Here is a 72,089-nt window from a genome sequence, read left to right on the forward strand (position 1 = left end):
AAACCCCCAAATCATATTTGAAAACCTAAAATCATAAAATCAATGAAATCATGAAAACATTCATAAAAACCATGCCTTTAAGTAAAATTAATGACAAGGGAAAAGAATATGCCTTCAACCAAGATGATAGAATGAAATCAACAAGACAAGCCCCAAATTGATCCCTTAGTTGAAACCCTAGCTCCCGTTGCCCAAAAGCACTTGAGAGAATTATGAAGTTTTTAGGAAGAGTTTCTAACTATTAATGAATATAATAATAGAGTAAACAACCTCCCAAGTAATTTAAAAGTCATGTGACCCTATTAGGATAAGTGGGGAAATGTACAGAATACCCCCACTTAAGTTGCACCAAAAATCCATCACAAGGATACGACTGAACCTCCCGAGTTGTACCCTCCCAATACAATCGGTATCCATAGTTTGTAACATGGCCTCAAACCTTGTATCAAACACTATCTAGTATACACCCATCCAACCAAGTTGTAACCATAGCATACGATCTATATCCTTGACCTGCATCCTTGATAGAATAAAATACCTGGAGGATTGAATATGTCTACTATATGAGTCCCTGGTACGATTCGTACCCTAGCTTACGACTTATGGTGAGCCACTCGTAATTAAATCCAACCTAAGCAACCAAGTCTAAGATTAATTTAAGGAACCAAATGTTCTATAACCATCAATATGACTCATACCGCTAAGTCGTACCCATTCCAGTAACCAAAATTCATCCTACCAACCAACACAGGTTAGTATACGACTGGACTATACCATCTGTACCCCCCACATACGTCTCTTACCCATGAGTCATATTGGGTCTAAAGATTAGAACTCCAGGAAATTTTCTAATGTCCAAAGCCTAGGATGTTTCAATAGGTTATGTCATGGGTTTCTTTCTAGCAATAGGGATGCCCAATTGGGGTTTTTGTGTGGCTTTTATTGATTCACTCATTAGATACTCAAAAGAGTAAAGGAGTGACATCCTTGAGGCCTTGTTTACAAACTAGCCTCAAGTATTTTTAATGTAGCCTACCATGTTATCAAAACTTAAAACTTATACCAAACCATCATCATCCCATGAACAACTTTCCCTTGGATAGGCATAATCCCAAGATCCCTCCGAAAATTGAATTCTAAAATAAAAGAATTATTCTAGTATATTGCATGACTTTATATTGATAACATCTTATTTCAAACCAAACCCCTCCCTACTTTACATTATGTGTTTTATGTTGTGCACACTTTGAGTATCTTTTTGTTAATCTTGACACCGATAGGACATGAAATCTAAATCTCGGTCCTCGTGGATTTAACCTAAATAAATGTTGAGCATTTAACAATGACTGTCCTCTACCACTTTATATGGTATAGGTGAGCAATATCACCTAGTTCATAGTAATTATAGAATTCATAACTAGAATTCATATGTTACAACTAGATTTTAAGAATAAGGATGTAAGGAATCCCTTATTAAATTTCCACATGCCTAAGGTTTAAAGCCTTGATGAAATATTTAGATTTGGAGCCAAAAGATGAAAAGCCTTATTTCTTGCTTGGATAGGAAAATCTCATCTCTCTCTAGAATTTTTAAGTATTAAATAAATTTTGAGGAATAGGAGACTTATGGGTGTTTTAATATAATGATTCATCCCTTGGAGCGCTTAAACGACAGAGTTTTGGTATTAAAATGGTAAGAAAATACCTAACAACCCATCCAAAATTATTTAGAAAACTCTTTAAAAAAGTCCCAACAACTTAGGCTACGACTCGTTGGGTGTGGCCACTAGTTGACCATGGACATGAACTTAATTTCCAACTTAAACTCTGATAGGTCAAAAAATGAGCAAACTTATGGGTACTGTCCGAACGACTTTTGAAGTTGGATAACTAACATAATATTGATTTTTGAATCTAGATATCTGTAATAGTTATGACTAATTTAGACTGGGAGTAAGGACTCAATTGAAGCCATCCATAGCATGAATAAAAATGAAAAACCTCATGGAAAAGGAATATAAATGAAAATTTAAGTAGTAAGACTAGATTAAAAGATGAAAAACTAAAGAAGCTTGTTTGTCAGATCGCTGAATTAAATTATTGGATATATTGACTGACACATACTAAGAGTTTATAACTCAAATAAAGCATTCCTATCACAAAAATATAATTAGAACTCAAAGTTACATATAATGACATAAAATTTCTAAGAGTCACCGAGAAAGGAATATCAACTAGCTTTTACTCTCCTTGTTAGAGTTTCTAAAAACATTAGGAACGGAAAAATTTTTGGCATAATCTTAAAGAGATATCTAAATACGAATTATAACATGGTTTGGGCATCCAAATCCACTATTCTAAGCTCGTAAAATGGGAATGACTTAGAGTTGAACGTTAGAAATCTATGGTCAGAAGTTTTCTATTAGGATACAAAAGTATACTAGGCCAAAAATAAGGATAGAAAAATATGCTTTAATCAATTGGGGTGATAACTTCTAACATAGAAACATTCTTCCACTGTGCTCTTCTTCACAAATCCACCACACATAACTAGCTGAACTTTTCTAACTCTCTTAAGGATATACCATATAAAAGTTGCTAAAAGATAAGTCTAGTTTCATACTCATACCTCATTCAAGATATACTCTGGTATATAAAGAACCACCATTAAAATGACAACATTGGTATCAACTATGGAAATTTATATTCTATATCCACTCGGAGAGTTTAAGCTAATATACATTATTTCTTATTGCCTTAAATAATCAATTTTTCTTACTAATCAAAGAGTCACTAACCACCACAAGCCATAATCTCAAGGTATATCAACAAATCATTCAAGCCTATCACTCAGCTGCCAACAATATCACCATAAGGGTCACTAAAGAACTAGAACATGAGTTTCTAATATAAGAAGGATATTGTGAAATCTTGACTTAATGATTTTTATGAATTCGACTCGTAACTAGGTCCTAAGGAATAAAATATAATTTGAATAATTTTTTTTCAAGAGATTTGATTTGAGAGAATGCATGATATTGTGTGATCTCACTAGTCATGAGTACCAAGAATTTAACATGCTATACAACATGAATACATGAGTTATGAGCTACATTACTTGAGATTAGAATTCATAAATTCATAGAATATGAGTCTTACATCTGAATGAACTTATACTCCTTATATAAGGAACTGGGAGTGGACGTGATTTTGTATAAAGTGCAATAATATAAGCTATGATCATAGAGCTAACTTATAAGGCATGAGTAAAGTGTCATAATGATAGAACTACAAATAGTTGAACTGAGATAATAATGGGTTGGCAATCTTTCTCCCCTATTATTATTCTAGAATCATTAGTATCACTATTAGAATCTAAACCCCTAACTTGGTTCCTTGTTCTATCATCTACCCATTAGATTAAATCCATTATTCTATGTCTGTGGACCTCTTCTATAAATTCTAAACTAAACTACAATGACTCTACTCTATAGTTTGAGATATAACAGTACACATAAATAATAAACTCTTCCTAAAAGACTATAACCCACTGCTAGTACTTCCTTCTGAGATGCAACTCTTAAATTTCTATAGCCTCAATAGTCATCACAATAACTTAAATTTTTATTAAATTTGAACCTTCTGAATTATCAAAATACCCTGAGTTTACTCTTTTTAATCAAGAATTAAATACACATCTTTCTATTAGCTTAATCATCCACAATTCAAACTTAGTTTCTAACATTTAACATGGATATCCCCAAAACATTTAATCAACTATACTAACTTACTACTATACGATTATAATCATGAAACACTAACCCAAAAAAATTGATGAACATACCCAACCTTAACAAGCTCCTCTTTATTTCTATTCGTTGCCTAATCTCGATCTTGGCTAAAGCACTAACATACTCTAAGTCCCCATAGTTTCCTATAATCGACAACCCCACGTGAGCCGTGTGGAATACCAACGTTTGCCCTCCTAGGGAGAGCACTCCCATTGGCGAGAGTGTTGAACTCTTTCCAGGGAGTACAACCTTAAAGCTTTCATAATCACAATTCGGCTCTCTGGCCAACAATATCATCATCAACAACCCTACGATGGCACATAGGTTTGGAGAAATACCAAATTTCCCTCTCGGTGGTAAGTAATACTCTTCGACTAGCTCAGAACGCGTTAGGAAATACACCATAACATCATAAGGGTCTATCATAAAGACCAAATCAAATCTCTTTGGAAATTCACCACAACATCGCAAGGGTCTATCATAAAGACCAAATCAAATCTCTTTCTCATTTATCAAATTATATCAATTTGTGGATTCCTAACTCAACACATTTTAGCTCAAAATATTTTAATTTTCCTCAACATCAACATGGTATCAATAACAAAGCATTTCGTCTCTCGAGCTTAAAATCAATATAAATCATCCCAACTCTGCGGATGCAAATCAATATTCTCAAATGATCATTCTTTCATTCCAATATTCAAATCATGACAATAGCTTTTAAAAAGCATTTAAGATCTTCAAATCATAGTAAGATTTTGTATGTTGTAATGTAACTCAAATCATGGCTCTTATATCAAGAATTCTCAAAAAAATAATTTCATAGTAGTGGTATGCAATTTATGGCATAAAATCTCAATTCAAGAAACAAGATAATAAGGTTATTATGTATAACAATATTGGATGATTCAAAGTTCCATAAATCATACCTTGAAAATACTTGAAATATCAACTCATGGTAGAAATATGAAATTCACCATATCAAATCATAACTTGGGAATAATAAAGTAATCATGTACATCAAAGCTTAAACAATTTATATTTTTCATAACCTCATAATTCGTCATTAAAACATCTTGGGTATTTACCCACTTTACAAAATCATGAAATTCCAATGATAAAATCGATTCTTTGGGCACAAGAATGAAAAGATATTCTTGTTCAAAACCCAACATACTAAGTTCTCACGGAATTCATGTTAAGTTCTCAAATCATCGAAAATTCATCGATCGTAGCACGACTAAGATTATCACGGAACTGACTCGACTCTAGACCAGCAGACTATTTCAGGCATATGTACCCCCAGCAATCAATAACATAAGTAATACATAGTATACAACAACGCATACTTACATGCCCACAGGTCATTATGCACCATCGATTCATTAACACCTCACACCAATCATTTGAAGATCATATTCATATACAAGTATTGGGATCTCATGCCATTACATCGTAGATCATTCAACAAGGATGCATATGGTTAAGGAAGAATACAACATAACATAGTTCATCCAATCGGGATACACACAAATAACATACATTCAACACATCATGGTTCACTTCTCAAGGTTCTTTCCTTTAAGATCTTGATATATGCAATTCGACCTATAATTAGATATTTCACACTTAGTATGGCCTAATGGCCTTACCATTTCCCTCAAGCATCATAGTAAACACGTAGCATGCAAGTATAGTATGAACTCATCACTTCGATCACAAGGGGTCATACGATCCATTCTTCTTCAACTAGGCATTTCTACAATTACCTTGCATGCACCATTTAGGCATAGGTCAGTATGAACAATTACATGTGCTACAACGTCATCATTCATCTTAATTCCACCAACTAAATCCCTCGTCCGCACTTACAACCATATCATAAGCCTTCCACACAACATCCCCAATTTTAAACAATAACATGGAGTTCATATTGAACGTATACATAGAAAGTAATCTAGTCATTTAGAACTTATTATATCTTCAGAACGTAAATTTATAGCCTCTTAGACAATTCCACAAACACCTTACATGCACTTTTAGGCATTGGTGAATTCATCAAATTCTCATGTTTTCTGCCACCCCATATATCTCATCCAACACACATAATCATCGCATGCATGTATCAACAAACATACACCATCACCACACACATATATATATATCAACCAACATGTATAATCATCATATATATATATATATCAAGTAACATACATAATCCTCATATATATCTCAACCATCAAATATCAATCAACATATATATATACATCATCAAATTCTAGAAAATATATATATATATATATACATAACTTGAACTTTCAAAAAGGGATTCATGGACTCTATGGACGAAAGGAGTCCATAGATAAACACTTGCATACCATAGATTTCGTGGCCGAAAGAGATTGACGGAAGGAATTCTTGAAACCAATAGGCTAAAGTAAATTGGCCATAAATTTTTACTTCGATGTCCAAATTGGATGAAACCAATTTCATTGGAAAGAAGACTCTCAGGGATTTCCGTTGATATATAGCAGCTCACACAGTTCATTATGTACAAGGAGTTATGATCATTTGAAGTTAACCAAAAAAATTGCCTGGCGGCAGTATTTTTTTTCCTGCACATTTTACTGTTCACAGTTCGATCGGAATGGTCGTAACTCATCGTTCGAGTGTTCGTTTGGGTGATCCACATATCGTTAGAAATCTTATTCGATGCTCTACGGAATGGTGGATCGAAATCCAAGAAATGACACACACAAAAATTATAAGTCATTCTCGAAGATAGGATCCCGACACATTTACGCACAAAATTTTAACGAAAAAATTTTCCGGGGTATTACATATTTATTGTTACAAGGTGATGCCTTTTGGTTTAAAAAATATTGGTGCCACAATTAAAAGTTCTATGCAAAATATCTTTGATGGATTACTCCATAAAAATGTCGAGTTTATATAGATGACTTAGTGGTGAAGTCAAGAAAGGGGGCCGACCACCCGAAGGACCTAAGAATGATAATTGAGTTGCTCCAAAGATATCAACTTAGGCTGAATCCATTAAAATGTGCCGTTAGAGTTTCTTCTAGAAAGTTCCTTAGATTTATTGTACGACACAGAGGAATTGCAATTGATTAGGTTAAGGTCGATACAATTTTAAAGATGCATGAACCTTAAAAGGTGTATAAATTAAAAAACCTTCAAGGAAGGCTAGCATATTAAGGAGGTTCATCTCGAACCTGGCCAAAAAATGTCAACCATTTATCCATCTAATAAAGAAGAATTCTCCTTTCGAATGGGATCAAGTTTGTAGTAAGGAATTTAAAAGTATCAAATCATATATGATGAAGCATCTAGCTCTTTCAACACCTATACCTGGAAAGTTGTTGATACTCTATATCGCGGCACAAGAAAGGTCAATTGTGGCATTACTGGCATAAGAAAATAGTGAAAGCAAAGAAAATTCTCTTTACTATCTAAGCAGAATGATGACACTAAATGAACTGAATTATTCTCCGATCGAAAAATTATCTTTGGCGTTGACCTTCTTAATACAAAAAATGAAACACTATTTTCAAGCTCATGTCGTCTGTCTTCTGTCTAGGGAAAATCCCATCAAGTTTATGATGTCAAAACCAGTCCTTAGTGATTGACTTGTAAGGTGGTACCTTCTGTTTCAACAGTTTGAAATCACATACATTCCCTAAAAGGCTATAAAGGGATAAGCATTAGCGGACCACCTCATACCTAATGATTGGGAGCTGACCGATGAACTTCTAGATAAAGATGAAATAGTTATTAAATCCATACCACCATGGAAGATATACTTTTATGGTGTCGCATATCGAGATGGAGCTGGTGCTGGCGTGTTGTTTGTCACTCCATAAGGAGAGGTCATCCCATATTTTTTTACCCTAACAAATCATTGCTCCAATAATGTTGCTAAATATCAAGAGCTAATACTCAGACTTAAGATGGCAGTCAACATAATGCAACTGCAATTACAAGTCTTTGGCAACTCTCAATTAGTGGTCAAGCAGCTCTTGGAAAGTTATGAAATTAGAAAGCCTAAGCTATGACCATATCATGATTATGATCAGAAATTGATGGGATGGCTTGGAGAAATAACCCACCAGTATGTCCCAAGAAAAGAAAATAAGCAAGCTGATGCCCTAGCTACTTTGGCTTTAATCCTAACTCTCTCGAATCAGACATGAGTTACTATCTACCAAGAATGGGTAGTACTGACACTAAATGAGGATGAAGATATTGAAAATAAGGTTGAGCACTTAGCCATCGTGTCTGAAGTTGTAAATAAAGATTGGCAACAACCTGTCATTGACTCTTGTGTTATGGGATACTTTCAGAGGATCCAAGGAGAAGGACTGACATTCATCATTATGCATCTCGCTTTGTTTACTATAAATACACGCTATATAGAAGATCATTTAAATAAGTGCTCTTACAATGTCTGGGAAAGGAAGAAGAAGTTCAAACTTTACAAGAAACATACTCAAGAGTTTGTGTATCTCATCAGTTTGGATCGAAGCTTCACTTTCACATGAAAAGGGTAGGGTATTATTAGCCAATGATGATGAAAGATTGCTTGGACTATGCTAGAAGATCTAAAGCTTGCCGATTCTGCATGAATTTTATTCATCAAACCTTGAAGTATTACACCCAACTATAGCATCCTGGACATTCAACGCTTGGGGATTAGATGTTGTTGGACCACTACCAAAATCTTCTGGTCGACACTTGAATATCTTGGCCGCGATTGATTGCTTCTTAAATGGGCTAAAGTTATTGATCTCAAAGAAATGAAGAAGGGGAATATCACGAACTTCATCTAAGTGAATATCACTACCGCTTTAGAATGCCTGAGTACATAATAACCGATAATGGTAAGCCATTTGATAACAAACTAACAAATAATATTTATGATTTCTTTGGTTTTAAGCAACATAAGTCTTCTATATACCATGCTACTGAAAGTGGTCTAGTCGAAGCATTCAATAAGACTTTCTGCAATCTGTTGAAGAATGTCGTCTCTAAATACAAATGAGACTGGCATGAATAAATGAAAGAAGCTTTGTGGGCATATAGGATGACTTACCACACACAGATGCAAACAACCCCATACTAACTTTCTTGTGGAGTTGAAGCAGTCCCACCACTTACGCATCAAATACCATTCTTAAGATTGACTATTCAAAAAGGTTCACCATACAAAAAAATGCTAAGTTGTGTCTTATGGAGTTAGAAGTTGTTAATGAGAAAAGGTGGAGGCTCAATAAAATCTTGAATGTTATCAAGCCTATCTATCTCATTCTTTTAATAAAAGAGTCCGCTTAAGGTGCTTTCAAGTTGGAGACAAAGTCCTTACCGTACGGAGTCCCATTATTACTTGTCAAAAGTCTAGGGATAAATTCATCCCAAAGTAGGATGGATCATATATTGTACAAGAGGTGTATTCAAGTGGTTCTTACAAGCTTGTTGATGCAGATGGAATGAAAATTGGTCCTATCAATTCCAAGTTCTTGAAAAAGTACTATCCTTGAAAAAAGATGACACTCCTTATGGCACGAATATAAACTACATATTAACTCCTGGACCACAAGAGTATAAACTATGTATGGCTCAAGAAAAAGGTCTGCTAGCTTAAAAACCTTAAAATAGGTGGCCTAGGCAAAAGCTTGGACCCAAAAAATGCTCCCCCAAAACTACGTTATGACTTGAAGCTCTTCACTAAGGTACGTCGGTGCTTGGAATTTTGTTCTAAGCTCAATTTCATAAGTATAAAAAATACATGTTCTCTCTTGATCTTCCATATAAAAGTTAAGTTTGTGAATATTTTGATTAAATTTTGGATTTATCCCAAATATTGGTGGCTCAATGAGCGCAGCCCGTCAAAAGGAAAGAGAGCTCCCTCAATAGGATTTGGAATACTCAAGCCTACAGTTTGGGGCACAAATCTTCCAAGCCTATAATTATCAAGTTTGCAAGTTAAAATCTTTAAATCTTAAGGCTTTCAAACTGAAGTTTCAAGTCCAGCTCAATTGGGAGACTAAGACATGAGGCCAATGGTCAACATGTTAGAAAAAGAAAGCCAAGATTTAATACCATAATGTCAATACATCAAATAAGTGAGCAATTCTTGAAGTTGAAATCCCAAAGGTATATTGAAAGAAATGTGCAATATAAAGAAAAATGAGTTTCCATTACAACCAATATATCCAACTACTCAATAAAATGCTAAAAGAAAATGATAAGAAAGTTTGAATAAAAGGAAACATCTCCTAAGGCTAATCTAAGTACAGATTTTAATTAACTAAATCTTGCAGACTACCCTTTAAGACTTGCTTCTTTTCCTCAACGATATTTGAGGATTTTTTGTTGCCAGGGAAATATCAGAACACTTGTGAAACTCTTCCTAAGTAGCTGAAACTTTGGATTGCACCTCTTCAATTTCTTGCTTGGCAGCATCTCGACGAGATTTTAACTTCTTCACATTTTTTCTTGCCTTCTCAAGAGATTTGTAAGCAACAGATACTTCTTTAGATTTCTCATCGCTCTCCCTCAATACAAGCTCAAGATGTTATTTAGCTTTCAAATATGGCTGACTCTTTGATTGTTGTGTCCTTATCAACAAGGGTGGATCGTGCTTGGTCATAGCAACTTGCAAGCTCAAAGAAATACCCCAACAAATTCTGCAAAGGGGAAATATTTGTACCTATTCTACTAATGTCCTTAAGTATGACTTTGATATCATCTTGGGTAGAAGAAACACGATCCGCAATGAGGCCTGTGAATTTGTTATGGATACTATCCTAGGCATTCATGATAAATTCTCTTTAAGCTTTGAGACAACCTTTTTTCCATCGAAAACAAATATGGTTACCACTGGTCCCTGAGGGATCTTTGATTCTACATTTGTTTTGACTTTACCGCGAGGATTAGAAGTGACCTCTTTGGGTGGCAAAAGTAACTCTCTTATGTCTAGACCTTTTACATACTTACTACTATCTTGTGGCTTACTTTGGTGAGGATCTTCTAAAATTTGAACATTGTTTGGCTGCACACACAAAGAAAAGCATCATATGAGGGGTATATAAAGGTGATTCATATGCTATGAACTAGTAGAGAGTTAAATCATTACCTTTTCAATGGCTGGCAGAGTCCTAGATGAATTATAATCACTAGAAAGAATCTCCACATAAGAGTTAGTATCACCTGGCTCATCCAAAGATGGTTTTACCTTCTTCCAACAATGATCTCCATGACTACTATCGTTCTCATCGTGAGATGGTCGTTTGTTAGAAGCCTGTTGAGTTGGGGAAGACGACTCCTCTTTTTGAGTTTCTATATATAGATGTCCCTTAACTTTGCATGGGACGACTACTTAGATTTCAAAACAGCAGGCTTAACCATAATTGGGACCTTCTCGCCATGTTCTTAAAGAGTGGCGGTAGCAGGACCTACGACATTCACCAAAGATTGCAAGTTAGCTTCAAGAAAGTTCCCATGAACTTTGTCACACCAAAATTTATATGTAGTAGAGGAATATTTTTGCACATTAGGTATGGCCATAGAAAAAGTCACTTTTGCCATGGATCTATGCTACACACAAATATGATAAAATCTAAGGTCTTCATCAAATGATGCACTGCAAATATCACTTCTAAGCTACCAGGGAGGTTTTGATAGAATCCAAACGGATGACTGAATTGATGCAGGCTGTATGGCTAGAGGATGAATGAGTGTACATACCTCAAAAGGGAGAAATTTAAAATAGAGGCTCATGAAGTAGCTTATCTCTGAATCTACATCTTTATCATTTTCCATAAAATAGCAAATATTGGACTTGTTTGGCATGGTGGAAGTCCAAGAAATATTATCCTCCTGATGGATACGCTTCCTGGCATGCTCTTCATTAAAGTATCTTATAGCCCTCTCTCCACAATATGCTATTATTAATAGAGTGGATGACCTATTAGGAAAAGGAAAATGCATCTTGAAATAGTAAGTAAGCCAACCATACACATAATGAATTGGAAGGATACTTTGATGTGTTCAAACTGTGACATTTGGTAATCCTATTTAAACCATTATAAATGCTTGAAAAGACAGGAACGACAAAACTAAAAGTTTGCTTATTGGCTATTATAGCCACAATTCTAAGAGTTCCCAGACTAATAAAATCCCCATCCTTAGAAGTAAACATAAAGGTGCACAACCAAAATGATAAAAATGCTATCAAATATGCATCAGTCCTATGTTCAAATCCCACTCCAAGTTTAGAAAATATCATATCATCTGCACTTGACCACTTTGCTACCATAGGAATGGTCCAAGTTGGGTTATGCGTTGACTTCAAGCAAACAAATTTTTTCTCCTTTCTTAATAGATCGACTCACATCTCAGAATCTTCTACTCCAAAACTTTATCCACTTACTTAGAGTGACTCTCGAATTATGAGACTCTCCTTCTTAAAGATACTAGAAGGCTACAAATAAGAATTCATAAGTACAAGGGAGAAATCTCTCATTCTTTTCATCAAAACTGGTGAGCTCCTTAAATTCAGGCACTACTTCTTTATAGGGAAGACCTCTAAGGGCCAGGCCCGAATCATATATAAATCCCAAAGGTATATGGACATCTCTCCCATCGATGTCAGCAGCGTGTTTATCTTTGAACACCAAGCTTCAAGAAAAGCTTGCAATATATTTGAACTTTGGTCATAGGTAAATAGAGAAGCATAAATAGCATCATATATTTTTGTTGCCCTTAAAGTTTGTTAACTTTTAGCCAATGCGTCTTCAGCCTATTCCCAGTATCCTTAAGTATAATAAAATTCATAATTAATCTTTATGTCATTTCCCCAACGTATATCACCCTAAAGTACTCGATGGCCTAAATAAGGAAGAGAGCTCACAATATTCAGTTAGCATTGGTTTGGATTCTGAAGAGACCATACTTTTAGGATTGACTAGAACCAATAGCATATTCTGAAGTCTAGTTCAACATATGGAGGGAATTTCTCAAGAGCGGTCATAGATCTACATACTTGTCGACTATTGGAGTATGAATCAGTACCTTGGATAAAATTATACAATCGTCGGCCTCAATAAGGAGATATTTGTTTTTAGGGGATGGAGAAGTAAGTCCTTAAAGTGAACCATTGCTGTAAGTTGCATGAACGAAAGAAGTGTCGCCAAATCCAAAGTTGAAGATGATAAAATACCTGCACAAACGATGCTGTCAGAAACTTTCTCTATATTGTGGCCTTATTCAAACAAAAATTAATGAAAATTGCCATGTCTGATAGAACCAATAAACTAATCTTGAAGCCAAATTGGTCGGTCTTAAGGTATACGGAGGAAAAGTTAAACTCTCACACCTTAAGTCAATTATTGGTTAGTCACCATCTTGAAGCCAAATTGGTCGGTCTTAAGGTGTACGAACACGAAGTTAAACTCTCATGCTCCAGTCGATTATTGCATAGTCACCATCTTGAAGCCAAATTGGTCAATCGTAACGTGTGTGGAGGCGAAGTTAAACTCTCACACCCTAAGCTGATTGTTGTATAGTCATCATTTTAAAGCCACATTGGTCGGTCTTAAGGTGTACGGAGGCGAAGTTAAACTATCGCACCCTAAGCCAGTTATTGCATGGTCACCATCAAGTTCAAATTGGTCGGTCTTAAGGTGACAGTTCACACCCTAAGCCGATTGTTGCATAGTCACCATCTTGAAGCCACATTGGTCGGCCTTAAGGTGTATGGAGGCGAAGTTAAACTCTCGCACCTTAAGCCGATTGTTGCATATTGCTATTGGTTTTAACCCTACAAAAATATGAAGGAAAAAATAATAATACAAAAGAAAAAAAAAAGAGAAAAAAATACCTCAATGTGCATTTTTGAAGCTCGAATTAGAGGTGTCTCCAAAGATCTTGTGCTTTGCATGGTAAAAAATATGAGGCCTTTATAGGTGTTAAAAGGACGGTAGCAGCTAAGGGAATTATTGTTTGTGTAGAAATAAAAGTCATCCTTACACAATACAATTAGGTATCCTAATTTTGATAAAAGATGATAAAGGAGGCGACAAATTTTTAAGGAATTGAGGCGGCAATGGAATGTTATTCCATTATTAATAAGGCAAAGAAAAAAAAAAGGTGACAACAACATTGAATGCTACCACCAAAAGTCAATTCATCCGTTTTCTTTTTTTACATGGGAACCAACACTTTACAAATCAAAAAATATATGTATGTTCAGGATCAATATTATTCTGTATTTGATATGAAATATATTGGTTCATGATAATTTTTTTACTTAATACTTCAAGTCAGTCTATGAAGATCTAAATACTTCAACAAGTCTTGAAATAAGGGGCATTTTGTGGGTAACGAAATTTTATTAAATTTAAATTCATATGAAATTTAAATTATATTAAATTTAAAATATATTAATCCCAAACAAATATTGTGGATTAATATAATTGATTTAGTTATTTAAGTCCAAAACATTTATGGATTTAATTAAAGTCCAATTTTCATTGGTCTAGCCCATTAATTTGGACTACAAATTATCAGAAAATTACATGTTATAATCCCAATAATGGATGACTTTAGCTTTTGACTCCAATAAGAGAAGTTTTTAAAGATTAGTCTTCCTTCCTTTTTTAGTATAGTACAAGTATAATTTTTCCCTCTACACCTTAAATATTTTGAAACTTTTCATACTCAATTGTCTTTCAAATCTATTTTTATTTTTATTTTTATTATTTTCACTTTTTTTATTTTTCCTTTAATTCTATTTTCATGTTTTAATTCATTTGTCTCAAACTTTATTTTTTTCTTTTTTTTCTCAAACATTATCTATTTCTTCATTTTTTTCTTTTTTAGTTCATTTGTCTCAACCTTTATTTTTCTTTTATTTTTTATTTTTATCATTTCTCTTTTTTTTTCCCTCAATTTTCTCAAAATTTATTTTTATTTTTTTCTCGCATTTTTATTTTTCTCAATTTTTTAATTCTTCTCTTTTTTCTTAATCTTTATTTTTTTTCTTGCCTTTTTTTCTCAATCTCTTTATCTTTATTTTTCTATTTTGTTTGATCACTTTTTTCTTTTATCAACTTCTATTATATTTTGCTAATAAATAAAATATTGAATAATCCGCAAAGGGATCTTCTTTTTTTGACATTAAAGCAAATTTAAAGGTATGAAAACATAATGTGATAGAGTCAACTCTTGCCCGTGGGGCATAATTTATTACTTGAAAGTTCTTGACCTATGTCTTGCCTCTAAGTCAATAGTTGTAGAACATCTCATAATTGAAAACATAACGTGGTAAAGTCAACTATTGCCTGTGGGGCATAATTTGTAGTTTGAAAGTCTTTGAGCTAAGCCTTGCCTCTAAGGCAATAGTTGTAGAATATCTCATAAATGAAAACATAACGTGGTAGAGTCAACTCTTGTCTGTGGGACATAATTTGTAGTTTGAAAGTCCTTGAGCTAAGTCTTGCCTCTAAGGCAATAGTTTTAGAACACCTCATAAATGAAAATATGACGTGGTAGAGTCAACTCTTGCCCGTGGGGCATAATTTGTAGTTTGAAAGTCACTAAGTTAATTCTTGCCTCTAAGGCAATAGTTATAGAACATCTCATAAATAAAAACATAACGTGGTAGAATCAACTCTTGCCCATGGGGCATAATTTGTTGTTTGAAAGTCCCTGAGCTAAGTCTTGTCTCTAAAATAAGAGTTATAAAACATCTCATAAATCAAAATACAATGTGGTAGTCTCAACTCTTGCCCATGAAACATAACTTGTTATTTGAAAGTCGTAAGTCTTGCCTCTACAATGTGGTAGTGTTAACTCTTGCCCATAAAACGTAGTTTGTTGTTTGAATGTCATAAGTCTTGCCTTTATAATATGATAGTGTCAAATTTTGCTCATGAGATGTAACTTGAATGGAAGAAATCGAAGAGAAGAACAAAAATAATAAAAATTACGGAAAAAGAAGAAAATAAAGAAAAATATTAAAAAAAAATCAAAGAAAATGTAGCGGTTGAGAGAGAATGGAAAAAAATAAAGGTTGATAAAGAAAAAAAATAAAGGTCGAGAAAAATTTTAAAAAAAAAAAAAATTGTAATAAAAGTAGACGTTGAGAGGCGTTAAGGAAAAAAATAAGGGTTGAGAAAAATTAAAATGAAAAAAAAAAAGGAAAGAAAAAATAAAAATCAAAGTAAAATAAAAAAGAAAAATAAAGAAGTTAAGAGGAAAAAGGGAAAAAAGGTAAGAGTTGAGAAAAAGAAAAAAAAAAAGAAAAATCAAAGTAAAATTAAAAAGAGAAAAAAAATAAAAGTTGAAAAATATAAATATAGAGTTGTTATTCATTTTGAGGATCATTTATGTAATTACTCCATTGGTCAGAGACAATTTTGTCCAAAAAATATTAGTTAATAGGTAAAGGCTATTTTAAGAAGCTTCTTTATTTGGGGCTAAAATTTGAAAGTCACCCCAATTTGGGTCTATTCTTGAGATTTACCCACAAATAATGAGTTAACTTTGCTAAGCCCAAAATGTCATATTATTCTAGAGGCCCAATTGGGTGCCACATGTGGAATAACGTGACATGTCAAGTCAAGTGAAAGAGTCAATAAGGTTGTGCCACATGTCAAAATATGCAACATGTCTAGTGAAATCAAAAACCGATAAAAAGGCGTCATGTCACTTAAATTTGATTGTTCAAAATAAGTCCATATTCACCATGACTCTTTCCTTCCTACAACTATAAAAAGAGGTTTCATAATTCAAAAGAGAGACGAACAATTCTAACAAGAAGCAAGAGAGAGCTCGTGGATCAAACACCGTAAATTTGTCTACAAATTCAAGCATTCAAGATTCAAGAACAAGCCTCAAAATTCTTGAATTCAAGTATAAGTCAAGATTAAATCCATTAAGTTCACAAATCAAGTTCAAATTCAAGATCAAACTCGAAACCCTTGAATTTATATTTGAAAAGGCGAATCAGAGGAATCATAGTGATTGTAACATTCCCATATTGAAATTAATAAAATGATTGTTATAATATTTTCTTATCCCAATTATTTATTTTTGGGTCTCAAATTTTATTGTCCAATACCTACATAATGGAATTTCAAGGCGTCTTGCTTAGACCACATTTGCTTTTTCGTACTCCTGAACAGTTGAAGTTTAAGCTTTTTTTTTCTCATTTAACTTAAAGTGTTGGAATTTCATAGCACACTATACCTTTCCTTTCTCATTCTTCTATGTCAAGAATGATCCAATTGAATCTTCTGAGTTGATATGTAAAACCCCAAGGCTTCAGAGGTGATGACATATCTTATCCCATTTTGGGCTGTGACAACAGGTGCAATATAAAATATGTGTTTAGTTCAAATTAGATAAATTGAAAAAAGGTTCTATTTGTTATGAAATATAAAGAAAGAACAAGAAGAATAAATAGAAAGAGAAGATAAGATTCTTCTTTAGTTCTCTTTAGGGATGAGAGATCATAAGATTGGGGATATAATGAACAAAACCCCTCTATTTATAGAAAAAAATACTCCTAGTTTCTGACTAAAAGACAGATACTTCAAATCCTGATAGATATTAACTAGATCTTATCTATATTCTTGATAGACATTTACTATAATGTAAATACATTTATAACACTCCCCCTTGAATGTCTAATTGATAGCTAATATGTCTCATTAAAATCTTACTAGAAAAAACCAGTAGAAAAAAAATCTAGTGAAGAAAAAAGAGTACACATATCTAACAATACGCATATAGACTGCCTCATTAAAAATCACACAAGAAAAACTCAGTGGGACAAAACCTTGAAAGGAAAAAAGAGTACAGCGCGTATGTCCTCCCCCTGATGAGAACATCAATAAACTTTTGCATCCCGATCTTGTGCACCATCTTCTTGAAAGTTGCAATTGGAGGAGACTTGATGAATAAATCATCCATATTTTCACTTAAATGAATCTGTTGCAGGTTAATATCACTATTCTTTTATAACTTATGTATATAGAAAAACTTTGGCGAAATACGCTTCGTTCTATTTCCTTGAGTCCTCCATTAAGTTGTGTTGTGCATGCTGCATTATCCTCATAAAAAATCATGGGTACTTTGTCACATTTCAAACCACATTTTTCATGAATGAAATGCATCGTGGACCTCAATCACACACACTCTTGGCTTGCTTCATGAATAATTATCATCTCAGCATAGTTTGATGAAGTGGCTACAATAGACTGCTTTATATATCTCTAAGATATGGCAGTATCTCCATGTGAACACATAACTTATTTAAGATCGAGCTTTATAAGGGTCAAATAAGTACCCAGTATCATCATACCAATTAGATTGAGACTGCAAGCTTCAGAATAAAATAAGATCATATGTTTGATCTCATTTCGATATCTCCACTGTATCTTGCTAACAAATTAACTAAAAAGGCTATATCAAGCCTTGTAGTATTTGCAGGATACATTAGTACACCAACTGGACTAAGATATGGTACTTCAAGACCAATCCAATTCGGTATGTTTCTCATTTCAGCAAATAATCTTATTTCTTTTGAAAACTCTCCAAGAGTTTCAATGATTTTCAAACCATCAATCTATACCTCATAAGGATAATAAACAAGTTTTCCAGAAACTTTATATGCTTCAAGTATTTTGAATCCTTTAGGGATTTTCATATGGATATTTGTCGAGTGACAATATCAATATGTGTGACATCTTTAAGTGTTTGGGCTACAAATCAAATAAGTGTTATGCTAACCAAGATGCATTCTTTCATGTCACTTGATAAATATTTCTACGTTAGCATGCTTAAATAAACATAGAATTCAGATCCTCGTAATCTTTTACAATATTGCGTCAGTATTGTATCAAAGATATTAATGATATATCATTTTGTATCGATTCACAGTGTGACATAATATTTTGAGATCTTATTAATTCATTATTTTCAGGTACCTGAACCTCTCATAAGGTTTCATGAAGTGTTATGTCGCAAGCTCTTTAAGAGCACATTGCCTTCTTATTACGATTATTTGTTCCTTATCCTTTTCAAGGATTATTTCATTTGGAACCGATTGGTCTACCATGCTTCACGCATGCATAGACATTGTCCTTTATGAACACAAAATAGGAGCATTTGCAGCTTAATATGATATGCTTTCGGCATTTGACTTGAATTGTCTTTTGAATGAGGATATGATGATAATTTCTAACATATTTCATGGCTCTTATAATCTCCCCCTTATGTTAGGAAAACTAACATACATCCTCTATCTTTTTTGAGGATTCCATCTTTATGCATCATGATATATTCATCAATCGTATACCGCACATCAAAACTATCAGATGAAATATTTGGTTCATGACCTTGAACTAATTGAGAGGGAAGAAATAATCACAATCTATTGGTTTAATGCATACAAGTGCTAATGTATGTAATATATTATATTTTAGATCAACACATGATACTTTTTCTCATTAGCAATGATTTAGCTATTTATCAAAGACATTTAATGTCAAACCATCATTATCAAGATAAATTGTCTTGATTATACAATCTGAAAGTTATGCTCTTAACTTAATTTCATTGAGCAAGCAACTTTATGATTGTCAAACTACAAGTTGACAATAAATGTACATGTGATTATCTTATTAATGCATATTTTCAACATATCACATGAAAGGTGAATGAACCCTTATTCACCTTTTATATTTTTCAGATTTTGAGGGATCAAATTCCAACATTAGTTGGTCCAACCAACTTATTATGAGAACAAACAATATTAAAATAATGAAGAATTTTCTAATTCTTCAATATATGTTAGATACTCAGTATGCACATCTTCGGGATGTCGCAATCGTTCATGCCAATTTATGAACTTTTATTCTAGCAAACTCCAAGTTTACCATGACATGTACCTTTTACTTTAGTAAATTTTAGATTTACTATTATATGAATAAATTTCAGATTTACTATTTTTTAAGTAGATTTCAAAATAACTCTTCTCAGTTATTCAGCCTCTTTCAGAGATGAGTTGTGATACCATCACAATCACGTGCACGTTTGCTTTAATAAACTCCCATTCCTCATAAATGTAATATAATTGTGCCTTAAACCTATCAAATTATGATAACTTATAGCCTCTTTTAAGATATTGCTACTTCAAGAGCAAATCGAGGCATACATATGATTGTAAAGAAATTTTCTCTAACATATCTTATAATTATGATAAGCGTGTGAAAATATTATCACTTTTGATAATTATTATCATATTGTCCCTCCACGCTTATATTCGTACGTTGAATCACTTGTCTTTTTTCAGACATATTAAGCATTGCTACCACATCCACTTCAGGGAATGAAGCATATTCAATAAGACATGTTTCTTTCATGACTTTTCACAAAAACACATTATTTTGTCTTAGCATCATTATATCAATAATATGGTGCATTGGGATCCAAACTTGATGTCTTATCTATATAAAGGCGTCTAAGGCAATAAATCGATGAAGTTTGAACCCAATATCTTATTTTTATAGTATATGCATTCACATCGTGCTTTTGGGAGGATGACCATCTTCAGGTGGTCAAATCTTTCTTTTAGGCTATTCCACAAAATAGTGGATCCTTAGTAGTAAGGTATTCAATTTTCAGAATTTCGTCAAGATGATAATGCAAGAAAACCATAGCCTTAGCACGATTTTGATTAGATGTTGTATTTTCTTTCTTTATTGCGTCTCCAAGATCCATAGCATCTAAGTGGATTTCAACATCCAACCCCCATGAGAGGTAGTTTTTGTTCGAGGCAACAAACTCAAGTTTGGTAAGATTATTAGTTATATGAAAAGAAGTAAAATAATACCTTAGCCTTCAAATTTGAGACGACAGAGTCTTGTGCTGATAACGTGTTATGAAATATAAAGAAAGAAAACAAGAATAAATAGAGAGAAAAAAAGATTCTTCTTTATTTCTCTTGAAGGATGAGAGATCATAAAATAAAGGATACAATGAACAAAACTTTCTACGGTAAACTAAAAAGCAGATATTTCAAATATTTATAGATATAATACTCCTAGTTTCTGATTAAAAGACAGATACTTCAATCCTGATAAATATCAACTAGATCTTGATAGATCTTATCTATATTTTTAATAGACATTTACTATAATATATATACATTCATAACACTATTTTTAATTTAATCTTTTCTTAAAATATAATTGGAGAGTCTCGAGGAAGAAAAAATTATAATTTTATTGCTTTATCTTGAAATTGGTAATTTTGAGATTATTATTTCACATAAAATATAATATAAAATATATATCATAAATATGGTATAAACAACCCCGAAAAATTCTAATTCCAAAGATAACAAAAACAACATATCGAGAATTAGATAAATAATTATTTAACATGGTATTCTAATTCTCTATTTCACCAATCAAATGATTCTAAGTATTGGAATTTCCAAAAATTATATAGTTTGTATGTTTCAGCCTTAAATATTTACTGTATTAGTATATATAGTAAAATGGTACTTAAATTATAGTAACTTGTCTATGTGAAATATTAATCTTTATTTGTATAGAAGAAGGATTTGAAAGGCTGAACATTTGGTGTTGGGCCTGTGTATAGAGAGATTCCGGTGTTAGATGAGTAAAACAGCTCTACTGATTTTTCTATTTGCTTTCCATCTCTGTTTCTCCCCTCGTTGTCACAACAAGCAATTCCACAGTTAGAAGATCTCTTCGCCGTACTGGATCTTTTCCCCATCTGATCTCTTGGGCTTTTCATTTATATTCTCTGATCAACTCAATTCATTCACAAAATGGTGAGTTTTTCTTGTTTCAGTCATTCGTTTTTGACTTTCGCGTTCTCGGATCTGATTCATATCCGATCCGGTTCATTTTAGAGGCGCCAAGTGACGGTATCTTCCGCTCGAATTTTTTATATATGTTTTATAAGTGTATAGCCATATTACTAAGTTCTCACCAATTGTCAGGGTTTCATTTGTTTGAGATCTGGTACTTTTTTTTTTTGACTTGGTAACTTTTGGGACAATGTTATTACTAACTTAATTGAACTTGCTGCATTGTTTATCTTTTCAATCTGGAACTCGAAATGACAGCCTCTCAGGTTGGAGATTAAGGTATGTACCATTCATTCGAATTCGAATACTACTGGTGGTTCTGTATGTGCTGTATGTGGTAGTGTTTTTTTTTTTCTACATTGTGCTGACTGTTGTTATTGGATCAGAGAAAACTTGCTCAAAGATCGGAAAGGGTAAAGTCAGTGGATCTACATCCCACCGAACCATGGTAATGGAACTTCCGTTTTATGAAATTTGATCAATATGTCATCTTTGGAGGGTGTTTTTTTTTTCTTTTGGGGGGGGGGGGGGGGGGGGGGGGGGAGGGGGCTTCGCATGACTGGTAAAATTGTTGTCATGTGACCCGTAGAAACAACCTTTCGTAGAAATGCAGGGCAAGGCTGCGTAAGAAACTTGTGGCCCGCCCTTCCTAGACTCCGCGAATAGCGGGAGCTTTAGTGCACCGTGATGCCCTTTAGATCAATATGTTTTCTGATGCATGCTTGCTTTCTAATTTTGAAATGTTATATGTTGGAAAGACTGTGCCCTACTAGAGGGAAATGGATATAGAGAATTCATTGAGATGACATCAAATAGTCATGAATTGAGGTAGTTTATTGAATTGTTTATTCGAGGGATACTTTTCTAGGAAAAGAAAAATATGTATTAACTTTTTGTTTATATTCTAAGTGGGAGATAGAGTGGGGTTGAACTTAGTATGATGTTGGGTTCATTTGATTAAGATGAGATGTTTATTTTATCATTAATTTTTGCTCTCTGTAGCCCATTCTTTGTCTTCCTTCTTGCAGGATATTGGCAAGTTTGTATTCAGGGACTGTGTGCATATGGAACTACCAGACCCAGGTACCAAAAATTGTGGTGTTTTCTACTTGAATCTTCTGAGAAACATGTGTGACATTCTCATAGAATGCCATAGATTTTGGATGTTCCGAAACAGAATGTGCGTAACGTGATATGCTGAGATGGTTTATCTTTTATGGCCTTATACCCAATCTTCATATGCAAATGGGGAGACCTAGAATTGCTGGTCTGGTGGTAGCTCAGTTCAGGCCACACTTAAATGAACATGTCATGGAACGTGACCACTGGACCTTTTGTGTTGGGCGTGTGTTCATTCTTCAATGTGTGAATATGTTTACGTAGCAGACTTTGTTGGGAGATTGGATGGAAGGATAGAAAGATGATATGATATGCAAACTTATTTATCAAAAAAAGATGATATGCAAACTCTTTTGATACTTAATAAAGAATTTTATCAATGAAAGAAAAACATTGAGTTAGTGCCACATATAGTTACAAGTTGTGCAAGTTTCCAAATTCCAATTATATCTAACGTAGCATCCACATCCTATACATAGTCTAGGTTGCACCAAAAAGTTACCATGGACATTGAGCTAAACTTAAGGTTAAGTATATTTCTCTTATTGCCTTAAAAAATTCTATGGTTCCTTTTGGTCCAACCTGTCCACGAAACGGCCTGGGGATAGTATTCTGGATTTGTTGATTACTCTTATTTATTTCATTCTGTTCCAGACTTCAGAAGCTCAACTGGAGTGTGGCCTGGTCCCAGTACGGCTAAAAACTTGCACCACTGCTGGCGAGTCACCTTGCAGTGCAAAATAGATTGACTAGCATTTTCTGATGTTCTTTGCATAGAGGACATCTCTCCACAGCTGACTCCCTCTTCTCTGAAGATTAGTTTGTGCGAGGCAGGTTTCCCTAGCCACTAACCAAGAAAAACAGGAAAACTGTAGAGGTGTCTTTCTGTGCCAAATCTTTTTCATGACCAGCAATCTGTGTTAGATTTTTAGAACATCGTCTCCATCTGATAATCTCCCCCATTTAGTGAATGACACTGATATAGATTCAGAACAGTGTTGTCTAGAAGTTTGCTTCAAGTCACATGTTCTTTGAACTTCCCTGTCATTAATGTTTCTTCTAACAAACGGTATCATTCTTGAGTACTATAAACTCAACAAATTCAGCACTGTGGAGATGAGGAGTGATATAAATGTCTGTAGCTATTCTTATAAGGGTAAGTATCCCAACCAAGCATTTTCCAAAATTTGATTTTCTTTTTGTGAAAACGGTGGTGTCCAGGCCAGCTTGCACGCACATGGACTATTCCACCTGACAGTGCTGTCACAGTCGCACTTATAACTATTCCACCTGACAGTGCTGTCAAAGTCGCGCTTATACACTGTGCGAGGCATGAGCACTTCACCTTGCTTAGCAGGTGCTTCAGTGTCGTCATCAAGGCTCTAATGCAGATTTTTCGTTGCCAATGGGTGTAATCCTGAAAAAGCGACGATAAACAATTGATATTTCACCAGCACAGGTTCTAGATAGCTCTATCCATCAAGACTTAGATAGAAGGGAGAAAATTGGCTAGTTTTCTGTTTCTGTTGGATCTGAACCTTGGTTTACAAGGTTTGCACCCGGAACTCTATGCCACACGCTTGTATACTGATTTTTCTGTCATTTCCTAGTAAAAATCTCTAGTTTGCAACTAAATTTGTCCAGTGTGTTACCGTAAACAGTGCCATGTGGTGAACTTGAGATTCTGATATACCAGGGAGCTTCCAGAATAAATTTCTCTATCAGCATCTTCTCCAAAGTGCTTTACCTTATCTTATTAAAAAACTGTTTCCTCGGAAGTGTGTTTCCCTCCTTTTTGAACACTTTGAACTTCCAATGCTATTTCATTACTGACTTCCTTCATGGTGTTCAAATTCATAATTCCTATACCACCAAAATTTTGGTCAAATTAAATATTTTTACACATAACAAGGGGAATTTATTTTGTTTGTGTTGCATTCCAAAGAAAATCTCTTCTCAATTTATCCATGCATTTTAAGATAGAGCTAGGGGTAGGAAAGAGTGACATGGGGTGTAAGTGGGGAAAGCATCTAGTAACACGGTTAATTAGAGTGTTTTGTTGCTTCCAGTTTGACTACTTCGTCGCCATTACTCGGTAACCCCATTCCAAGTAACTGCGGAGTTATCCTTTTCCCCAAGAAGTAAACCCAGATACTTCGTGGGGAGGGAGCCAATATTGTAATGCAAGATATTAGCAAGTTGTTGACTATTAGGAGCCTGGTTAACCTGGAAGAGAGTTACTGATAGATGTGAAATGATTATGTCTTTAACGCTGTTTATTCAAAAAGGTAAGTTTGTTAGTGAACTTGAGTCACTTTGATTTATTCTTTACCTGTGCTTGCCTTCTGGCTCTCTATCCGTTACCTTTTCTTCCTTTACTTGCTTTACATTCTTCAGGGTAACATCTTGTTTTAGCCACACCAACAAGTTAGAAAAACTGTCACTTAAATATTGTATCTGAAATCGCTAATGGTATTCACAAGAGTTCCGAATTTTAAATGAAGTATTCTCCTCCTTTGAATCATCAAGATGCTACTATTCTTTGCTTATTTACAAATCTAACTTCTATGGTTAGCTAATATGAAAAATAGATTGTATCTACACTTCTGAAAATTGATCAAAAAATGCATTAAATTGCATTGTCGACTAGAATGTTGATGTATAATTCATTTTGATGCAGACAATGGCAAAATCTTTTGAAGTTACTGAATTACCAGGTTAGTTTGTGTCATCCGGAGCAACGTTTCACTTTATTTAACGTTTGTGATATTTCTAAATGCCTAAGTTATTTGTTTTGCAGTTAGGTCAGCAAAGTTTATACCATGCAAGCAATGGGTTGTTGCTGGTGCTGATGACATGTTTATTCGTGTTTACAATTACAATACCATGGATAAAGTCAAAGTGTTCGAGGCACACACAGATTATATTAGGTGTGTGGCTGTCCATCCTACACTACCATATGTGCTGTCATCATCTGATGACATGCTAATAAAACTATGGGATTGGGAGAAGGGATGGTTATGCACTCAAATATTTGAAGGTCATTCCCATTATGTGATGCAAGTCACCTTTAATCCGAAAGACACCAATACTTTTGCTAGTGCATCTCTTGATCGGACTATAAAAGTACGTTTTGCCCTTCCTCGTCTCATTCCATCCCTCCTCCAAGAAATTGGTTTAACATATTCATTCATGTCATTCACCTGTGTTAATGTTTTTAGATTTGGAACCTTGGCTCTCCTGATCCAAACTTCACACTGGATGCACATCTTAAAGGGGTTAATTGTGTAGACTATTTCACTGGGGGTGATAAGCCCTATCTGATTACTGGTTCTGATGATCACACTGCTAAGGTTTGCTAGTTTTTATCTTTTCCATTTTTATTGTTTACATATGGGATTTGAATTATTTATGTATTGGTATCCATGAAACAGGTGTGGGACTATCAAACAAAAAGTTGTGTTCAGACTCTTGAAGGCCACACCCACAATGTCTCTGCTGTATGTTTTCATCCAGAGCTTCCAATTATAATAACTGGTTCTGAAGATGGTACGGTTCGTATATGGCATTCGACCACTTATAGGTAATGTTTGGATTACCTAATTATCTCAGATTAGTTCAAGATTTTCATATCAATGACAAAAGATTGATTTGCGCAGTGTTTTTAAAAAAGACTCTTTCTGGGCAGTGGTTTCTGTTACCTTCGAGAACACATTGATTGCGCTACATGTATATGCACATATTTTAGCCATTTTAAAGAGGAAAATCTTTTTCTATTATTATTTGGAGTTGTCTAAATCAGTTGAATCAGGTAACTAGAAGGCTATGTGAAATTTTAATATTGATTTACAGTTGAAACCAATATATAGTGTGAGACATACTTTATCTATTAAGAGCTGTGTCTTCACCACTGAGGACTTGTTACGGTTTTCAAGCTGCATGAAGTGTCTAGTTTTAATAGAATTATGACCATTTTCCTATAAAGAACTATTTGCATCAAATTAGTAATACAAGAGTTACATGTGACCCCTTTTCAGATGTTAGCGCAGCTTTTTCACTTTTAAATTCCTTAAAAACAAAGATTATATGCTATCTAATATGTTCCTTTTGGAAATCCGATTTTCAAGTCGAGAAACTAAAATGGGGACAGTTAGTTTGGGATGAACCAAATAGCAGCCTGAGATGGTATAGAAACTTCTCGTTTCTCATCATCCTTTCTTTATACTTTCACCCTCTTATTGCATTTCTAGGTTCTCAGTTCCATTCATATATTGGAAAGGACTTTGAGTGTAATCGGTCCATATGGATTCTCTGTTCGGGTCAATAATAATCGTGCTTTCTCTTCCAGACTATAGTGGTATTTTCATGTCCTTGTTACCTGGAGGAACTTCTTTGTGTTGTGGGTGTTTGGACTGAGGGACAAATGGGTATCCTTCCCCAAATTGTTTGTGTTATACAAACATAATCTATCATATGGTGCTGGATTTACACATCTTTATACCAAAGCTGGACCTTGATAGCTTTATGAGATACTTTTGAGCCAAATCAGTTGGTACATTGAAACGTTGTTCAAAACCCCTTTTCTGTCGTACGCTAGAGCTGAAGTAGGTTTCCCGTTTCCTATGTTAGGCTGAAGCTTAACATCTCACGGTAAAATTAATCAGTGGCAAAATCCTGATGTTGCTTTTTCACTTTCAGTTTTTTTGGGGCGAAAATGATTGGTTAACTTAAAAGTTTTTATATTCTGCAGTGACTCTGTGTTCTGAAATGATGAGTCAATTGGTTTTGTATGCATTCTTGTTATTCTGACTTCTTATATTCTCTCTTAAGTTGTTTGTGCTTGAGTTACTAATCCTTTTTGTTTGTTGGCATCTTCATGTAGACTTGAGAACACTTTGAATTACGGTCTTGAAAGAGTATGGGCAATTGGTTACATGAGAAGTTCAAGGAGGTGCGGTTTTTCAATTAATTTATAGCTGTATTTGTTCTCTTTGAAGTTCATACATTTGCTTGTAACTTCAATTTGCTTTTCAATTAGTTTGCTTCATAGCTAGAAAAGTTTTTCTGGACAAGGAAATAGGGAAAGGTCATTATTAGCTGTGTGCCTAACAAATTGACGAAGTATCTTTGGCTAAGAAAAGAATTAGATCATCATATTAGTTGTGATCCTTGTGCACCCAAGGGTGTGACCTAGTGCTTAATAAAGTGGGGTGAGAACCATGAGGTCTCAGGTTCAAATCCCAGTGGAGACAAAAACACTAGGTAATTTTTTTCATCTGTCAAGCCTTGGTGGACTGAATCAAACGGTACCTGTGCTGGTGGGAGGTGGCAGGTATCCGGTGGAATTAGTCGAGGTGCGCACAAGTTGGCCCGGACACCATTGTTATTATTTTCATTTGGGTTCTATGTATCTTTAGTTCTAGTTGCAGGTATGATTATTTTGCTATATTTACAGGGTTGTAATTGGTTATGATGAGGGAACTATCATGGTAAAACTTGGTCGAGAAGTACCTGTTGCCAGTATGGATAACAGTGGAAAAGTTGTTTGGGCTAAGCACAATGAAGTTCAGACTGTTAATATCAAGAGTGTAGGGGCAGATTATGAGGTATACATCACACTACCTCTACTTTTGCGCACCTGATTGTTCTTACTACCTCGGTAGTGATATGAATTCTGTGTCTGCTTTATTTATCAGATCGCTGATGGAGAAAGACTGCCTTTGGCTGTCAAGGAATTGGGATCCTGTGACCTCTACCCACAAGTGAGTTTGAACACTGAATATGCATATTGGTGTAATCTTGTATAACCTGTTTTATAACAAGTGAATTAGGGTTATTAAAAACTAAAACAAGTGAATCAGATAGGTTCCTAGTGAAAGGTTGTTGTTATTACTCTTTTGTGAAACAAGCTGTCCTTGTACTTGAAACTATACACCATAGTTGAACTTTATATGTTGAATGGGTGATTAATCTTTATTGATGCGTTCCCGAGAAGTTGTTCTTTTTATATTCCCAATTTCGCTTTGCTTTCAGTTTTAATAGCCTTGAAGAATTCATTTTAATCTTGTTGGGCTTTCATGCAACCAAGGGTGCGGCCCAGTGGTCAATGGAGTGGATTGAGAACCATGAGGTCTCATGTTCAAATCCCAATGTAAGACAAAAACACTTAGTTGATTTCTTCCCATCTATCAAAATCTTGGTGGACGGCGGGAGGAGACTCAGAGCATTTCACTGTCCTGACAGGGTTGCATCAGGGATCTACTCTTAGTCCCTTTTTGTTTGCGTTGGTGATGGATGTGTTGACGCGGCGTATTCAAGGGGAGGTGCCGTGGTGTATGCTTTTTGCAGACGATGTAGTTCTGATAGATGAGACTCGAGGGGGTGTGAGTGACAAATTAGAGGTGTGGAGGCAAACCCTTGAGTCTAAAGGGTTCAGGGTGAGCAGAAGCAAGACAGAGTATGTGGAATGCAAGTTTAATGACGTGAGGCGGGAGAATGAGGTAGTAGTGAAGCTGGAATCACAGGAGGTATGTAAGAGGGAGAGTTTCAAGTATCTCGGGTCCGTGATCCAGAGTAACGGTGAGATTGACGAGGATGTCTCGCACCGTATTGGGGCGGGATGGATGAAGTGGAAGCTCGCGTCGGGGGTGCTGTGTGATAAGAAGGTGCCACCCAAGCTTAAAGGCAAATTCTACAGGGCGGTAGTTCGTCCGGCCATGTTGTATGGAGCGGAGTGTTGGCCAGTTAAGAACTCCCACATCCAAAAAATGAGGGTGGCAGAAATGCGGATGTTGCGCTGGATGTGTGGGCTGACTAGAGGGGATAGAGTTCGGAATGAGACTATCCGGGAGAAGGTTGGTGTGACTCCAGTGGAGTGCAAGATGCGGGAAGCCCGATTGAGATGGTTCGGACACGTGAAGAGGAGGGGCATGGATGCCTCGGTCCGTAGGTGTGAGAGGCTAGCGTTGGATGGTTTTAGGCGGGGTAGGGGTAGGCCGAAGAAGTACTGGGGTGAGGTGATTAGGCGGGACATGGAGCAGTTACAGCTCACCGAGGACATGACCCTAGATAGGAAGGTCTGGAGGACGCGAATTAGGGCAGAGGACTAGGGCCAGTTTGAGTCGCTAGTGTAGGGAATTACTTGGTGGGGGTTTTATTCCTGTTATGAGTCCGTGTTCCATGTTTTATTACGAATCTGTGTGCTTTCCTCTGTTTTATATTACTTATGGGTGCCGTATTTATGTTATGTAATCTTGTGCTGTGTTTTACTATGTGTTTGTGTGGTATCTCGTGCCTTGTGCCGGGGGTCTATCGGAAATAGCCTTTCTACTTCTTTAGAGGTAGAGGTATGGACTGCATACATCTTACCCCCCCAGACCCCACTAGGTGGGAATACACTGGGTTTGTTGTTGTTGTTGTTGTATCAAAATCTTGGTGGACATAGTTACCTGGTACTTGTGGTGGTGTGAGGTAGCAGGTACCCTGTGAATTAGTCATGGTGTGCGCAGGCTGGCCAGAAAACCATGGCTATAAAAAGGTCTTGTTGGCCTTTCATCCTATAGTAGTTTAAAAACTGTGGATATAATATAGTAATTAGCGTTTTCTGTCTTTTTAAATTGGGTTAGCATTAGAAGATTGACTGCTGAAGTTCATTTACTGAAAATCTTGCACTTCTTTTTCACAGAACTTGAAGCATAATCCAAATGGAAGGTTTGTGGTTGTTTGTGGAGATGGAGAATATATCATATATACTGCTCTGGCTTGGAGAAATAGGTCATTTGGCTCAGCTTTGGAATTTGTTTGGTCTTCGGATGGAGAATATGCTGTGAGGGAAAGTACTTCAAAGATTAAGATCTTCAGCAAAAATTTCCAGGTCCAAATTTGTCCTTCCAATGCCTTTTGCAATTGTTTTATGATTTGCATTAGCTGTCATTTATTTTGTCTCATGATGCATTGCTTCAAATATTGGAATCCATTAACCTCAGGGCGCAGCCCCTCTTCCCTCCCTCACTTTCTGCTTTAAATCTTTCTATTAATGAATTACATCTGACCAAGCTTGACAAATAAGTTACTAGTTCACCTCGTGCAACTAGTTAAATAGACTTTTAAATGCAATTACTTTCTCTTTATCTTGAAGCGCAAACAAGAAGTAGTTAGTTTATTTCTTCAAATTCTGACCCAAAAGTAAATTATGATGATTAGTTTTCTCAAAATAAAGTAAACTATGATGATATCTTTTTGTCAAAAAAAAAAGTAAACTATGATGATATCCTCCAGGAGAAGAAGAGCATCCGGCCTACTTTCTCTGCTGAGCGCATCTACGGGGGTGCTTTATTGGCAATGTGCTCAAATGATTTCATTTGTTTCTATGATTGGGTTGAGTGCAGGTTGATACGGAGAATTGATGTTAATGTCAAAGTAAGATATATAAAACTTTACCTCGATATAGAATAGAGCTGTGCTTTACTATTCTAGCTGGTAGTTCTAATTTTCTGCTGTGTTCTTTTGCTTCATCTTCTTCAGAATCTATACTGGGCCGACAGTGGTGATCTGGTGGCCATTGCAAGTGATACATCGTTTTACGTACTTAAGTATAATGTAATAGCTCTCTTTTTCTAGTTTTAAAGTTTATGTGGTAAAAGTTTTTTTTTTCTGTGCATTATTGTATTAACAATTCTCCTACTATATGATGATAAACCTGCAGCGAGATGTAGTCTCCGCACATTTAGATAGTGGAAGATCAGTAGATGAACAAGGTGTTGAAGAAGCTTTTGAACTGCTTAATGAGATCAATGAACGTGTCAGGTCTGGAATTTGGGTCGGGGATTGCTTCATTTACAATAGTTCTTCCTGGAGACTAAATTATTGTGTTGGTGGTGAGGTATGATAGATCATTTATAATGCTCTCGGAAATTCTGTCTGCAAAACATCTCTTCTCATTCTGTCTTAGGGGCACTTTTTGTTAATTTTAGGTGACCACAATGTACCACCTTGATCGGCCCATGTACCTGCTGGGATATCTTGCTAATCAGAGCAGGGTTTTCCTGATTGACAAGGAGTTTAAGTGAGTAAGCTTGTGTGAGTTTATAATAAGCGAAACCAAGAATTGTTTCAATAGATTCATAAACTCATCTCCTTTCCTGTAGTGTCGTGGGATATACTCTACTGCTTGGCTTGATTGAGTACAAGACACTTGTGATGCGTGGTGACTGGGACAGAGCAAATGAGGTCTTACCCTCAATTCCTAAGGAGCATCACAACAGGTTTTTTGCCTTGTTAAATCTTTCAACATGGTTGTAGAATGTGATGTACTGGATCTCTAAAATTAGAGATGCCAATGTTGTAATTTGTGTTGTAAAATGTATATGTCTGGTGCTTGGCTCGTATATAAGTTATGTTGAATGCAAGCTTAGTTTGTAGGTCTTGGAACTGTCTCATCCATCTGAATAGGACCACTGAATGAATGCCGCTGACCACACTGGTCGATTGCCTTCTGGCTTGACTGAATGGACTGAGACCGAGGAACAGCTATCGTGCTACTGGCTTTTTACCTACATTCTGAGGCATTGTTTTTCTAGTAAATATAGCTTTATAAAAATGTAATACCCCGCAAAGTCCTCTTCCAGTCTGAGCCTTAGAGCGTATTCAGTAAAGCGGAAATCCGAGTCAAAAAGTTTCAGAAATATCTTCCTAAGTATGAAATACTTTGAATCATGTGGAATTTTCCTAGTTTCAACTTTCTGTCATGTAGAGCATTGAATAAGCTCTCCATCGATACCAAATTCACCCAAATCCGACACTCGGGTGAAGAGTTGGAGCCATTTTAGTGTGATAGTGTGCCACCTGACACTTTATTGGTCGCGGAGCCAGCCAAAATGGCAATTGTTAAATTCCAGTGAACCTCCGCGATTCCGCCGCATCGCGGTATAGTTTTAGTTTGCAACCAAGGGGGCAATGCTCCACCGCGTCGCGCCATCGTGCAGTTTCTCAATTGTCCAAATTCCAGTGAGCTAGCGCGATTATGGCGCGTCGCGCCAGCATGTAAAATCAGGATTTTTCAGTTTAATTTCAAGGGCGAAAAGGGGCTTTTCCCAACCTCTATATATACTCCCTTACATGGGATTTGGCCTCATTTTCTCTCCTTTCACTCCAAAAACTAGGGTTTCCAAAATCAAAACCCTCTCTTTTTCTTCAACAAAAATCAAGAGGAATCAAGAAATCTTTCCAAGAATCTTCAAGAAAAGAGTTTCCCCAGGTATGTAGATGTTGATTCTTGGGTCCCTTTCATCCAAGAAGCTCAAGTACCCTTTTCTAAAACTCAAAGATCTTATGTTTATGAGTTGTTAATGATTCATGTGAGTTGAAATTGATGTTCCATGTGTTGTTGAGTTTTGATTCATGTTTGTCTACAAGATTTATGAACTTGAACCCTAGAATGTGGAATTCTTGTGTTGGTGGTGATGAACCCTAGTATGTGGAATTCTTGTGTTGGTGGTGATGAACCCTAGTATGTGGAATTCTTGTGAGGATGGTGATGAACTTTCTTAATGATGCTTCCTATAGAAAGTGTTCATGTTAAATAGGAGTAGAAATGGTTGAATAAGCGAAGCATGTCCCCCATAAATTTGATAAAGAGCTTAGATGAAGCATAAGGGCCATTATAGTATGTTGAACCGGAAACCCCCAAATTGGGAGCTAGTCCATGCATGCCTAGTGTTTGATAAAATGCCTTAGTGAGTGAAATGTGCCATGATAGTATGAAATTCCCAAGCAGGTGTAAACCCGTACTTGCTTAGTGTTGTTGAAAGACCTTAGTGAACAAGTCGAGATATGATGGTTGTAAATTCCCCAATTATGTGCTCTCTGATATATGCTAAGCGTTTAATACATGCCAAGTGGTTAGCAAGTAAGTTGAGACATGATAGTATGAAGTTTTCCCCAAATCATGTAATGTCCAAATACATGTCAAGACTGATTTAGGTGTGAAGTACTTGAGGTAAGACCTTGTTGAAGGAAGTATAATCTAGTAGCATGTTTCCCTACGCTAGTATATGTTGATGTTTCCTAAATGCTTGACGCGATGCCTTAATGATTGTAAAGGTGAAGGTATGTTATGTTTCCTAAATACTCGAAGAGATGCTTTAATGATAATGATGATGAATGAATGACTGTGATGATGAATGAATGAATGGTTGTGATGATGATGGTGGAATTTTATGTTATCGAGTCCTGGGGGTATTTATACCCGACAATTTAGCTGCTGTCTAGAGCCCGTGTCAGTTTCACGATAATTCTAGTCGAGCCATGATTCTCAGAACTTAGTGAGCTATAGAACTCTGTATCCTCAGACAATTGCAGAACGTAAGAAAGCTTAGAAATCTCAGTAATCTCTGTAATGTCCGTATCGCTAGTAATCTAGCCTCAGCTCTGTACTCAACTCAAATCTAACAGTATGCAAGTGTTCAATTCTAATCTCGGTAGTGACCGAATAATCTATTCAAGCTCTGTATCGTCAGTCAGATACCGTGATTCAATTCCATTTTCGTCAGATATGGAACTAAGTGATCTCAGCGTAGCTTAGTCAGATCTTTTGATAAACATGATCAGTATCAGATTCAATTCGGTTGTGTTCAGTTAAGAATTCAGTCAGAGTCTTTCAGTTGGGAGTAGAAACTATCACCGAGTGAGGGAAGGGATGGCGGCTCCTCCCGTCAGCGAGAGAGAGGTCGGAGTCATTAGTAGCAATCATTGACCTCCAGAACTGCGTAACCAGCATAGGATACAGGAGTCACCGTCAGGAAAAAGGCTGTCACCTCTAGAGAGAGAGTATTTGACTATTATATTGCCTTAGGTCGACTTTCTGGTAAGGGTCATCTGCTAGAGAGGATTGACCAGATAGAGGTCTTTACCCGTGGCACGGTATTGACACCCTTCCAGCTGGGGTTACAGGTTGGACCCCACCTGTGGTAGGTTGGGGCATGTCGGTTAAGTAACTACTTCCCATAGTTTCAGTTTCAGATTCAGTCTCAGTCTCAGTATCAATCTTCAGAAATCAAGATTGTCAGATACAGTCATCTATCTCTATGAGGAACTCAGATAGTTCCATTGATTCATGGACCATCCGTCAGATAGGCTTGGTCTCATATACAGTTATTTGATATCATATTCATAGATATGCCGCCAGACAGGCTTGATCACAGTCTCAGATTCTATTGAGTGTTCTTGTTGTCAGATTCAGATATGATGAGTTCCTTACCATTGATAATAGTTTCCTTAATCATCTGTTAGAGAGGTTGATCTTTAATCTTGTCAGTCGAGAGTAGTAAGCTCAGATTTCAGTCATCGATGTAAGTACATCCATTTTCTCAGTCATCAGTATCAGATCAGTCAGTGTCTCAATATTTCAGTGTCAGTAGTGAGTTCAGTCTGCAGTAAAGGCAGTATTTGAGTTTCAGTCTCTAGAGTTGTGATGATTGTGACTATGATCTATGCATTCATGTATGTGTATGTGTTCTTGTGCAGCATTTTCATGATTATTCAGTTTAGATACTATGCATGCATGAGCCCTTGCATTTAACCTACCTCGTCTACATACTTGGTACATTCTTGTACTGATGCATTTGCGCTATGGTGTTCTATTTGGCACCATAGGTTCAGAGGCACGAGACCCAAAGTTTCCTCAGCAGTTCAGTGCCAGTCAGCAGCAGTAGTCGTAGCAGTGAGTCCTCTTCTTTCGAGGACGAATCTCAGTTTACTATTATTGCATCAGACTTTGTTTATATTTTCAGTAGACGGAGTTAGTTGGGGACTTGTCCCATCAACTCTACAGTTCAGTTTAGAGGCTTTTCAGACGGGTGTATTAGTATTCAGTTTTCAGTTTTGTGTATTCATAGATGTGTTGAACCTTATGGCTAGTTTCCGCATTTATTTCAGACATTATGCAGTGCACAGGTACAGATATCAATAAAAGGGTTAGCTTGTGGTCCTTCGGGTCATAAGCACCGTGTGACGTCTCGGGATGGGATCTCGGTGCGTTACAAGAAAGCAGCCTTTTATTTATTTAACTCATTTAAGCCTCTGAGTAGAATTAGTTGCTCCCTCTTTTCTCTGAATTTTTATTTGTTTGTCTGCCCATTTGTTTTTGGGATTTCGGGGGGTGGGGGGTTTGCTTTGTCAGTATATAGTTCCTGATGTTTGATTGCACGATTTTCGCTACCAGCGTTGCTCATTTCTTGGAATCACGAGGCATGATAGAGGAAGCATTAGAAGTTGCTACAGACCCTGACTACAGGTTTGAACTGGCTATACAGATGGGTAAATTAGAGATCGCAAAGGTGAGGGCTAATAAGTAGTGAAATGTGGGTTTCCTTGCAGAACCTCTCTTTTTAGAATTATCACTGCCAAAAGAATTTTATGTTGTTATAAGTTGCGACTCTTTCTATATATGCAGGAAATTGCTGCAGTGGCACAAAGTGAGTCCAAATGGAAGCAGTTGGGAGACCTAGCCATGTCTAGTGGAAGGGTAACTGTTACTTATTTCCCCTTAAGCCAATTTTTTGGTGAAGGAATTATGACAAGAGGAAAAGGGAACTTACTGAATTTTCAAAGAGAAAACATGTAGAAGTTGAATGTTACATTTCTTCCTTTAATATTCTAGTGAATTTTAGTTCCCAAAAATTTTTCGCAGAAAACCTCTGATTCATAACATTTTCTTGTTGTCGGAGAAATTTGTACTTAATATTCTCAACTCAAGGATGATGCACTGGCTGTTGTGGTTGCTGCTCGATCAACACTTCTCTTACTCGTAGTTGATGGAAGTAGCAGAGTCAAGTAATTCTGTATAGGATAATAGTTGATGCTCTATCTGTAGTCCTGCCATCTGTTGGAGTTTTTCCCTCTGTTTCTGTTCTTAGTCAAGTAGTTTTAAATGCCCAATAGAAATGTTGGAGAAATCTGAGTATTTGAATGAACCAAGGTCGTGGTGGAGGGAAATGGATTGGAGAACTCATATATCCAACTCAGTTAGCCTAGAATGGAGTTCTGTTATTGTTCTTTTTGTTTTCTGTTATTGTTGTTTTTGTAGTGAAGTAGCCGAGGATGCTTTGGAGTTGATTTCTGCAGCATCCTAGTAATTTTACTTTTGCAAAATGCATGTGCTTATTTACTTTTCATCAGTTTCTCATAACTGCTGCCGTTTTACTATGTTTTGCAGCTTGAGATGGCAGAGGAGTGTTTGAAGCATGCAAATGACTTGAGTGGTTTGTTGCTCCTCTATTCTTCTCTAGGAGATGCTGAAGGAATAACTGGACTAGCTTCTTTTGCCAAAGAGCATGGGAAAAACAATGTTACATTCCTTTGCATGTTCCTGTTGGGTAAAGTGGAGGAGTGCATTCAACTGTTGATTGACAGGTACTGTTTTTCATAATCCTACAGATGTGTGTATTTTTCATATTGTAATGATTTCCATGTGACATTGTGTTTGCAGTAATCGGATACCTGAGGCTGCATTTATGGCAAGATCTTATCTTCCTAGTAAGGTTCCTGAAATAGTTTCAATTTGGAGAAAGGACCTGAGTAAGGTTAGTTATCTTCCTTTTTGTGTTTGCTTTTCTGTGTACATTCTGCACTGTGGAAAGTTTCCCCAGAGCTGGCTTATTCTCTAGGTTAGCAGTCACCTGGACTTTCAACTTTATTATAGGGGCTATGAAGCTTCTTGACCATTAAGTTAATGGTGCAAAGAAACTTCAGACCTTTGTACTTACTAATGGGGCTCATTTACACCTGTGGTAGCAAGTTGTTGAACAAATCCAGGCATAGAACTGTGTTTTTCTTTCAATGCTGTGCTATCTGTTTGATAATATGATGCGTGTCACAAGCATTTTTCTTCGTAAGTTTTCGAAAGGCCCAACAGCCTGAATGCACTCCCACCCAGATGCAGAGTACTTTAACCAAAGGATTCAGCCTTAAGTTACAAAATGGTAAAGGTTGATTGTTAATGAAAATTTCATGTCTACTGTTCAGACTTCATGCTGTTTGTAGAGTGTCAATTGTTTTCCACGGCCATAAGCACAAAATCTTCAATCTTGTTTTGCATGAATTCTGCATGCAGGTTAACCAAAAAGCAGCAGAAGCTTTGGCTGACCCTGAAGAGTATCCTAACCTGTTTGAGCACTGGCAAATTGCACATGCTGTTGAAGCCAGAGTTGCGGAGGAAAGGTAATCAGTACAAAGCTCGTTGCCTCGTTCTTCTTTCCTTGCATCTTGTTATGTTCTCTTCGGTACCTGCCAGCGTCATTTTCAAAATAATAATGCTTTGGGTGAACCTGCTTTGGTTTGTGGAAGTTCGTTGTTTTTCCCCAGTGTTTCACGCTGCCTGCTCAATTTGTTGCTCGTTTCTTTCTTGCTTTGAGTATGAACTCAAAAGGGACGTGTTCTTATTCCAATATGTATGGTCTGATATAAGATAACTTTTATATTAACATACAAATTTCACGGAGAAAATTTGGTACCGATTTGGTTGTTTTCCTTATTTTATGTAGGGGTGTCCATCCGCCAGCGGCAGATTATGGTAATTATGCTGATAGACCAACTACTACCCTTGTAGAAGCTTTCAGCAACTTGAGAATAGACGAAGAATCGCTTGAAAACGGAGAGTTGTATCATGAGGTATAAGATGGACACATTTCTAATTCTCTTGATTATGAGAACTGTTTTCTTTACATGTAATCATTTTTATAAATTGGACGTAAAAGAAAAGCCATTTGCTTTTACATAGCTAGGTTTAGGTGAAGTTGATAATTCGTTCCCCTTTTTAATAGTTTGATTTGCTTATATACTAAACCTGTTGTTGGTAAAAATTACTTCCCTTGGTTTAACTGGTCAGGTTGCAGAACCAAATGGTGATGAGGTGCAAGAACGGGGTGAAGATGACCTTCAACAAGAGGGCCAAGAAGAGGCTGTTGTGGTGGATGGCGACTCCACTGATGGTGCAGTACTCGTTAATGGAAATGAGGCTGATGAAGAGTGGGTTACGAATAGTGAAGAAAAACCGTCAGCCTAAAAGCAATTGGTTGGGTTGGTGTGAAATCCTAGTTTTGTTGCTGGTGAATAATTGAATTTCCTTTAGTTGCTAAATTTCATTTTCATAGATTCCAAATTATTCTCTTTTCTTTTATGGTTCTGTATTTTCACCGTCTGCCATTATGCCTGTCTGCAAAAAGTAAAATAATTGACCCAGATTGAAACATTTTAAACAATCATCTCACTACCCATCCCCTCCAGGGCGGGGAGAAAACATATAGCATGCCTGTGTAATACAAACATCTCTTTACGCAATTGTTTTTCTTATCGAGCTTTCTTCGGTATCTGACTCATTAGTCATCTCTACTCTTCACATCCTTGTGTAATTTGAGCTTGAAATGTTTCTTCAAGTGGCTAAGATTTTCATCGTGATATGACCCACCTTAGTCTGCTTTCTGTTATCTTGGCACAAATTAGGTCTGTTGCCTGTGATTCTTCTTCAGCTTGTTTTCAGGCTTCTCTAACATAATTATTTGGTGTATATTTTTTGTTTATTTATGTTGCCATTTTTCTCTCTTTGCTTCTCTCTCATACTTTTGTGTTTTGATGCTTTTGCAGTTCTTACACCACGTCACTAGGTTAAACCAAGACAGATGGTTCCAGTTGTATTTAATCCGGTTAAGGTGAGAATTGAATTTCTGTGTACACTCTAATTGCAATGTGATTCTTTTCCTGGAAAAGTTCTTAGGCTATCTATATGTCTACTAGATAGGGCACTTCACGTCTCATTTTACTTTCCAACTGTATGTGTATAGAACATTATTATTCTAATTAGCTTGAGGACCTCCCTTATACTCTTGGTGATGGATGCAATAAACGGAAGAACGTCATCTTACCAGGCCAAACCTTGATTCGTTCGTATAGTACATTTTATACAACAAAATTTCCGTGGGACGGGCAAAAGATTAATAATAATTGTGTTCTGCATCTCTCAACCTTCATGGTGGTAGTTAAATATTTGGCTATACTACTTCTATACTTTACCTTGTAGAAGATTAAGTTCAATGGATATTCAGCTCCTCTAAGCCATTGTGTTAGTGTATCAATTTTTTTGCCTTTATTAAAAGATAAAAGAAAATCTAATAATTTCTTCTTTTGCAATCTTTTCTTGTTTTTTCTTCCTAACTTTACTGATTTTTTTTGTTTCATTCTAAGATTCTGCTGCCTTAAATCAAGGGACCGGATGTCTGTTATGCTAGTGGTGTGATTTTGTAGCAATGAGTTTTGTCAGGATGCTGTAGAAAGACCATTTGTTTCCAGCTTCGGTTATATCAGCTTTAGACAGATTTACATTATTCTTTCAGAGGCGTAAATTCATACCTTCCAAATTCCTACGTGCCCTTGTGAATGTAGAAAAACTTATCATATTTAAAAGCGGGAATACTGCAGGAAGTGTTTTAACTTCCATCTCTTTTCAATCACCTTTTTAATTAAAATCTGCCTCAAGCAAGAGGTTGGTGCTGAAGAGCAGTCTTTAGCGCTTACATGTTACTCTTGCACACTTGGTTTTCAAAAGCTGGCACTCTTCCCTGCTATAGGAAAAAGAAGAGAATTCTAATGGTATTGGGATGTGGACTAATACAGGCAATTGTAAGCAAATGAGGCTTTACATGCCTGTCTTGGTTGGCGATTCTCCAAAATGAGACCCGGCATCTGTTCTCAACTCCGTGTATTGCCGAAGCTTTTCAGCCAATAGACAAACTAAATATTTGGGAACGCATTCTGAAAAGCATGAGTACCAGTGATACGGGCGATACTGTATGTGTAGCAACATTCAAATTTCAAGATTCCCTCCATAGGGATGAAGATTATGATGATCAACTCTTTCGTTTTCAACGGTTCCTAGAATTTAAGCAATTATTCCTTTTAGGCAAAATGGTTCTGTGAATCCTTATATTATGTTTGTTTTGTAACGTGGATACTTCTACTTATATGTTTGTCATCTGAACCCTTGAACCCATTAACAAATAGTTTAAACACATTTTTGCTTATGTGGCATTAACTCAATGACGTGGCAAAACGCGTGTAAACATGTGTTTTTTGAGCGCGTGATTAAATTTAATTTTTTTTTATAATATTTTTTTTTTTTGAAAAAGTAAAATACTGCCCCCACCTCCCACCCTACCCCAGCCTAATGTTCTGGCACCCCAACCTCCGTTCCAGCACCTTCCCCATTCCCTCACGCCGTCCAAATAGGAAAAAAAAGAAATACCTTCCCCATCCCCCCACGTTGTCCAAATAGGGAAAAAAAGATTTCTTTTGATGAGATTTTTGTTGAAATTACTACTTCGGCATAGAATCCGACTACCATCTCTAAAATTCAACCAAGACAACCACCAAAACACCATTAACAGCCTCGTTCCCATCCTCACTGTTAGAGCTTCGTCGGAAAAGCACACCTGAACTCCAGCAAAGTAACTACAAATTGGTTCCATCCAAACACACTGAGATACCACCAAAAAAACTCGTTCCCACCGTCGTCTCTAAATTGGTTCCATCCAAACACATCGAGATACCACCAGAAAAACTCGTTCTCACCGTCGTCTCTTTGAAGAACTTATAGCTCTAAATTCAAAAATTTCTAACCAACAATGCACCATTTCTTTCAATCATCGTCACTTTCAATCTAATTCGAATCAATTCAAACCAAACACCGCAAATTGGACAATCCTTATAAAATCATCCTCCTTAAATCACTGTAAACAAATCACACAATATTCCTCCTTCTAAGACCACGACAGTTGTGGCGGCAACGTTGACGGCGGTGAAGGTGATGAAGAATTTCTCCACACGAATAAATTAGAGGATGAATTTGAAATAAGATAAACTTGAGGATCAATTATCCATTTCCTGTAGAAAGAAGAGTGGTATTTGATATAACCTTTGTTAATTAACCATAGCAATTGAGCTTTCTAAACCAGCACTAATGCCAAAATCAGTTATTTTAGGCTCCCCCTTTTACCTACACTACAAAAGAAATCCCACCACCATACGAATCTGCTTAGGAGGTGAAGGCAAAGGCAACGGCTTCTGCTCTTTTTTGACAAACTTTTCTGATCAGGGAGGCTAACATTACATGGCAATGCTATGAATTTTAGAACCAAAAATTCGACACAACCGACTAAACAGCTTCATAACAGCGGTGTTCCCACGAAAATCAAAGTTGGAAAAGGACCAAATATTCTTAGCCAACACATCATTTTCTAATAAGAAAAAGAACAAGAAAAAATAGAGAAAGAAGAACAACAAAAAGAAAGAAAAATGGGGAAGAGAGAGGAACAAGAGAAGGGTGGGGTGGGGGGTTTTCTTTTATTAGAAAAATGGGGAAGAGAGAGGAACAAGAGAAGGGTGGGAGGGGGGTTTTCTTTTATTTATTTATTAATTTATTTTAATATTTAATAGTTTTTATACTTAAAAATGACGTGGCAGCTGACGTGGAGCAGGAGTATTACACTCACCGAAAAAATATTTAAAATATTACTTTTTAATGGGTTCAAGAGTCTATATGACAAACATGTAAGTAAAAGTATTCACATTACAAAACGGATATATATAGTACAAGGATCCATCAAGCTATTTTGCTTTCCTTTTACTTACAAAAGAGACTTAGTATACTACTGCCCCTTACATTCAGTTGCATAGCCCCCAAAATCTCAAGTTCTGTGTGGTCATTAACCCCAAATGACTTCTTTGCTACATAGCCTGGCTACATGGCCCATACTTTGAGACAACCATTCATTCTTTTGGATTTGGATATCATGGGATCCAAACAAAATTAAAATTTTCTTGTGTCATTTATTTCTGCATGGAAGGCTTCCCTTGAAGCTCGAACCATCATCACCTTAACAGTATTGGTTTGAACATTTCTCATATTTGCAGCTTTTGTGGCCTAAGCTATCCATCAAATCTTCGAATGTCCTTATGTAGCCAACTTTTGGAACACGCTTATTAGAAAAATCTCAAATGCAAGTATCAATATTACAACATGTTAACATTATTATGTTTGATTAAACTTCTAAAATTAGCTTATTTTGAAAAATACTTTTCGAAAAGGTACTTGGCGAAAAACAATTTCTGTCTGGTTAATAAATTCAAGGAAAAAAAATCTAAATATACAACATTAGATTATTTAATGTCAGTTATGACAAAAATTTAGTTTGCAGCTTATGGCATGTTCTTTTCTTTAAAAAATAAAAATAGAATTTTCATTTTTATAAAAAGAATCAAATAAACACCAATCAAATAAGGAAATAACAAATTTTATATAACAAAATTAAATAAACCTTCCTTTAAAATAGATTACAGTTAATAACAGATATCAATAACACTTCAAAATTTCTCTTGTATCGTTTTTCTTTCCCTTTTTAAAACGGACGTGCTTCTTTTTCTTAAATGTCTTTTTTTTTTTTCATTCTTGTTCCTGCAATATACCAACAAATATATATTGTTTCCAATCAAAATCTTTCATAAAATTTTGCTATTTTAGTCGAAACTATAGTCCTTCAAATTCATATGAAATAACAATTTAAGTTTCTTTAGTGAAATTCAACTTCTTCAAATTTTCGTTCGATTTGGGGTGCTTCATCCCTTCTCCAATCAAAAATAATAGGAAGAAGAAAGTCGATATTGACGGTATATTAAAAATCAAAGTGAATTGGTTTCGAATATAATTGTTGATGCGAACAACCATCACTGTTGAAGCAACCTATTTTAAACATGCAAAGTGATAGATTGTTGAAGAAATCTGCTATTCCTAAAAAAAGAAAACAACAAGAGGAAAAATGTTTTGGTTGAGCAAGTTTTAGATTTCGATTTTGATGATGAAATTCCTTCACACAAGCCTAAATCTCTATTATCTTTATAGATTGAAAATTCCTTCTCATTAATTCACTCTTCCATAATTAGTTTAATTTTACTTTCATCTCGTCACTGAGTTCTTTGCTTTCGGTTTAAAATAATATAAAACCTTATAACGTTTAGTGTATGAAAATGATACAAAATATGTTAATGAGGAATTATATAACAAATTATATTGAAATTAGTTTATATATTCATCTGATTTACTAATTGGTTGTATATGGATTGACAACCCCCCATGGATCCTACGTTGAGAAGCTTTATGTTACGATCCGAGACTACCCCTAGTCGTAACACGGTGCTTAGAACCATAGTGATCTCAAGCTAATCCATGGTACTGGCATAATTTGTGAGCAATTGGATAAATATATAAAATTTAAAGCAATAAGTGAAAAAGATGTCATTAGTTGGACTTGTTCAATACAAAACTATTTTTAAACATTTACATCACTGGCTTATACAAAAGAAAGCTAAAACTGAATACATCAACTTTGACTGACTGTCTATGAAGCCTCTACTAATACTGACTATGGGTAGTTGGGATGCGACCCCCAACTATTCCAAATCAATATATAAAAATAATAAAAATAAAATATAGGAACTGCAACTGACTTGAGTTCCAAAAATAAGAGAAATCATCACCTCTTGGCTGAATGCTAATAACTGTCTGACCATGGTGTGTGGGCTACATCTGGTACCTACATCATGAAAGAATGTAGCCACAAATACATAGATGTGGTCAATACTTTGGAATGTATTGAGTATGTGAGACATGCACTGAATCATGGAAAATACTTAATGTGTGCTTTAAAATTGAGGGCATAAGCTATTTACTGAAATATGCATTTAAATCATGGTTGTACATAAAAGTTGTAAGACATAGTGAAATTTCTAAATCACGAGATGATAATAGTTTTGTAAACTGGGGAGCGGTAGAGACATAGATACTATATGTAAATCTTGAGTTAAAGCTGAATATGCTGTAAAATTATACTGAGGATCATGTATAAATTTAGTTCGGAAAATATGGAATGGGAACTGAAACAAAATTATGCATATCTAAACTAAAATGTAAACTGAAATAAATTGAGGATCTGAATATGCAAATATACTGAAGAAGAATGCATGAACATAAAAAAATAAATGCAAGACCAAGCAAAAATGATCTGAATAACTGATATCTATATAGATGTATAACTGATATTTGTATAACTGAATAATTGATATCTGTATAACTGAATAACTGATATCTATACACTTGGTCATGCAAACCTGTGTTGACATATTTTAAATACTGAACTAAGACTGTGAGAGCTATCATGTAATCGACATGCCCCAATCTGAGAAAATTGGAGTCCAACCTATAACCCCAGTTAGAAGGGTGTCAATACCTTTCCACAAGTACTAATACTGGCTGTGTGGATCCATTAAACAGGTGTCCTGAAGGACTAGGGTGCCAGTCCTCTACTGGCGGGTGACCCCTAAGAGAGTGTCAGTCCTCTACTGGTGGGTGACATCTCATAACCTATGTTGGCTATGTAGTTCTGGAACTTAGGGACTGCAACTAAAGGTCCCAGTCCTCTACTGGTGGGTGAGCCTTCATCCTTATGTTCGCCCGGTGCTAAATCCTTCTCCCAACTGAAAGACACTGAAATGTATGCTGAAACATGCACTAATAACTAATATGCTCAAATATGGTATTCTGGAAATAACAGTTCATGCACGTTCTAAAGTATCTAAAACTATGTAAACTAAACAAAATAAGGGAATTTCATGGATAAAGCCCACAAATCCAACAACTGATAAATGTTCAACATGAGTATGATAATCTGAATATAATGATACAAACATAGTCTGAATGACTGTAACTTAAAAATTGAAACATGTAAAAACATATAGGTATCGAGTGTTCATAACCCTCCAACACTAAAAATACTTTAAATACAATAACATCATCACAACCTTGTAAGAAAATTCATGATTCGTAGTTCCAAAACATAGTACACTTGACTAAATTGATGAAAACCATGACTTTGAGTATGGGGATATGTTATACTTAGGAGGACAACATGCTCATATGATCTAATCCATAGTTTAGTAAATTAACACGGTGTCAATTGAATATCATATGGGTAATTGAAATTCAAAGCATGTAATAACATAGTTTACATGGGGAAATATATTGGCATGACTTGAATTTAAAACTACTAAGAAAATATGGATTAGAATCATAGTTAATATGGATATTTTCTTAGAAGAGGATAAAAGTTTCATACTTGAACAAAAGAGATTTTAGGACTCAATGTGCAGAAGGAACCCATTAATGAATACGCCACATACCTTAATTGTTTGAATCCTTGAAGAAGAAACTTGGAATTGGGACCTTGGATGCTCGAATTCTTGAGAAGAAACTTGAATTTCTATTTTTGGGAAAAAGGAGAAGGGTTTTTACGTATGATAACTAATGGAGAATTGCGCAAAATAGCGTGTATTGGAGGTTTTAATTTATGGAAGAGGAGTTTGATGCAAGGAAAAGATCAAATTACCCCTAGGGAAACTGAATTAAAATTACATAAATTTTTTGTTGATTACTTAGTTGATACCTTATCAACCTAGTCGTCACCCTCTAACTGAACTTGGATACTTTATGGTTAAGGTTGATGATTTAGTTGATAACCTAGTCGTCACCTTTCCTAAGGACGTAAGGTATTTTTTAGTTATGGCTGACGAAGAGGTTGATATCTCATCACTTATTTGATAGCTTATCACTCAAGTCATCACCTTCTTGACAGAAAGACACTCCAAAGTAAAATAAGCACAACTTTCTACTCTGATATCGGATTAAGGTAAAATTAGATGCATTGGAAAAAAGACTCAAAAATCTTTAATTTTATATATAGTAGGACACCTGAATCGTTAAACTCTAATAGTTACATTCTGTTATGCCCTGAGAGTACACTCTAGGTGCCACACAGTGCTTACAGCCTCGAGGGACCACAAGCTAACCCATGAGCTGGTACATACTGTGAGCACTGAATAATAAGAGCAAAATAACATATGCAGAATATCTGAAGATGCCATAAGGTTTTAAATAATAAAGCATTTCTGAATCATGAATCTAAAAAAAAACAACTGTATGAAAATAACTGTTGAAACTGATTAAATACAGATAAACTGACAGACTATCTGAAGTGTCCGAAATTCTCTAAAACTGACTGAATAAGAATTGATGGGACAGGCCCCAACTAACTCCAACTAACTACTGAACTGAAAGAATAAAAATAAATATAGCATGTCCACAAAATATGAGGACTCACCACAGCTACGACTAAAAATATGGAAGGTCTATACGCGATCTGAGAACTGAGCGTCCGAACCTATGATATGATACATCATAGCGCAAGAAAAGATTATGTGATCAATACTTTGAATGTACTGGTATGCTAAATGAGGTAGGCTGATATGCATGGTTTTGTGTGCATGAGTAATAACTAACTGAATGAATAACATGAAGTACTGAATATTATGCATGAAATCTGTAAATACTGAAAATACATGACCAAGCATAAAATATGTCCTGAATATAATATGCAAATTAAAATCTGATAACTGATATCTGTATGCTATGGTCAACCAAAATTGAAATTGAATTACTAGGTTGATTATTAGACTGAGACTGTGGGAGATATCATCTAACTGACATGCCCCAATATGAGCAAATTGGGGTCCAAACTGTGACCTCAGTTGGAAGGTGTTAGTACTGTGCCACGGGTACTAATACTGGTTGTGTGGATCCACTAATATGCTATCTCAAAAGTCTAAGGGTGTCAAGCGTAAACTGACGGGTGATCCCTACGAGGTAGTCAAGCCTAAACTGATGGGTGACTCTTCATATTCTATGCTGGCTATGTAGTTTTGGAGCACAAAGATTGCTAATAATGACTCTACCTATCTAATGGTGAAGCCGCCATCCCTGCACTCGCTCGGTGCTAAATCCTACTCCCAACTGAACTGACTTAGAATACTGGATTGTTCTAAGTTTGATTGATTATGATAACTGACTGAACTGATAATGCTCATAAAATATTTATGAAACTATTCTGAAGATACTGAGACTAAGTAAATAACTATATTTTTGGGTATTCATAACCTCCAATACTCGATAGCAATAATAGCAAGATAGTACTAAAACTTTGGGAACATAATATGGAGGCATTGTTCAAAATTCATTCTTGTAAGCATTTCATCAAACACTTGCAATGCATGGTTTAAGATAAGCATGGGAATAGTTAAAAGCTTGTATTAATAACATAATTTCAACACCAACATCACTAATTATGAATTAAATCAGTGAACAACAACCTTTGAACATGCGGGGTTTAATAATAACAATTTCATGTAAACATGGTATAGTATCAAAGTTCATGGGAATTCATGGTTAAAATCACAATAACTTGTAAAGATCACAACTTTGAATTTAAAATTTGATACTTGAACTTCATGAGTGGAAGGGACCCATGGATGAACATTTAACAAACCTGGGTTGATGAATTCTTAGAGTTCTTGGGGTTTTTCTTGAGAATTGAGCTTAAATATTAAGGGTTAAGGTTTGTTATTGAGAGATTATTAGTTTCTTGGAGAGGAATTATGAGTAATGGGTCACATAATGCCCCTTTAGAGTTTTAATTTCGTGTTTTGGATAAGTTTAGGGCCTTGGGAAAAGACCAAACGGTCCCTAGAAATTAAATCGCGAAACTGGAAATTCTAATTTTACATGCCGGCGCGACGGAGTGCTTATCACGTCGTGCCATTGGAAAAGAACAATCCCCATTTTGTTCAATGGCGCAATATAGTGCTATCGCATTGCGCCACTGGAAAAAGACAATTTCAAACTGAAACCATGGCGCGATGCGGCGCCATCCTGGTACCCCATTGAACGTGAATTTGACGCTTGTCATGACGTGAAGTTATCACGGTGTTCCATTGGAAAAGGACGAACGTGAATTTGGCTATCACCGCGATGCAGCCTTATTGCGTTGGGCTACTTCTTTTCACTAAAAGCGTCATAAATTCTCACCCGAGTATCGAATTTAGGCAAAATTGGTATCGTTGAAAAGCTAATTCAATTTCCTACAGTTTGGTGGGTCTTGATCTGGAAAATTCTTAGTAGAGCAAAAGATATGCTCATTTGAAGTTGACTATAACAACATTCTTCTAAAAAATTCAATCAGTAAAGGATATTTTGATTCGCCTAATTACTGGGAGTTATTTGAGGCCTTAATATATATCAAACTCACTTGTAAAACTAAAAAGGGACTATAAGATACTTTGCATGAGCTTGGAAAATAACTCTAACATTGCTTTATATTTTTGAGGTGTTACAATATCTCTCCCTTGGGAACATTCGTCCTTGAGACTGGTTAAGCTGAAAACACTGAGGATCTGAGATTACATGATGAATATTTGTGATGAAAACATGATTACATGAATTAGTCTAAACATGACACATGAATGAACTGGTTCTGTGAATGTATTACTGATATGAGAATAATATGCAGCTGAAACTGAGCATGGAAAGGAGAAATTCTAAGAAGACTGTTACCTTACACTGAATCTGAGTTTGTGGAAGAAAAATGAGAGTACTTGGTCCGCATATCTGCTTCTTCTTCCCAAGTGGCTCCCTCAACGGACTGATTCCTCCAAAGAACTTTAACTAGGGGAATTTCTTTGTTCCTTAGTCTGCGAGTCTGACGATCAAGGATCTCGACTGGGACCTCCTCATAAGAGACACTATTCTGAACATCTACACTCTCTATAGGGACTACAATTGTTGGGTCACCTATATACTTCTTTAGCAAGGAGATATGAAACACTGGGTGCACTGATGCTAGGTCTGCAGGCAACTTAAACTCATAAGCCACCTTTTTAAAATGGCTCAAAACTCTATTAGGGGCAATATATTAAGGACTAAGTTTTCCCTTCTTACCAAACCTCTTCACTCCCTTCATGGAAGAGATCTTCAGATATACGAAATCACCAATCTCAAACTCAAGGTCTTTCCTTCTCACACCTGCATATGATTTTTGTCGGCTCTGGGCTGCCTTGCGCCTCTCCCTAATCAACTGTACTTTCTCTAAAGCATCAAGTACCAAATTAGGCCCCATTACCGCGACCTCACCTAATTTAAACTAAACAATTAGAGATGTACATCTCCTTCCATAAAGAGCCTCAAATGGAGCCATTTGAATGCTTGAATGATATCTGTTATTATACATAAATTCAATCAAAGTCAAGTGGTTATCCCAACTACCCTTTAAGTCAACAATATACATCCTCAATATATCCTCAAGGGTCTGAATGGTCCTTTCTGGATGACCATCTGTCTGAGGGTGGAAGGCTGTACTGAGGTGAACTTAGGTACCAATACCCTTTTAAAAAGCTTTCCAAAAGTGAGAGGTCAATTGAGTACCTCTATCTGAGATGATAGATAGCAGAACACCGTGCAACCTAACTAACTCTCTAATATAGCGCTTGGCATAGTCCTCGGCTGTATAAGAAGTATGGACTGGTAAGAAATGAGCCGATTTGGTCATCCTGTCCACAATGACCTAAATCAAATCATGATGCAGACGAGCACAAGGCAAACTATCATAAAGTCCATATTCACTTCCTTCCACTTCCAAGTGGGAATACTGAACTCCTGCATAGACCCACTGGGCTTCTGATGTTCAATCTTAACCTTCTGACAAATGGAGAACTTAACTACAAACTCTGCGATATCCCTTTTCATCCCACTCCACCAATATATTTCCCATAGATTGCGATACATTTTTGTGGCCCCTGGATGAATCGAGTAACGTGCACCATGCGCTTTTGCAAGAATTTACTGTCTCAACTCATCAACAACGACACACACAGTCTACCCTGGCAACACAACAAACTATCTTCCCTTGGGAGAAAACCTCCACTTTCAGATCTCTGACTGACTCCTTCAGCTTTACCAGACTAGGATCCCTATCTTGTTTTTCCTTCACTTCGGCAACCAAAGAAGATTCTGAACTAATCTAAACCCAAACACTACCCTCAACTGAATTAACCAAATGAACACCTAATCTGGAAAGCTGATGAACTTCTCTAAATAAATTCTTCTTATCATCCTCAACATGAGCAACACTACCCATAGACAATCTACTTAGGGCATCTGCCACTACATTGGCCTTTCTCGGGTGATACAAAATACTCATATCATAATCTTTCAATAATTCTAACTTTTTCCTCTAGTGCAGATTCAAATCCTTTTACAAAAATACATACTGTAAACTTTTGTGATCTGTGAACATATCAACATGTACCCCATACAAATAATACTTCTAAATCTTTAAGGTAAACACAACAACTGCTAACTCAAGATCACGGGTAGGGTAATTCTTCTCATGGGGCTTAAGTTGTCTAGAGGTATAGGCCACAACCTTACCCTTCTTCATCAAAACACACCCCAAACCAACTCTGATAGCATTACAGTACACAACAAACCCATCTAAACCATCTGATAATGTCAAAACTGGGGCTGTGGTGAGTCGAGTCTTCAACTCTTGAAAAATCTTCTCATAGGAATCTGACAACTGAGACTTAACTTTCTTTTGAGTCAATATGAACATGGGGGATGTAATAGACGAGAATTCTTTAACAAAATACCAATAATAGCCATCCAATCCTAAGAAACTCCTAATATATGATGGAGAAATAGGTCTGGTCCAATTTCTCACCACTTCGGTCTTTTGAGGATCAACTCTAATGCCATCACCAAAAATAATATGGCCAATAAAAGCTACTGATCTTAGCCAAAATTTGAACTTACTAAATTTAGTGAACAACTGATGGGCTCTAAGAGTCTACAATACTATTCTGAGGTGGTTTGCATGATCATTTTTATTTCGAGAGTAGACAAGAATGTCATCAATGAAGACTATGATGAACATGCCTAAGTACTACTTAAACACTCAGTACATCAAGTCCATGAAGGCTGCTAGGGCATTCATGAGACCAAAGGACATGACTAGAAACTCAAAGTGACTATATCGAGTTCTGAAAGCTATTTTCGAAATGTCACATTCTCTAACTCTAAGTTGATGATAGCCGGATCTGAGGTATATCTTAGAAAAATAACTGGCACCCTAAAGTTGGTTGAACAAGTCATCAATTCTGGGAAGTGGGTATTTTTTTTCATTGTGACTTTGTTCAACTGACAGTAGTCAATACACATTTTAAGAGAACTATCTTTCTTATGCACGAATAGAAATAGTGCGCCCCACAGGGAGATGCTGGGTCTGATGAATCCCTTATCTTGGAGATTTTTTAATTTTTCTTTCAACTCTTTGAGTTCGGCTGGAGCCATTCTATATGAAGGAATAGATATAGGTCGAGTATTTGGAAGAAGGTCTATTCCAAAGTCAATTTCCCTTTTGGGAGGAACTTTGAGAAGATCTTCGAGGAACACATCTAGAAATTCCCTCACTAATGAAACTGACTCAAGATTTAGAGTCTTGAAATTAGAGTCTCTAACTTAGACAAGATGATAAATTCACCCCTTAGATATCATTTTTATCGCCCTAAGGTACGAAATAAGCTGACCCCTGAGCACTGTAGTACTACCTCTTTATTCAAGGACTGGTTTATTTGGAAACTTAAAATGAACTACTCTATTTTTGCAATCAACTAAAGCATATCCATGCTGAGAATGACATCAAAATCTGTCATCTGTAACTCTACAAGATCAACTGAAGTGACTTTCTGAGATATTATGATCAGAAAGTTCCTGTATACCTGCTTGGTTACAATAAAACACCTACTGCGGTAGATACTAAAAAAATCTCTTGTAAGATTTTGGGACTGACTCCAAAGTTGACGGCTATGTAAGAAGTTACAAATAAAAGAGAAGAGCCAGGGTCTAATAAAGAATAAACATGTAAATAAAAAACTTGCAACATACTAGTGACCACATCAAGAGAATTTTCCTGATCCTATTAGGACTGAAGGGAATATAATCTATTTGGACATTGACCATTGGTAGTACTGGAAGCGGTACCCTGCTGAGTCGGGCGGCCAGCTGGAGCTGATGATTGATGAGATTGACCCTATTAGCATAAATCACTACCTTTCTGACCAATTACCCAACACTACTAAATCTGGTGGCCTAGCTTGCCACACCCAAAGCATATATCACTACTAGCTCTACACTTGCCCTGATGGTTTCTACCATATTTTTGGCAAAGAAGATTTGTACGAGCACTGTTCACACTACCTTGTGACATTGAGCCTGACACTCTATCCCTATTATCATTTCTAAATTTGGGTACTGGGGCACTAGATGAATATGGGGTAGGATTTGAAGATTTCTGATGGAACTGAGACCAGTTACCACCTTCTGACTTTGGCTGAGTAAAATTAAAGCTACCTGTGTTAGCCATCTTTCTTTTTGGTCTTCTGTTCCTCAATCTGTTGAGCATGGACCATCAACCTAGACAAGTATATCTCCTTAATCAGTATCATATTTCTACACTCCTTGACCACACTATCAGATACACTAGACATGAACTTTCTCATCCTAGATCTACTATCAGCCACCACATGAGGAGCATACCAAGCTAACTGAGTAAACTTGAGGGAATACTCCTTCACACTCATGTTTCCCTGCCTCAAGTTAATAAACTCTAACACTTTGGCCTCCCTCAACTCCAACAAGAAGAATCTATCTAAGAAGGCTATAGCAAACTCCTCCCATTCTATAGGCCCTACATTTGCGCATCTATCTACCTTCTACTACTTAAACCAGGTATGGGCTACATCCTGCAACTGGTAAGCAGCCAATTCAGTACTTTCACTAGAAGTCAACTCTATAATATCTATTACCTTCTGGACCATATCTAAAAATTCTTGTGGATCTTCTTCAGATTTGGATCCCTAAAAAAAAGGAGGGTTCATTCGAGTAAAGTCCTGAATCCTAGCTGTGTCAGTATTATCCACTGGGTTGGATGGAATAGATGCTGAATGAATATTATAAGACACTATAGAGTGTTCTATAGTTCTGAGCTCTGCATGAGAAACATACTCGTTCAGGATATCTTCCTGAATGGGCAGAGGTGTTGGCTGGTTTACGTTCCTTCTTCCGTTTGTCTTTCTAGGAGGCATGTTCTGTAAACAGAAGGAAGAATAGATTAGGTAGAGAGTTTAACATAAGCATCATACTCAGTCACATGACATGAAAACTGAAAGAAGGGAACGTTTCCTAAAATGCCTCATATCCTTTTGTCCATAAGTGTGGCGCACTTTACACCCATGCACAAGACTCTACTTGACATGAATTTTAGACTTCCTAGGACACTTTAAAACCTTAGGCTCTAATATCAAGTTTGTAACATCCCGAAGGTACACCTTGGGTGCCACACGATGCTTACAGTCCCAAGGGACCATAAGCTAATCCATGATCTGGTACCTACTATGCGCACTGAATAATAATAACAAAATAACATATACGGAATATTTGAAGATGCCATAAGGTTTTAAATAATAAAGAATTTCTGAATTATGAATATGGAAAACAATAACTAACTGAAAACAACTGCCTGAAACTGATAAAATAAAGATAAACTGACTGGTTATCTAAAGTATCCGAAAGCCTCTAAAACTGACTGAATAAAAGTTGATGAGATAGGCCCTAACTAAATTGAAATAACTACTAAACTGAAAGCATGAAAATAAATATAGTCTATCCTCGAAATATGAGGACTTACCACTGTTACGGCTGATAATTTGGAAGGTCTATGTGTGATCCGGGAACTTAGCGTCTGAACCTATGATATAATACATCATAGTACAAAAAAGAGTATATGATTAGTACTTTAAATATACTAGTATGATGAATAAGTTAGGTGATATGCATAGTTTTGTGTGCATGAGTAATAACTGACTGAATGAATAGCATGAAGTACTGAATAGTATGCATGAAATCTGTAAATACCGAGAATACATGACAAAGCATAAAACATGTCTTGAATATAATCTATAAATTAAAATCTGATAGCTGAATAACTAATATCTGTATGCTATGGTCAAGCAAAACTAAAACTGAATTACTGGACTGATTACTGGATTGAGACTGTGAGAGCTATCATCTAACTGACATAACCCAATATGAGCAAATTAGGGTCCAACCTATGACCCCAGTTGTAAGGGTGTAAGTACCGTGCCATGGGTACTAACACTGGCTGTGTGGATCTACTAATATGCTATTTCGAAGGACTAAGGGTGTCAAGCCTAAACTGACAGGTGACCCCTGCGAGGTAGTCAAGCCTAAATTGATGAGTGACTCCTCATATACTATGCTGGCTATATAGTTTTGGAGTACAGAGACTATTACTAATGACTCTGCCTTTTTGATGGTGAAGCCGCCATCCCTGCACTCGCTCGGTGCTAAATCCTACTCCCAATTGAACTGACTCGGAATACTGGACTGTTCTAAGTTTAATTGATTACAATAACTAACTGAACTAATAGTGTTCATAACATATTTTTGAAACTATTTTGAAGATACTGATACTAAGTAAACAATTATGTGTTCGGGTATTCATAACCCCCAGGACTTAATAGCAATAATAGCAAGATACTACTAAAACTTTGGGGACATAATATGAAAGCATTGTTCAAAATTCATTCTTGTAAGCATTTCATCAAACACTTGCAATACATGGTTTAAGATAAGCATGGGAATAGTTAATATCTTACAGTAATAGCATAATTTTAACACCAATATCACTAATTATGAATTAAATCAGTGAACAACAACCTTTAAACATGTGGGGTTTAATAATAACAGCAATTTCATGTAAACATAGTATAAAATCAAAGTTCATGGGAATTCATAGTTAAAATCACAATAACTTGTAAAGATCACAACTTTGAATTTAAAATTTGATACTTGAACTTCATGAGTGGAAGGGACCCATGGATGAACATTTAACATACCTGGGTTGATAAATTCGTGAGAGTTCTTGATTTTTTTTCTTGAGAATTGAGCTTAAATAGTGAAGGATAAGTTTTGTTCTTGAGAGAATATTAGTTTCTTGGAGAGAAATTATTAGTAATGGGGCACATAATTCCCCTTTAGGGTTTTAGTTTCATGTTTTGGACGAGTTTAGGGCCTTAGGAAAAGACCAAACGGTCCCTGGAAATTAAATCGTGAAATTGGAAATTCTAATTTTACATGTCAGCTCGACACGGTTCTTATCGCATCATGCCACTGGAAAAGGACAATCTCCATTTTGTCCAACAGTGTGATGTGGTGCTATCATGTTACGCCACTGGAAAAAGACAATTCCAAATTGGAACCTTAGTGCGATGCAATGCCAGTGCGGTACTCCATTGAATGTGAATTTGACCGTTAGTGCAACATGGAGTTATCAATATGTTCCACTGGAAAATAACGAACGTGAATTTGGCCCTCACTGCGACACAACCTTATCGCGTTGGGCTACTCCTTTTCACTAAAAGCGCCATAACTTCTCATTCGAGTATCAAATTTAGGAGAAATTGGTATTATTGGAAAGATAATTCAATTTCCTATAGTTTGGTGGGTCTTGAGTTGGAAAATTCTCAGTAGATAAAAATATATGCTTATTTGAAGTTGACGATAGCAATATTCTTCTAAAAAATTCAATCGGTAAGGGATATTTTGATTCGCCTAATAGCTGGGAGTTAGTTGAGGCCTTAATATACATCAAACTCACTCGTAAAATTACCAAGGGACTATAAGATACTTTGAATCAGATTGAAACATGACTCTAACATTGGTTTAGATTTTCGGGGTATTACCCATTCATTTAAAATTAACCCTTGTAGGATCGAATACTAAAACTAAATCGATACAAATTCTCTCTACTCAACTTTGCTCTAAATGCTTCCTATGACCACGATTCACATTGAAAACACTTTATACACAAGGTGAATGGTCATGAAACTTAATTATGGCTTGACATAATCACTTTGGGGCCTTTAAACATATAATAGATAGGAGGAAACTTCTCTAGGAACTTGTGAGGTATTACACTTTAGCTCCATAGGTTTATACGAAGATTGTACAACAACCTTGAGCATCATCTTTATTATAATCATCATCATAATAATTATCATCATCATTTCCATTACATTGTATTTACTTTGCATTTTGCTGTGATATATTATCTTTTCTTGATGTGATACCTGTCTATATGTACTTCTTTCTTTATATTCATATGTGTGATATCTATATAATTGTGTTTATCTCTCATATTGCTATGGTGTATGTGAATATTATAAAATTGTTAGTGAAGACGTCGTGGGATATCATTTAGGATATTTTTCTGATTGTAGGTGACGTACCCTTAGTGTATATTTTTTTATGCTTTTTTGATAGTTTACTCAGTTAGCCTATGATACTTTCTGAGTACAAGTGGACCGTACTCCCCGACTATACCCTTTTGGTGCAGATCTAAGTTTAAATATGCCTCAGGTTGGTTGATTCAGTCAACATTTGGATATTTTTGAGGTAGCGGTTGATTCATGCATTCGAAGTGGACTAATGCCATTCATTATTTGTACTATGTCCTTATTTATATTCAGGGACAAAGTTTTTTCTTTTTTGATACTTTATTTATTTTGATTTCGAGTTGTACTAGTTATGTTCTTACACTGTGACACTAGGTTTTGGGATTTGGTTTGGGATCGTTGACTATGTATTTTCTATTTTACTATGTATGTGAGTGGTTCAGCTTCATTATAGGAGCCTTTCTTTAGGTATTGGTGTTATTTCCCTTTTCATATCAATTTGAATGATAAGCTTACTTGTCAAGGCTTGCCGCGACAAGTGCCATCATGACCCTTGTTTTTGGGTCATGGCAAATTTGTGTTAGAACAACTAGGTTTATTGGTCTCAACAGTGTAAGAATAGGATATCTAATAGAGTCTTGTGGATTGGTATATAGATGTTTGTATCTATCTTTGAGAGGTTATAATATATCTTTAGGAACTCACTTTGTTCCTTTTCATTTATATTTCCTTCATACCTTGTGTTTTAAGTCTTACTTCGCTCTTTTCAGCATAGATAGTGATGACTATATCTCTTGAGGTTAGAGATGTGGAGCCTTTATTCAAGAAGAGAGCCTAGTCTGGTGGCGAGTAGTAATTTATGGATAGGCTTAAGGTATTGGATGGGCACGAAGATCTTCCCCATCTAGGAGTATGCAAGGGACTCTACCCTGAGCCTTGGGTTAAGTATATTTGGGATATGGGTCTTACTTTGGTCCCATTGAGTTCTTCTACCTCTGTATTAAAGGGGTTATTGGTTTGCTTGTTTACCCATTTAGATGGTGCTCCTAGCGTTCCTCTAATTTAAGAATTATACCTCCATCTATGCTAGAGTCTGCTTATGGTGTTCCTCCATTTATGAGAAGGGACCCTCCAGTAGTACCTACTTCTACTTTTGGTACTCCATACATATTAAGTGTTGTCCCTCCTTTAGTGGTGACTATTGAGTATGGTATTTTGTGGTCGAGAGTTCAAATTTTATCTATGTAGCCTCCTCAGGTAGGATATTAGCCTGCCAAATTCACCATGCCTTCTTTTATTGCGAGTACAGTTACGTCTTCTGAGGATCAAAAGAGGTTTGTGAGGTTCACTAATTTAGGTCTCTTTAGGTTCAGTGGTTCTATGGGCGAGGATGCCTATGAGTTATTGATTAACTATTATGATAAGTTTCATAACTTGGGTTCGCTTGTGTCACATGGTGTTCCATATACTACTTATCAGTTGAGGGATACTATTAGAGATTGGTGGGGGTCACTTGTTGGTTGTAGACCTCTTGATTCTCCTAATATGACTTGAGATCAGTTTGTTGAGATTTTTTTGGAGAGGTTTGTACCTTACAATTTAAGGGATCAGATGAATGATGAGTTTGATATCCTGGAGTAGGACACCATGACTGTTGAAGAGTATGAGACACACTTTAATGTCTTGTATATATATTCTTTTACCAGCATTGCCACCAAATCTGAGAAGATTCAGAAGTTCATGAAGGGGTTGGATATTTTTCTTCAACCAGCTACTTCTCAGATGATGGTGTATAGAGCTTTATTTCAGAGATAGTGTATCATGCTAAGATGATTGAGGGTATTCTTCAAGCATCTCAAGAAGGCTTTAAAAAGGTGCTCTGTATTGGAGAGTTTAGAGGTCACACTCCAAGGTAGGGATTTTAGAGGTTTTTATGGATATCATGGTAGACCCGTGCAAGTAACCTTACAGTTTTAAGGTAGTACGTCTTTTAGTTCAGAAATTTGAAAATCCCTAAACCTTGGCCCTCTTAAAATTTCATGAGTTTTGGACACTTTGGGCAAGGTACAACTCAAGGGTACTAATAGTACCCTTGGATACGGTTTAGGGATGGATCACTCATGTGTTGGGCATCAGGTTTGGCTTGGTTACTGTCCAATATATGAATCAACATCATACTAGTTGTATGGTTGGATATGAGGTGTATGATTCCAAGTCGTATGATGCTTGTTGGTTGGTCTTATGAAAACTGTCCAATATACAGTTTAGGGTACAATTTAGGGTACCATTAGTACCTTAAGGTACAATTTAGGCTTGTGTTCTCCTATGTTGGTAAGTATAGGGGACTATGGTGAAGAGTTGGGTACGATCTAGGGTACCACTTGTACCTTAGGGTACGGGTTAGAGGGTTGGGTCGTACTCTCCTGGGAATTGATTTTCAGCTTTTAAGTGAGGATAGTTCGGATATTTCCCACCATAAAACCCTTATGTACCCACATTATATAATCATTGGTGGCCTCTAATAATGCTTGTTAAAGGATTAAAACACCCCAAATACTCTCTCAAACTCACTCTTGAAGATTGAAGGCTAGGATTTCTACAAGTGTTCTTCAAAAGGCTCAAGATTCAAGTTTCTCTGCAGAATCATCTTGTATAAGGCATGTACTCCTCCCTCATTGTTAGTTCCAACTAAAGGCATGTTTTAATATGTTTTAAACATTGATTATAAATTATGAATGGTGGTTTTGGAAACATATGATAAGGGTTTTGGTACATATTGTTGAATGTTGGTTCAAATTTTGTTTTCACATATTTTTGGTGATGGTTTGCATATATGGGTACTTGTTGGTTGTGGTTTAACAAATGGATCATGGGTAACCCTAAATTTGATGCTTTATTCTTGGGTTTTGGTCTTGGTAATGGTATGCCCTTGACATGTTTGATAAAATGCCTAAGAGGGTGTTTTTACTCTATTATTGAACTTTCATTGGAACTATTGCATGGTATGGTTTGGTAAGGAACCCTAAATAGATTTGGATGGTTTTGCATGGTTTGAATGGTATAAATGTTTTAAATGATTGGAATAGTTTAAAATGGTATGAATGGTTTGGAATGGTTAAATGGTAAAGCCTTGATGGCTATGAAGTTGTTTTGAATGAAAACCTTGCGGGGTACACAAGAATTCCCCCAAGTGAATGAAATGATGAAATTGGTTTGAATGTTGAATGTCTTGTGGGGTACAAGGGCATCCCCCAAGCAAATAATGAAATACTTGCGGGGTACACAAGAATCCCTCAAGTAAGCTTAATGATGACAAGTTGCGAGGTACATGGGAATCCCCCAAGTAAACTAAATAATGTAACCAATGGGGTACATGGGAATCCCCCAAGGTTGGCTAAGGACATTGCTTACAAGCTATAGTCGGTATGACCATACCATTACTTATAGACTTGGTTAATAATAATGGAATAAAGGTTTAGTTAAATGGTAATGGTTTTAATTGGGCAATAATGGCGGGGTGTGATAGCTAACCGTGAAGGTGGGAGTCCAAGGGACAAATACTGGAAACTTAGGTTTATTGACATGAGGGTTGGTTATAGTGACCCTACATGATACTATATGGTACATAGGAATCCTCTAAGTACACTGTACATATGTATCATGGAGACAAAAGGGTACTTGGTAATCCCCTACTCTTATGGCATCTCCGATTCATACTGATACATACATCAAGGCCCATTCAGGGGGTTATACTTGACCTATATAGCCTGTGGGTGGTTTTAGGACGGTTAAGCTACACATACCTAGGTTAATGGATTTAAATGCATGCTAAAACCAGTTTTCTTTCCCAGTATGGTTATATATATATATGTATGTTTGCATGCATATGGTTGGTTTACTTGGTTTTACTAGATGGAATTATTTTATCCTAATCTTGAGTGCATGCTAGCATTCACCTGGTAGCCCATATTCAAGTGGCTTTATCCCTATGTGATGTAGGAATCGGCTATACTAGTCCTCCTGCTCATTGATCAAATTTGGTTACACTCGATGTTGGATTGAAGTGGTGAGTTTTCACAGTTCGAAAGGCATTTGTTTCATGTTATGGATTACTTTACATATTTTGTCTATCCTTAGACTTTGGTTTTTAGCTTTGGTCAGGGGTATGTCCCAACCTAATACTCTTTGGTTTTGGTTTAGAGGCTTTGTATAGACAAATGTGGACTTGGGTATGGATTAATTATGTTATATATATATACATTGGATTATTGTCATAGTTTTGTCTTATGGTTTAGTCTTGGTTATAGGGTTGGTTATTGGGTGGTTTGACTTGCTTGGGTGGTCATGGTTATAGACCTATCCCAAAGTCTTAGATTGTGCATTACACTATCTTTTCATATGTACGGAGTTCATCCGACTCTGGTTGGTTGGGTTGGGTATCTAGGGTGGTCTACGGTCCCGATTGTACTTAAGATTGCCCTTTATAACAAGGACCTAATTTAAGTCCTATCAAGTTGGTATCAGAGACTAGGTTTCGATGTCATGGGGTGTCCACAAAGCCGTGTCGAGTAGAGACTTGCTTATGGATGTGTCGTGCACCACACTTATAATTAGGAGGCTATGAGGCATTTAAGAAAGTTTCACTTTCTTGCAGTTTTAGTTTTGGGCTATGGAGTCTTAAGGTCTTGAATTCTTTCCTAAATCTTCTTTTGGTTCATCTTTAGGTTCATGTCCTTTCAATGACCTAAAGTTCATGAAAACTTACTTGTCCTACTCGAGGATAACATGGATGGATCTAGTCCAGCTCATGGGGCACAGACCCGGTCAAGGGTTGCAACTTCTATTTTTTCCTGTGGAGTCCCACCAATCTCTATTGAACCTATTTCAAAAGGTGGAACTCATTCTCGGTTATCTCAAGAAGAGGTTAACAATACCGAGTTCTAACATTCTATTAATCTATTAACCTATATAGTGAAAACTCAATCACGCCAGTTTAGTCCTATTGGTAAGAAGAGAAATAAGGCAAGGTTAGGAAATAGGCAAGGTAAGAGGTCTTGATTTTCTGAACAAAGAGGAGGCCAATAGTATGGTGGTAAGTGGTCCAAGAGAAAGAGTTGGGTGGGTCCTAAATCCTATTCTATGGCTTGTGCTCCCTACCCAAATCCATTGAGAGACAGACATTTTTAGAGTGGTAATGCTTCTAGGGCACATGGTGCCCAATCTCAAACTAGTAGGGCCCAATCTATATTATTCTACCCTCTTTGTAGATTTATGGTCGGTCACCCCATTGTTGTTGCGAGAAAGGAAGGAATCAATATTTTAGTTATGGTTAATTGGATCATATGCAATAGGAGTGTCCCATAATGATTTCTGCTTGGGAAAATAGGGTATCGGTTGCCACTTCTTTAGCTCTTGCACCAAGGGGTGCCACTTCTAGCTCTGACACTGGTTGGGATCATCTTAATGCTTTTATTATCCCTCAGGAGTCTAAGAAATCTTCTGATGGTGACACTAGTATGTTGAAAACTCTTTTTCCATAGTGTGTTTTGGTTACTTTGTTCGCGGTTCCCTCTTTCTTTTGTGACCTCATTTATCATTGTGTACTATGGTTTTGGTCCCATGGTTAGTTTGGACTTTTCTCTTTTTCTTTTTCTACCCTGGTAGGTGACGTTGTGATGGCTAAAAGAGTCTATAGGGGTGTGTGGTATCTGTTGATCTTGGTGGATTGGTTTGACTCGAATATGGTGGATTTTGATGTCATTTAGGGTATGGATTGATTATACTCGTGCTATGCATTATTAGATTGTAGGATCCGTAAGGTTATCTTTAGGCTCCATGGTGAGTGAGTTATGGAATGAGACGATGGTTTCATTCCCTAACTATTAAAGAAAAGGTTACATAATATCTTAGAACTCAGAGATTGGTCTCTAAGAGATGTTTCTACCATTTGGTCTAGGTTAAAGGTTCTAACTCTGAAGGTCTTTTTGTGCATTTGGTTTTGGTGGTGCATGAAATCCTTGAGGTCTTCTTGACAACCCTCATGGTGTCTTTATAATGGGGAGGTTGGTTTAGGATTGGTTTTGTTTTGGACACTTGTTCGATTTCTATTTTTTCTTTATTGAATGGATTCGGTTGAGTTTAAGGAGCGTAAGGAAAAAAAATTAAGGTATCTCTTAGATGAAGGTTTCATCAATTCTAGTATTTCTTTATGGATTGCTTTCATTTTTTCATGCATAAGTTGATGGTTTCCCCTGGGAATGCATAGGTGGTCTGTTGGTGAATAAGGAAATTAGGGCGTCCTCCTATGGGGTGGATCCTATATGCATTTTCTTTATGTGAATATACTATATGGGGTACTTTGGTGGTAGACCATAGTGGTTGATAGATACTAAACTTGAACCTAGATGCTTGATCTTAGTAAAGAAAGTATGTTAGCTAAGGAATAACAATATGTGAATAATGGGGGTAAATTAGTAGGTTGGATGAGGTGTGTGAAATGGGTAAGGTTTTTGGCTTGGTGAATATAATATTAGGAAAGTTGTGACTCATAGACCGGAGGTTCAGGTTGAACGGATAGATTGGGGTTCTAGTCATTGGATGGGTTAGAGCATGGAGTTTGTGTGACTATACTGGGCTCTAGGTAGCATATGGATGAATAAGGTTTTGGGTATTAGGAAAACCAAGTGTTCTTAGTGTACATCCTTGGTGAGACCTAATAGAGTGAAATATTATGCTTATAGGTGTCAAGGGATGGATGACGAGGATTAATCTAAAATTTTCTTTTAGTGGTGGACTTTAAGGGAAGGTCAGGTTGCATATTCTAGTGATTGTCTTCTATCTTGGTTAAGAGGGTACTCTACTAGTGTTGCATACATTCTTATAGCACTTATGCCTAAGGTTCGCATTTTGTATTCGCCTTATTCCCTAGCTATGAGTCTTGACTTTACATTACATTACCTATGGTATATGTGGCTGTGTTTATTTATGTGTCCATTCCTAAAGATTCTTTTTATGGTATGGTTATGTCAGGATAGTTTTTCATTATGGTATAGGTGGTTTCTATAAAGTACTTAGTGCCTATGATGCCATGTCTTATTTTGAGGGTCTTGCCAGGGTGACATGGATAATTCCTACAATTTGGTTCCTTAATGACCCTTGCTATGATTAGGGTAGTAGTGGCCTGGAAAGTATGGTGGTATTTTGAAAATGAGGAATGTAGAAGTACCTAAGTAGGGAAGAGTCTAGGGTAACTACTAAATTTAAGGTTTTGGAAGGCAAGGTAAGGTTGTTATGAGAAATAGTTAGGAAAGGAATAAGTGGTGAAAATCTTTGTGAAAGTTATAAGGGGTGCTAGATCTTTAGAAGGATAGATCATACCGCGGGCATATAAGCGATAGGCTTGAATGTTCTGATTGGTAGATATACCAATAGTTGTGTTGGATACCTAAAGATCTTAGTGGGGGCTTGGTATTTGGCTATAATGATGGAAGCAGAATAGTTTTATGGGTGGATAAAGGGAATAGAGTCCTATGGCCTAAGTTAAATCTTCTTACTTTGGATAGGCTTGAACATAGAAGTGGTGTATATCTAGATTCAAGCTCTTATAGTGATGTGTCTTTAGGAAATTTTAAGTTGAATTGGACTTGCTCTCTAGCATGTGTTTCTTCCATGTGGTTGTATGGAGGTAAAGTATGGATGGTCCTTCGTTGGTTATTTCTTTGGGGTGGTATTACTATCTGGGATCCTTTTCTTCTTAAGGAGGTCCCAATAAGGATCTTGGGTTAGTAAGTTTGCCGGTTGTGAACAAAAAGGTATTGCTTTGTTGAAGGTTCTATGGTGGAACCAAAAGCCCAAGGAAGCCATTTAGGAGGTGGAAAAGGACATGGAGTCTAAGTATCCGCATTGCTTTTTCCTTCTAGAAACTTATGTGTAAGGTATGTGTTCTTCATCTCATCTAGGTTTGGGAACCTGGTTAAAGAAAATGAATGGTTTCTCTTGCATATTTGTTTTCTAACTTAGTTAGAGGTCGGAATAGAGGTGTTGGGGTATAAATCGTGCTTGGGCTATGTGGTGATCCTGTGATCTTGATTTATGTCTTCGTTTTCTAATTTGGTTGGAGGGAAATTTTATAGGTGTTAATGTGTTATCTCATGCTTATTCTTACCCTTATCCATCATTCAAGGACGAATGAACCTAAGTGGAGGAGATTGAAACACCCTAAACCTTTGCCCTCACAAAATTTCATGAGTTTTGGACACTATGGGTAAGGTATGACTCAAGGGTGCCAATCGTACCCTTGATACGGTTTGGAGATGGATCACTCATAAGGTAGCAGGTTTGGCTTGGTTACTGTCCAAGATAGGACTCAACATCATACTAGTCATATGGTTGGATACGAGATGTATGATGTCAAGTCGTATGATGCTTATTGGTTGGTCCTATGGAAAATGTCCAAGATATGGTTTATGGTATGGTTTGGGGTACCATTAGTACCCTAAGGTATGAGTTGGGCTGGTGTTGTCATATGTTGGTCAGTATATGGGACCATGGTGAAGGGTTGGTATGAGCTAGAGTACCACTCGTACCCTAGGGTACGGGTAAGGGGGTTGGGTCGTACCCTCCTTGGAATTGATTTTCATATTTTAAGTGAGGGTAGTCCAAACATTTCCTACCCCAAAACCCTTATGTCCCCACGTTATATAATCCCTAAGAGAATGTTTTTACTCTATTGTTAAATTTTCATTGGAACTATTGCATGGTATGGTTTGGTAATAGAACCCTAAATGGATTTGGATAGTTTTGTATGATTTGAATGGTATAAATATTTTAAATGATTGGAATAATTTAAAATAGTATGAATGGTTTGAAATGGTTAAATGGTAAAGCCTTGGTGGCTATGAAATTATTTTGAATGAAAACCTTGCAGGGTATACGGGAATTCCCCCAAGTAAATAAAATGATGAAATTGGTTTGAATGCTGAATGTCTTGTGCGATACAAGGGAATCCCCCAAGAAAATCTTAACAATGAAATACTTGCGAAGTACACGGGAATCCCCCAAGTAAGCTTAATGATGATGTACTTGCGGGGTACATGGGAATCCCTCAAGTAAACTAAATAATGTAACCAATGGGGTACATGGGAATCCCTTAAGGTTGGCTAAGGATGTTGCTTGCAAGCTATAGTTGGTACGATGATACCACTAATTATAGCCTTGGTGAATAATAATGGAATAAAGGTTTGATTGAATGGTAATGGATCAGTTGCTGGAGTTGTTGGATAAGGGATTTATTCGACCTAGTGTTTTACCTTAGGGTGCACCTGTCTTGTTTGTGAAGAAAAAGTATAGGTCTTTGCATATGTGCATGGATTATCGATAGCTGAACAAAGTAAAGGTTAAGAATAAGTTTCCTCTTCCTTATACTGATGATCTATTTAATTAGCTTCAGGGTGCTTCAGTGCTTTTGAAGATTGATTTTAGATCCGAGCATGACCAGTTGAGGATTAGAGCTTCAAATATTTAGAAGATAGCTTTTTGAACTAGATATGATCATTATGAGTTCTTGGTCATGTCCTTTGAATTTACCAATGCCCCAGCCGAGTTTATGGATTTGATAAACCAGGCATTCCAAGTATTTCTCGACTCTTTTGTTATTATATTTATAGATGATATCATGATTTATTCCAAGAGTGAGGCCAATCATGAGGAGCATTTGAGGATTGTGCTTTAGAGATTGAGGGATAAGAAGTTGTATGCTAAGTTCTCCAGGTGTGAGTTTTAGTTAAAGTCTGTCTCTTCCTCAAGTCATGTGGTGACTAAAGAGGGTATTATGGTAGATCCATCAAAGATTACAGCGGTTTATGATTGGTCCAGGCCAACTTCGCCCACCAAGATTCAGAGTTTTATTGGCTGGCAGGTTACTACTGGTGTTTTATTAAGGGTTTTTCTTCTATCACAACTCCATTGACCAAGTTGACTCAGGGAAAGGTTTCCTTTCAGTGCTCCAATGCTTGTGAAGTGATGTTTTAAAAGCTCAAGAACTTGTTGACTTTAGCTCTTTTCTTGACTTTGCCCAATGAGGGTGTGGGTTTTTACCATTTTTATGTTAATTTAGGTGTTGGGTTAGGTGCTGTTTTGATGCAGAAGGTAAGGTGATTGTGTATGTTTTTCGTCACTTGAAGCCTTATGAGAGGAATTATCCTACACATGATTTAGAGTTATGCGCGGTTGTTTTTGATTTAAAGTTGTGGAGGCACTACTTATATGAAGTTCATTGCATGATTTTCTCAGATCATCATAGCCTTAAATATTTCTTTATCCAGTAAGACCATAATATGAGGCAGTACCATGGGCTTGAGTTTTTTTAGGATTATGACTTGACTATTTTCTATCATCTGGGCAAGGCTAATGTAGTTACAGATGCCTTAAGTTGGAAGTCGACTAGCATGGGTAGTTTGTCGCATCTTTTGACCTAGGAGAGGCCTTTGGCCTTAGAGTCTCAGCCTTTAGATCACCAGATGGTTAGACTTAATATTTCAAACCCTAGGTATGTTTTGGCATTCATGGAGGATAGGCCATCTTTGATGGAGTAGATTCGAGCTCATTAGTTTGATGATCTTAGATTGAGATTGATTCGGGATAAGGTGTTGAGTGGTGAGACAAATGAGGCCTCATTTGATTTGGATGCTGTTTTAAGGATTAGAAGTTAAGTTTGTGTGTTGAGAGTAGGTGGTTAGATTAGATTGATTTTGGAGAAGGATTATTATTCTAGGTATTCCATACATTGGAAGTGACTAAGATGTACGTGATTTGAGAGAGTATTCTTGGTGGGGTGGTATGCAGAAGGATAACAGATTTTATAGATTGTTGCTTATGTTGCCAGTAGGTGAAGGTCAAGTATTTAAGACATAGTGGTTTACTTCAGAGGTTACCTATTCTTGAGTGGAAACAGGAATAGATCACTATGGACTTTGTGACTGGATTGCCCCGTACTTCTCATGGTTCTGATAGTGTTTGGGTTATCGTGGTGGATCAATTGACCAAATATGCTCACTTTATTCTGATTTAGGTCTCTTTCAGTGCTAAACGGTTAGCCCATATCATGAGATTGTGCATCTTAATGGTGTACAAGTGTCTTTTATCTCAGATCGAGGTTCAATATTCACATCTCACTTTTGGAAGACCTTTTAGGATGAGTTGCATAATTGAGTTGATCTTAGTGCAACATTTAACCCCTAGTTTGACGGGAAGTTAGAGTGAACTTTCAGGTTTTAAAGTATATGCTCCACGCATGTGTGATGGACTTTAATGGTCAGTAGGAGAAGCATCTAGCATTGGAAGACTTTATTTACAATTATTAGTATTGTTATGGCTCTTTTAGGCCTTGTATGGTAGGTGTTGTCGCTTTCCAGTAGGTTGGTTTAAGGTTTCTGAGATTAGAACTTGAGGTATGGACCTACTTCATAAGTATTTAGATAGAGGTTGAGTCATTCAAGATAGGCTTGAGCTGCTCAAAGTAGGAAGAATTGCTATGCATATTGTAGACTTTGTGCCTTGATATTTGGTGTTGGTGATCGTGTTTTCCTTTGAGTTTCTCCCATGAAAGGTGTGATAAGGTTTGGGAAGAGGGGCAAGCTTATCCCTAGGTATATTGAGCCATTTGAGATTCTTCGGACTATTAGGGATGTGGCGTATGAGTTAGCCTTACCCTCAAATTTATCAGTTTTTCATCTAGTTTTTCATGTTTACATGCTTCGCCGTTACATTTTGGATGAGTTTCATGTCATTCATTGGGATTCAGTTCAGTTAGATGAGAGGTTGTCTTTTATTGAGGAGCCTGTCTCCATCTTGGCTAGGGATGTTAGGCGGTTGCGTTCTAGAGATATTCTGGTGGTTGAGGTCCAGTGGAGGCATCGACTTGTAGATGAGGCTATTTGGGAGGTCGAGTTTGATATGTGTAGTTCTTATCCCTGACTTTTTGTCAATTCAGTTAATTCCCTTACCTTTAGTTTGAACTAGATTTTTTAGTGATGGATGATGTAAAGATCTAATTTTTGGTGATTTATGTGAAATATTTATTTCTTTGTGATTTGACCATTTTAGACCTCCCCGTGATTGCTTTGTGGCATTTCTGGAGCGTGGGAATGATTGGCATGGTTCCTGGTATATTTCAGTGTAATTTATGCGATATTGTGGTCTTTGGTGTCTTGAGAAGCCTTATAGTTGAATTTGGTCAACATTTATTGATCTGTGCATCGAATGGAAAAACAAACTGAGCCAGCAGATCTGGAACATCGATTTTAGGGTGCTAACATAGATGGTATGATTTTATGGCTTTTATATCTCATTTCGACCTTCGATCTGAAAAGTTGTGAAATTAAATTTTGGGGATCAACTTTGTGAAAACAATATTTTTTCAAAAATTTGATATCGCAAATGATTTTGAAGTGTAGAACTTGATAGGGTAGCATAGTTCATGTGCATTCTCAGAATTTTGGATGAATTCCGAGGAGCCCACGAAGACTTAAAATTCTCCAAGTCTCCAACCGGTGCACCTTAGCTTATGCAGCCGCTAAAGCACAACTTTGGACATTTTAGCGGCGAGCGCTAAAGTGCCATGAGGTCGTTTTAGCAGCCAGCTGCCTTGGGAGCAAGGACGCTTTAGCGATCCTTATCTGCTTTGGTGGAGGGTGCTAAACTGGTCCTTATCCGCTAGCGGAATACCCCTCTTGGCTAATACTGCTAAGTGGTAATAGACCACTAAAATGGCCAGTTGACCGTTTTACCTATGACCCTGAGTATAAATATTTCTTTTTCATCTTTTTCAATATTTTTCGGACTTAGAGCTTAGGGTTTCACAAATTTTGAGCATCCTTCCATTTCTAAGCTTGGGTAAGCTCCAAAACACCTATTTCAATTACTTTCCTTCAATTTTATCATTTAAATCTTATTTAAAAGGGGATTTAAAAGTGAAAATTAGGGATTTTGGCCTGGAAGGCCCCAAAAAATTGTATTTATCCGGTTTAAACCTTGATTTCAACCTATTTTCACTTGGGTCAATTTCTAATCTCATAATTATCACTTTTTTCTCAATTTCATCTTCAAAATGGGTTTAAGAGGATTTTACGGTAAAACTTAAAAATGGTTTTTCGTCGATTTGAACCTCGTTTTAGCTCAATTTTGCTTGGGTTTTCAACTGTTGATTCCTAAGAGAATGGGGATCATGTTTCAAAAATAAAATCATGATTTTACCCTTCTTTTTTGAAAACCAATTTCGGGGTCCGTTTCGACCCCGACTCAAAGTTAGGCAATATGGGTATCATTGGCTTTTTTTGATGCTTAGATTCTATATTTTTATGTCTTAGTGATACCGAGTCTGTTCGTGGGAGTAAGGCTTAACTTTCTTCATACTGAGTTGAGTAGTTAATATTGGTACAAAATCATGATAAGGGTATGGGAACTAATCATGAAAATGGCTATGTTGTTGTGTTGTGCCCGTATGAGGGCCTACATATTGATGTTATTTAGCGGTATTGAAATATTAATTGCTATGTGTGACTATGTGGGCTCCTATATGCATATGTGGAAATAAGTTGTATTGTTGTGTATTGAAAAAACCTCAATGGTGACTTTTTAATGTATTTCATTCTATTGGCATATGGATTATGTTGGATTCATAGATGGTTGGATTAATGAGTAGATTTTGGCTCATTTGGTTGGTTTATTGGTTGGATATGGAAATTTGTTATTCTGATTGGTTGTGAACATTACATCCTCATATCATATTCATTCATGAAATATTGATACCACCCTGGAAATACTAAAAATATTGGAAACACTAGCTTTTTTCTAACAGAGAATGTGATATCCTTAAACCCCTCTACCGATGGATGTGCCGAGAAGAGTTATGGATATTGATATTGGATAATGGTTGAATACGGGTTGGTGAACCCCTCATGGGTCCTACACCGAGAATCTTTAGCTCCATAGGTGTATACGGAGGTTGTGCGACAACCTCAAGCATCATCATTATTATCATCATTATCATTATCATCTCCATGACATTGTATTTACTTTGCATTTTCCTGTGATATATTATCTTTCCTAGATGTGATACCTGTCTATGTGTACTTCTTCCTTTGTATTTGTATGTATAATATTTGTATAGTTGTGTTTCTCTCTCGAATTGTTGTGTATGTTAATATTATAGAAATGCTAGTTGAGAAGGTGTGGGCTACTGTTTGGGACATTTTTTTGTTGCAGGTGATGTGCCCTTAGTGAGTATTTTGTATGCTTTATATTCAACTTTGCTAAGTCGGTCTATGATACCTACTGAGTATAAGTGGATCGTACTTACCTATTACTGAGCCCTTTCAGTGTATAACTAGGTTTAAGTGTGCCTCATGGTGGTTGATTTGAGCGATATTTGGAGCTTTTTTGAGGTAGCGATTGATTTTCTACATCCGGAGAGGACTACTGCCTTTACTTATTTAGACTATGTCTATAACGCCCCAAGTCTGGTACCCCGGATGCAACATGGTGCTCATAATCCCAAAGAACCACAAGCTAACCCTTGACTAATATCTATAACTGAGCACTGAATAATACACTGTAAAGATGCGGAAAACTGATGAAAAACATACCATAAGGTTCAAACATCTCAAATACAACTGAAAACTGAATACTAATACAACTGTCTGAAGATCTAGGCTGAAAAACGCTAGTCTAAAAGCCTCTAAATATCTGAATAAGGAGTTGAATGGGACAATCCCTCAACTAACTCCTTCTACTAAAAATACTGAATTTAATGCAATAAAGTGAAATAAGAACCATCCCCGAATGATAAGGACTCATTGCTATCTACTACTACTAGCTGAATCTGGACTTCTAAGGGTGCTCTGGAGCTCGTGCTTCTAAACTTATGGTATAAAACACCATACGCAGGAAAGTATACGTCA

General features: G+C 36.4%; 1 protein-coding gene across 5 annotated transcripts; it reads left to right on the forward strand.

Moving 5' to 3' along the window:
- Window positions 1-21,396: 21,396 nt before the first annotated feature.
- Window positions 21,397-40,936, forward strand: LOC107850418 (coatomer subunit beta'-2). Of its 5 annotated transcripts, none has more exons than XM_016694922.2 (26): window positions 21,397-21,678; window positions 21,976-21,996; window positions 22,104-22,165; window positions 22,746-22,800; window positions 25,517-25,553; window positions 25,637-25,962; window positions 26,058-26,189; window positions 26,271-26,419; window positions 27,719-27,787; window positions 28,292-28,442; window positions 28,533-28,598; window positions 30,521-30,709; window positions 31,114-31,254; window positions 31,360-31,434; window positions 31,541-31,717; window positions 31,809-31,900; window positions 31,983-32,099; window positions 36,056-36,170; window positions 36,287-36,358; window positions 37,049-37,245; window positions 37,322-37,415; window positions 37,946-38,052; window positions 38,376-38,502; window positions 38,720-38,939; window positions 39,475-39,539; window positions 40,501-40,936. In XM_016694922.2, exons 1-24 carry the CDS (start codon window positions 21,676-21,678, stop codon window positions 38,894-38,896), a joined length of 2,751 nt encoding a protein of 916 aa, XP_016550408.1. In that variant the 5' UTR covers window positions 21,397-21,675; the 3' UTR covers window positions 38,897-38,939; window positions 39,475-39,539; window positions 40,501-40,936. The 5 variants fall into 5 exon arrangements, with proteins under 5 accessions (XP_016550408.1, XP_047256293.1, XP_016550405.1 ...); XM_047400337.1 differs by having other exon boundaries at window positions 38,720-38,910; XM_016694919.2 differs by lacking the exon at window positions 40,501-40,936 and adding an exon at window positions 40,072-40,334.
- The last annotated feature ends 31,153 nt before the right edge of the window (window positions 40,937-72,089 follow it).

The sequence above is a fragment of the Capsicum annuum genome, chromosome 12 (genome assembly GCF_002878395.1).
Source record: "Capsicum annuum cultivar UCD-10X-F1 chromosome 12, UCD10Xv1.1, whole genome shotgun sequence".
NCBI lineage: Eukaryota > Viridiplantae > Streptophyta > Magnoliopsida > Solanales > Solanaceae > Capsicum > Capsicum annuum.

What these genes read in the sequence shown, in the direction of transcription:
- LOC107850418 (XM_016694922.2), top strand. An exon ending in TTTACGTACTTAAGTATAAT is followed by an intron (nt 31,435 to 31,540) that starts GTAATAGCTCTC and finishes ATAAACCTGCAG; the next exon opens with CGAGATGTAGTCTCCGCACA. An exon ending in ATTATTGTGTTGGTGGTGAG is followed by an intron (nt 31,718 to 31,808) that starts GTATGATAGATC and finishes TGTTAATTTTAG; the next exon opens with GTGACCACAATGTACCACCT.